This window comes from Adiantum capillus-veneris, chromosome 29 (genome assembly GCF_014529385.1).
Source record: "Adiantum capillus-veneris isolate H3 chromosome 29, ASM1452938v2, whole genome shotgun sequence".
Classification (NCBI taxonomy): domain Eukaryota; kingdom Viridiplantae; phylum Streptophyta; class Polypodiopsida; order Polypodiales; family Pteridaceae; genus Adiantum; species Adiantum capillus-veneris.
This window is the reverse complement of record NC_140959.1, coordinates 63,636,533-63,708,621: the sequence shown is the minus strand read 5'-3', so window position 1 is coordinate 63,708,621 and position 72,089 is coordinate 63,636,533. Positions and strand designations below refer to the sequence as shown.

The 72,089-nt window shown below is 44.2% G+C and overlaps 1 protein-coding gene and 1 long non-coding RNA gene across 2 annotated transcripts; one reads left to right on the top strand and one right to left on the bottom strand.

The window, feature by feature from the left end:
• Positions 1-19,095: 19,095 nt before the first annotated feature.
• On the top strand, positions 19,096-61,884 carry LOC147419312 (CDPK-related kinase 5-like). The gene is made up of 11 exons (XM_086506401.1): positions 19,096-20,072; positions 20,864-20,994; positions 21,135-21,176; positions 21,287-21,395; positions 21,593-21,671; positions 21,781-22,077; positions 22,256-22,362; positions 22,454-22,561; positions 22,669-22,731; positions 60,605-60,769; positions 61,369-61,884. Exons 1-11 carry the CDS (start codon positions 19,593-19,595, stop codon positions 61,504-61,506), a joined length of 1,719 nt encoding a protein of 572 aa, XP_086362527.1. The 5' UTR covers positions 19,096-19,592; the 3' UTR covers positions 61,507-61,884.
• Positions 21,703-61,484, bottom strand: LOC147419313 (uncharacterized). The gene is made up of 4 exons (XR_015187203.1): positions 61,348-61,484; positions 22,289-22,371; positions 22,111-22,172; positions 21,703-22,001 (listed from the first exon to the last, which is right to left on the bottom strand). It is a non-coding gene; the product is annotated as an uncharacterized LOC147419313 (long non-coding RNA).
• Positions 61,885-72,089: the final 10,205 nt, after the last annotated feature.

The following is a 72,089-nucleotide window of genomic DNA, read 5'->3' as shown; positions in this document are numbered from 1 at the left end:
ATCCATTATCGTTGGGGTGGCTCCCCTGGCAGCCGATGTATCATTGATCAATTGAAGATGTCATGTCTCGTTGTGAGCTTGGAAAGAATTTGTAATTCTATGATTTTGCTAATATAATCTACTCACCATTGTGCGTTTTGAAAAAAAAAAATGATATTATTATCTTCTTACTATACTTGTTGAATTGATCAGATAGTGAGTAGAAACCTTCTCTTCATCAATGCACTCACAAGCCTTTTTCTTTTTTTGGGCAGAACTCACAATTGTGAGTGGATTATATTAGCATAACCAAAAAAATTACAATTTTTTGCCATGCTCGTGATGAGCCATAACTAACACGGGACATGACTACACTAGCTGACAAGGGAGCCACCCCAAGGCAAGGGAGGAAGCAGCTTCTTCATCCTAGCATGTTAGTCAAAGCAGTGTTGAAGATCTTGTTCCATTCATCAGATCTTGTTTGCTTCCCAATGGTGATGATTGCCCCCCTGCTTTCTTGGATTATCTTTGAGAATTTAGTTGTTATAATGGTGTTCTCAATGATGTTGCAATTCCTTGCCTTCCACACATCCAAGAAGAGATCATTCTTATAGAAACCAATTTTCTAGGTTTTTTGAACCCATTTGCAATTTTTTCCTACCAGACCTGGGCATTTCTTGAAAAAATGAGCGAGGTTTTCACTAGTGGATCTACATTGCGAGCAACAATCTGGACCAATTCCCCTAGTGAGAACCTGCACGCCAATTGGCAAGGCTCCCCACAACACCTTCCACACAAAAACCTTCTTTCTATGTGGCCAATGCATGTGTCATATGTTATTCAAAAGTGTTTACCATCTTGACTCTGACCATTGCTTGCCCCATAATTTATTGAGTAGAGAGAACCAGTCCTTCAAATACATAAGTGAGAAGTACACTCCCTTGGTTTGTGGCTTCAAAAAGTGTCTGTCCTTTGGCCATTGATAGGCTTTTCACTCAAATCTGGAATCACCATCTGGCGAATACCACCTGTTTAGCTGTTCCAAAGCTCTGATGGTTAGTAAACTCTCAGCCCCATTGAGGTTAAACTGACTAGCTAGTTGGCCCATGCCTAGTCTTGCTTAGTTATTGTCACCACAACTTAGCACATTGGGCCTCCACATAGATGCTAGGGTTGAGAAGCCCTAGACCGCCTTGCTCCACTGGTCTCGCAACTATCTCCCAGCTAGCCCATTGCCAAGGCATAGAGTCTTTAGTGTTGTTTCTCCATAGGAATCTCTTCATAGGTTTCAAGAATTATTTCCAGTTGCATTTGGCCAGTTTAAGAAGTGGGCCATTGAAGGCTATATACGGGAGCATAAAGGAGTTGATGACTTTAATTCTACTCAGGAAGGGGAGAAGCACATACTCCCACCTTCGCATCTTGGTCCTTACCTTCTCCATAATCCATAGGAATCTTTGCTTGTGGGTGATATCCCACCCTAAAGGGGCTCCCAAGTGCCGGAAGTTCTCCCCTTTTGACACAATCTTCATGGTCCACAAAGATGGATCAAATGCATCATTCTCAGAAAGAGAGATCAATCTTGACTTTTCAACGTTACACTTGGACATTGAGGCAAGGGTATATGTTTGCACAATTTCTAAAGCCTTCATGATGTGTGCGCGTCCACCGCACATGTTGGAGCTAGGGACTTGACGAGCACCGTGTGGGGCCAACCTGGCTGAGCAGCAACTCGAGGAGGTCAAGAGGGCGAGACTGATATCCTGAGAGACCTTCCTCCAGCCAGAGGCCGCTAATCAAGCAAATTTTTTTAGGGCCTTGAAATATCAAGAAAAGTTGCGGCTCCATCCACTCGCTCACATATGAGAATGGGAATGCTACACAAGACAAATTCGAAATGGCTAGGTTGATGCTCGATCACCTTAGCCAAATCATTGGCCAACCAGAGACACGCGCTGAAGAGGTGGATGAAGCCAAAGAGACCTTGCTTGAGAGTGTCAACAGGAAAGTCTCCCAACCCAAAGCCAATCGGCTTGAGATGGACTTCTCTGAAGATGAATGCTTACGTGCTCTGGAAGCTCTTGGCAAGGAGAAATCCCCGGTTGGGATGGTCTAACCACTGAGTTTTTCAGGGAGTTCTGCCCTATTCCAAAACAGGTTTTCTGCTCGCAGCTTAAGCACTGGCGTGCCATAACTATGATGTCAGTTGCATACCAAATCATTGCCAAGGCAGCCGCTCTTAGAATGGCACCCCTCCTTGGCAATGCCATTTCCCCTCATCAACACAAGTTTATCAAATCAAGGTCAATTTATGACAACATATTGACATAGCCTTCACGAAGCAAGAGTGCCTTCTGCTGCAGCTTTTGATCTGGACAAGGCTTATGATAGGATTGTGTGGTCCTTCATAGAAGATTTCATGAAATAATTGGGCTTTCGACCGCGCCTCTGTCAACTTATACACACTCTGGGTGCGGTTAGCCTTTCGAAGCTCTTGTTCAATGGTAGAATTGTGGGCTCCTTTGAAGCCAAAAGATCGATCAAGCAAGGTTGCCCCCTGACCCCTCTTCTCTTTTCTATTGAATCGCATCCTCTATTAACGATGCTTGAAGCTATTGATGAGCGAGAGGAAATACAAGGGTTAACCTGCCCGATAACAACCAGCTCATGGCCAAGATGTTTGCAGATGACTCCCTTCTCTTCTTAAAAGAATGCCCTTAGGTGCTCAAGAAGGACCTTGAGATTGTGCAGACATTTGCTATGGCTTCTGAATTGAAGTGTAATATTGAGAAGTCGAGACTCATCTCCCTCACAAAAAATGACTCATTTGACCCATCGGTCTGGTCAGGGGAGATTGCGTCTAAAGGTAGGATCTTTAGGAATGTGGGGGCCCCCTTAGGGGTGGACGTTACTCACAAGCAAAGTTTCTAGTGGGTCCTTGAGAAGATTCAAAGGAAAATGAGAAGGTGGGAGTATGTGTTGCTCCCCTTCTAGAGTCGAGTTAGAGTGATTAATTCTTTTATGCTTCCTTATATTGCCTTCACTAGCCCGCTCCTCAAAATAGTCAAATGTAACTGGCAAGCGTTTTTAAAACCAGTTAAAAGATTCTTATGGAGGAACAACACTAAAACCTTGGTTGCGTGGCAATGGGCAAAGTGGGAAGGTATCGCTCAACCGGTGGTCCAAGGTGGCCTTGGAATTCTCAACCCCGTTGTTCATGTTGAGGCCCTTTGTGCCAAGTTTTTGGTCTCAATTGCAAATCAAGACCATGCTTAGGCTATCATGACCAAGGATATGATTGACAAGGTGAAACTTTTCTCTAAAGTGGTCAGTGGAAAGGGATCGAGGTGCATGACAAACTATTAGCCCCCTTGGGTGGGCTAGCTTAAGAATGAGTGGTGTATCACCGGAGAGCTGGTGCAAAAATGCAATAAAGCAACAGGGGCACTGGAATAGGGTGAAGTTATCAGATACTTCCAGAATTCCATCTCGCGCTGGTCCCCCTGGCTGTCTAAAGATACTAGGGTTTTCTTGAACCCTTATTGGAGTGAAATCGCAAGAAGGATGAACAATAAAGGACTTCAACGGCTAAGCCACTTCTGGGATAGTAATAGAAAGTGTTGGAAATCCTCTGACCAGGTGGTTGCCTAGTTTCAACTTAATGGCACGAAGCAGCTACTTGTCAACATGGTTGAAGAACACCTGGTCCGTGTTATCGTGCCGATTTGTGAATCTACTTTTGAGTGGAAAGCTTGAAAATGGCATATGAATAGCTGATTCTCTAAACCCCAGACCAAGGGCATTTACCAATTGTTAATCCATGAGGAAAATTGGTTCGCCCCTTTGAACAAGCAATGGAAGAAGCAATGTCAAAGGCTCGATGGGTAGAGGTCACGAAGAGCATTTGGAATCCGCAGTGGCCTTAGTGGAAGGTACTCTGGGGGGTCTTGCCAACAGGCACCAAGATTCAAGTGCAAGGTATTTGACCCGACAAATGTTCAGAGTATAGATTAGCTAACAAAGACCTTTGCCACCTTTTCATGGAATGCCGGGCTATTAGAAGCCTTGCAGGAAAGGTGTGCAAGTGGATACAAAGGACATGGAAGATTGGGTATTTCAAGAAGGATTTGTGCCTTGGTGGCAAATAGTTTCAAAGTTTTGCATTGCTTATTTGTACTCAAATTGTTAGAAACTTCTTCTTCAGTATTATCTGGAACGCCAAGAACTATCATGTCTTTGATAACGAGCTCGTGGTTGCTAGCTTCTCAGAGATTGTACAAGAAATCAAGGAGATAATATATGTGGTAAGTAAAAGGTCTAGCTCGGATAATTGGCTTAAAGAATCCCTCTCCATCGGGGTCGTGCCCTGTGCAATAGCTAGCTACTAGGTACTTGTGACTAATCTTGGTTGTAACCCTTTGTCCCTCAAGGCTTGGATTGAGCTTGAGGCTGATTTGTAATCTATTTGTGACTTTATAATACAAGCACTTACAATTGTGAGTTTTGCCAAAAGAAAAAAACCCCCACAATGTTGAGATTTTGAGCCGTCCTTATTTTTTATTTTTTTTCAAAACTCACAATTATGAGTGGATTATATTAACAACCCAAAAGAACTACAATTACTAGTCATGCTCGTGTTGAGCCATGAAATCTTCCAGCAATCATCATTACATCGGCCGAAAGGTGGGCCACCCCACGGAAAAGGTATAACCCTTGGCTGGACAAGTAATAGACACTTACCCATGTGATATAGATATTGTGGCAGACACAACCTTGTTCCACTCTTTAGAGTTCCTCCATTTCCCATTGGCTATAATCGCTTTCTTGCTTTCTTGAATGATCTTCGTGAACCTAGTTGTTTCTAGGACGTTCTCAAAATTTAGTCAACAATTCCTAGCCTTCCAGACGTATTTGAAGTAGCAAAACCTGACAATTTGAGTATTGATTAGTAGTGGTTGGCTCTCAAACACCTTCCCACCCATGAAGATATCGTTTTTGAAGAACCCAATCTTCCATGTCTTTTGAATTCACTTGCATATCTTTCCTGCCAAGCCACAGATTACCGGGCATCCCTTAAAAAGGTGGGGGAGGTTCTCACTGCCTGATTTGCATTGTGGGATCTATCTAGACCAATACCTGTAGCTAGGACCTTTATCCCACTTGGCAAGGCCCTCCATAGTACTTTCCATATGAAGACCTTCATTCCAAGTGGCCATTGGAGGCACCATATGTTCTTTACAATTGTCACCCATCTTGTCTCCGACCACTACTTGATCCACTGCTTGTTCAAGGGGGAGAGTCAATCCAACAAGACCATGAGGATGTTGCATACATCCTTGGTGTGTGGTTTTCAAAAGTGTCTGTCTATGGGCCACCGCCATGCTTTCCATTCAAGCCTAGACTCGCAGGTCGGAAGACAACAATGGTTAAGCCATTCTAAGACTCTGTTTACCGGAATCTTTCAGTCCCATTGAGATGGAACTAGGAGGCAAGTTGGTTTGACCCTTTCCAGTCACTGTTGCTACTGTAGTCCAAGAACTGGCCCAGGCATTGGAGCCCTTTGTTGTTCATCTTTCTGGCCACTTCCCTCCAAGTAGGGTTCAACAAGATGCTTCCCGTCCTAGAAAGCCAAGGGGACCAGTGAAACATCAAGTTGTGAAAGTACCTAGTTACCTCTCCCCATCCAAGGCCTCCATTACTTTGTTGCACTTTCAAGCTAGCTCGCCCGTTAAGCCCAAGACTAGTCTTGATTTGCGATGAGACCACAAACTTGGCACACACGGCCTCAACATGAACAACATGGTGAGAATTCCAAGGCCACCTTGGACCAACGGTCGAGCGATATCTTCCGACTTTGCCCATTTCCAAGGCACCGAGGCTTTAGTGATGTTCCTCCATAAGAATCGTTTAAATGGTTTCAAAAACTCCTAGTTACATTTGGCTATTTTGAGGAGCGGGCTAGTGAAGGCAATATAAGGAAGCATAAATGAATTGATCACTTTGACCCGACTCTAGAAGGGAAGCAACACATACTCCCACCTTCTCATTTTCCTCTGAATTTTCTCAAGGACCCATTAGATCCTTTGCTTGTGAGTAATGTCCAGTCCTAAGGGGACCCCCGATGCCTAAAAATCCTACCTTTAGACACAATCTCCCCTGAAGAGACCGATGGGTCAAATGAGTCGTGACATCAGTCTAGACTTCTCGATACTACACTTCGACCCAGAAGCCATAGCAAACATCTGCACAATCTCAAGGGCGTTCCTGAGGGCACGCTTTCAAGAAGAGAAGGGAGTTGTCCGCAAACATCTTGGCCAGGAGCTGGTTGTTACTGGGCAAAGTTAACACTTGTATTTCCCCCACTCAGTAGCAGCTTCGAGCATCGTTATCAGAGGATGCAACCCAATAGCAAAGAGAAGAGGGGCAAGGGGGCATCCTTGCTTGATCGATCTTTTGGCTTTAAAGGAGCCCACAATTCTACCATTGAACAAGAGCTTAGATTGGCTACCCGCGCCCAAAGTGTGGTTCTATCTTAAAAATACACAAAATTCCATCTAATACAAATGGTTACCTCTATATAAGTCATCATTATTTTTATAATACAGAACTCACAAATTGTGAGTGACTATATATAAAAAAAATAAAACAATAAATTACAATAAAATTTGTGCTCGTATCGAGCCACAGATGCATGAAACCTCAAGCAACATCACCAGCACACATCCACCCACCATGAGGTTCATCGGCTGATTGGGGAGCCACCCCAATGGCTGAACATGGAGCCACCCTCGGGAAGAAAAAAATGCTACAGTCCTGTTTGGTTGCCATTGGAGAACCACTCCTTTCCATCGAGCCGAATCCCAACAGCACAAACTTTGGACCGAAAAGATTACATGCCGCACAAGGGGAGGAGTTTGAGGCTCCATCATCGGCCGCTCAAGGGCCACCACCAAAAAATAAAGGACTACCAATTTCACCAAGCGCTCTGATGGAAGAGCAAACTGTGCGAACCACGCTGCAGCTCCTTCCTGACATCCAACCATAACCCCAACGAGTCTTCCTCAACATATGCCTGATTCTCCTTGAGAGCCAAGAAGAACGAACCCATCCGCTCCTAACTAGACATTTGCCATAACCCACAATCGGGAGCAAGCAACCTCAAAACAGCTCTGAATACTCTCTTCCTCGTTCCACAGAACTGACATTCATGACATTACGGAGAAAAACTCTGACCAACTCAGCTCGTCTCCAGCTGCTCTCAAAAATTTGACAAGGATACCACGACAAAGCAAAAAACCAAATGTGCGCCTAGACCAGACCCTTCCTCACCCTGCTCAAATACTCCTTCATCCTTGAACTTAATCTGTCCCATCTCCACCCTGCTCATAACCGTTGGCGGCATCCAATAGACAACCTCAAATCCCTGCCAATGCTCAGCACAAAGATCAGAACTCTTACAAACCTTCATCCTCGAGACAACTCTACGAAAGTACAACAATGTAGACCACCCATGAGGTAGCCCACCTCCACTGTCAAACCATATCATATGGGCGCCTTTCTCCTCCTCGTGAGGAGGCGAGAGGGCACCCCTCCCCCTGTCTTCCAAAAACAAGGGCTGCTAGCGCAAGAAGGCCGCCGCCCCGGCCATACCATAGTGCCCCCCAACCCGAGGGACTCAAAGGCAGCAGAGACACACTAGCCCGAGAGCAAGCACCTATATATATAAATCCATCTTAATCTTATGGGTCCTCTAAATTTATCCTATCCTGTCCTTCTTGTATAAAGCGCTTTGCCTCCACTCTATTTCTTCATCCTATACTACTTGAGCTTCTATGCATCATGTACTAGCCTAGTGGGGATGTCGTGGTATTTAGTCAATACTATGCATGATGGAGCTGATGGTTATATTGTCTTGTGGGGTGACTACCATGGGTCCATACCTTGCACTTTCCTTCAAGTGTGAATCTGGGCTTATTTTGGATTCATCTAGGTATATACATATCTCAATTGTGTTCATTATCATAGTTATTTTGGTTTCCATTAAGACCTAGTCTCTGTTGTTCTATCAAATCTAACATGGTATCAAAAAGAACGTGATCCTATCGTATTTTTAGCATTCCCTATCCTCTATATTATAATCCTCAATATCTATTTGTGATATATTAAAGGGTTTTATCGCCTTATCCACGATTACATTACCAGTAGAAATTTTCATATTAGGGAAGATTTCGTCTCTTCAAGACTCTTAACTCTTTTGGCTCTCTCTAGATAGAGATTTTAATAATGTGAAAGCTCTAGCCTCTCATATATATCTTATATCAAAAGGACGAGGGTTCCATCCACGTGGCTGCAAATGCTTGTAGCCACCACAGGATGAACCCCCTCCTGTATTCGTTTCCATTTTTCTCCAATGTCAGTCCCTCAAATAGTGCACACTCTGGGAGACAGCTGGGATGTCAACACAATATTAGCGACCAAGCCCTCGACTAGCGCACATTCCACCTCACCACCCTTGCGTACGAGTGCCCGACCTTTAGCTATGACCTCATGTGCTTTGAGCTACGGGCTTCGCGGACCAATTGCCATTCCCACCCTCGACATGCGGGCCACCCCCACTTTCTGCCCTTGAACATCGGGACTCACACCTTGCCTACATAAAGCAACCCCAGCCAATACTGGCCTATCACTACTCTCCTTTCTCACCGCCTTCTTGGACCTTAGCTCTGATTGCTTTTGCTCTAGCCCCAAGCTCCTGCTCTTGCTTTCTCTCAAGCCCAACACTCTATTCAAGTTGATTGCACCGACCTAGGAGCACTTGGAGTAAGAAAAGATGTTGACAGTTGGCTGTTGTCAATCAACACAATATATTATAAAAGAGTTTTCAATGCAAAGAGTCCCAAAACCACAACTGATTGATTCTTTCCTCTCTAGGCAGCAATATTTTCATCAAGCAATCAATTTCGCTACTCTCCTTGGCTCTGATCACTTCTACTCAAGCTGAGGCTGAGAGAGAGAGAGAGAGAGAGAGAGAGAGAGAGAGAGAGAGAGGGGGGGGGGGGGGGGGGGGATGCTCAGTTTAGTTGCTCTCCTCCCTCACCAAACCTTAGCTCTAATCACTGGCTCTGATCACTTTTGCTCTAGCCCCACGTTCGTGCTCTTGCTCCCGCTCAAGCATGTGGGGTGAGATATGTAGGATGCAAGAGAGAGAAGGAGAGAAGGGGGAAGGAGAAGGGAAGACACGGTATTGGGTGCAGTTATTGAGAGTATTCCCCCTCAACTCCTTATTGACATTACAACCAAATGAATAAGAGTAAGTGGATGAGTGCCTGACCATAACCGACCACGGGGCCTGAAACCTGACAATCTCCCACTTGAAGGCCAACATGGCCCAAGTGGCTAAAGAATGTAGGGGCTATTATGTACAACTATAGAAACATGAAGCATGATTGTGGCTTCACCCTACGCCCATCATTTTTATGCAATGTGCAAACCGCTCTGAGGCTAAGCTCTTCGTGAGAGCATCCGCTGGGTTTTCATCCATGTGAACTTTGACTAACTCAATGCGTTTGTTAGCCAAAATTTCCCGTACTGCATGATACTTGACTTCTATGTGTTTCGACTTGGAGTGAAATATGGGGTTTTTGCTAACACAATCGCACTCTGACTGTCGCAATGTAGCAATGGAGTCTAATGTATACCAAGGTCTCCCACTAGACGAGATAACCACACATCTTCCTTACTAGAACTAGAAAGCAACATAATCTGCCTCAGGGGTGGAAGACAAAGTACAACTCTGGATACATGATCTCCAAGAAACTATCCTTTCAGCGAACAAGAAAACATAGACAAATGTGGATCGCAAAGGGTCCACATAACCCGCATAATCCGAATCAATGTATCCAACTATGGATGCATCATTGTTCCCAAAGCGTAAGCACTTGCTGGCCGAGCCCTTGATACATCTCAAGATGTGCTTCCAAATGCTTCCTACCTGGATTTTCCATATACCTGCTAACCACTCCCAATGCATATGCAATGTCTGATCGTGTGATAACCATGGCGAACATGAGACTGCCAATTGCTGAAGAATATGGCACCTTTGTCATCTCTGCCATTTTAGCATCTAATTTGGGACAATCATGCTTGCTAAGTTTTTTGTATGCAGCCGTTGGGATACTCAATGTTTTCCCCACTTGCATATTAAAATGTTGCAAGACCTTGTGAATATACTCTTCCTAAGAAAGTTCAAGTATACCATGTTTGCGATCTCCCTTGATACACATACCAAGAAAGTGATGTGCATCGTCCAAATCTTTCATAGCAAGCTGCTTGCTTAAAGCATCATTGAAAAGTGCAATCTCATTTTTGGACTTCCCGGCTATGAGCATATCATCCACATCGTGACATGTTTTGGCGGAATAGTGTGGGCCACCCCAAATACTTTGAGACATGTTTTTTGATGCTTTTGGACCCCTTAGATGTAAATAAAGCATGTTTGTACAAAGTGTACAAAGGCGGTGTGGGCCAGTTATCTCTATGCATGCGAGGCAATTGTGTGGGGTACATAGTGTAGAGGAAACCTAGTCAAGTGTAGGCGGGTTTTTTGTGTGCAAGGGTGAGTAAGTTTGTGAGTAGAGATCATATCCCGTCCTCTTGTGAGAGCTATTTTTATTTTCCTCGTATATCTTGTGAAATGGAGGTGTTATAGAGACCACCCCCAAATCCTTCACATGTTTTGGTGCTCCCTTTTTGAGGATATGACCCAAGAAGGTTCTTGAGACAAGTGAAATTGCAATGTTTACTAACATGGAATGATTGTGAAGCCAAATGGTTGCGTATGTTTCCTCTCTTGCTTGAGGGTGATGATTATGTGTGGTATAAGAGCTTGCATGTTGAGGATAAGAGTTGTTGGTCACTCTTGGAAGCAGTATTTATTCAAAGATATGTACTGATTCCAACTCCAAATGAAGCTTGGTCAAGGGTGAAGAGCTTAGCTATGCCTGAAGATGAGTTTGTTTCTTGCTTTTGGAAGAGGTTCAATGATGTATGGATGCAATGGGAAAAGTGTGTGAAGCATGCCAACATGATGTTAGTGAAGGAGTTACATGGTACACACATGCAATTTTGAAAGGTTGAAAATGTTTAAGCAAGTTGAAACCTATCGTGCATTCACATGTGGAATTGAAGAATCCAAAAAGCATAAAAGAAGCATTATAGGTTGCCTACAACGAAGGCAGGTTTGGATGCGCCACCAAAAATAGAGGATATGCACTTGGTTGATTTATTGTATGGGGTTGTTAAAAATGGTCATTAACTTGAGAATCCACTTGCTATTGATGAGGAGGAAACAAAGCATGCAAATGTAAGAGCATGTGATCATGTGGAAGAAAATGACATGCATGTGGTGAATGCTTATGATATAGACATAAGCGATTCTATGGGTTCTTATCTTGATTTTGGAGATGCCAATTTTTGTGCTTTGGAAAATGTTTTAATTGCGTGGGTAAGAATGATGTTGATATGGATGGAGATTATGTATCTACATATGGATTATTTGATGAGAATGCTTTGGTATGCGAAGGTTTGGGAGCATCTACAATGGATGATGTATGTGATGTGGGTTGTATAGACTCTCCTCTTGACTATGAGGATGCTGATGTAGTTGATTTTCATGGTCTACAAGACTCTCGTGCTACTCTTGTGGTTGACGATGAAGACTCTGCCTCTACTTATGGATTGTTTGATGAGTTGCCTATGGCTGCCAATGATAGTGTAAATGCTTTTGGTGATTTGGATTATCACTTGGATGTTAATGATGATAATATGGATTCATCTAATTCACCAAAGAATCCATTGGTGAGGATGTGGTGGCTAATATCCAAGACTTTGTTTCCACTCATGGCTTGTTTGATGATATGCCTCTGGTTGCTGATCATGTGGAAGGTTGTATTGCACAAGGTTCTATGGAGTCCCATGTGGAGGTTGAAAATATTGGTTTGAATGATTTTAATGTTAATTTGCAGCCCACACTTATGCATGATGTTACACTCTTTGATGATGGTATATCTATCAGTGACTTGTTTGGTGAGCTACTTGTTGTTGCAAGCTCCAATGTCAAGCATGAGAGAATTTCACAGGAAGTTATGAAGATAATGAAAAGAGGGTTTTTTCTTTGGAAATTTTGATGAGATGGATGACCAAATGCTTTGTGTTAGTCACTCTGATATGCTTCCCAAGTTGGATGATGGCATGCCTTATAGTCACAAGTGTGATGGGAAGCAGGAAGTGCTTTTTAATGGTTTGGCAAGCAAAGATGCCTTGAATGTCTTGATTTGACAATTTGTGGTGGAGAATATAGAAGATTTGATGGAAAGGTTGAAAATTAATACTTTCTATGAATTGAAGGATGATGATTTTGGCTTGGATTCAATGCAAAATTATGTCTCATGTTAACAACATATGGGATTTTGCTTCAAAGGGAGAAGTTCGTGCTATGTTATGCATATGGTTATTAGATGCAACATGGAAGTGGATGGTGAGAGAATCTATGTTTTTTTAAAGCTCTCATCTTATCGTTTGGTGCTTTTGTCGCATGCAAAGTGGAGGGTGTCTAGAAGATGCTACAATATGCATATGGAACACTTGAAAGTGTTCCAAGCTTGTTGGGGGGCAATATGTGAAGTGTTTTGGCGGAATGTTGCGGGCCACCCCAAATACTTTGAGAGATGTTTTTTTATGCTTTTGGATCCATTAAATAAAGCATGCTTATACAAAGTGTACAAAGGCGGTGTGTGCCAGCAGCCGTCTCTATGCATGTGGGCGAGTCGTGCGAGGTACATAGTTTTGATGTTATTGTACATAGAAGTGTCGAGACTCCAAAGTGTGAGTAAGTGCTTTAAAAAATATGAAGAAAAATTGAACTTCTATCAGCTTGGGTTCGTGAGTGACTTGGGATTTACAGTTGTGAAGAAGAAAGCCTCTGTTGCTGCAGTCTGCGGTGGTGCAGAAAATGCACTTGTGTGATTTGGGGTCTAGCTTTTGTCTAAGCACTTTTGACACATGTGAGAATGCCTCACACCCAAACATGCGTAATCTATCATAATTGGATTGTTTGCCCATCTACATCTCCTGTGAAACCTTGTACACTAGGTGATAGATTGATCAAGTAAGCAGCTGTTATAACAGCTTCTCCCCAAAATTCTTAAGGTAAGTTGGCCATAGACAACATAGAAGTGACTCGTTCTTGAATGGTTCTATTCATCCTCTCAGCCACACCATTTTGGGTGGGTGTGTAAGACATGGTAAACTATATTCTAATGCCTTGTTTACTACAGAAGTCCTTAAACTCGGAGATGTACTCGCCTCCAATGTCACTTCGCAAAGCTTTAAGCTTTTTATCCGATTGGTTTTCGACCAATGCTAAGAACTTCTGAAAGAACACTAAAGTGTCGCTCTTGCGCTTCAAGAGATAAACCCACACCTTTCTAGTAGAGTCATCTATGAATGTCAGGATGTATAATTCTCCCCCTAGAGACTTGACTACCATAGGTCCTCACAAGTCGCTATTAACGAGATCTAGAGGTCTCCCTAACTCGTCCAAAGGCGTTGATGTCAACTTAATCTGTTTGCCATAGATGCAATGCTCACATAAAGAGAAGTTAGAGTAATCTAAACAGGGATATAACCAGAATGCTGCAAGACTTTCATTCCACTCTGACTCATATGATCTAGACGGCTATGCCATCACTCTGTAGATGGCAGCTCGACTACACAAACAGAATTCTCTTTCATGGATTCTAGCGTTTAAGCATGACTAGATTTCCCTTCTTGATAACCCAAGAACCATGAGCAAATATGGTAGTGTAACCCAAAATAATCCAGTTGTCCAAACAAACATCAAACTCTTTGTCAATTTGGGTACATGTATGACATTGTGCAGCATAAACTCACTGCCATTACACATAGAAAATTTGATGTTGCCCACACCGCTTATATCAAGATCATAAGAATTGCCTAGCTTCATTGTGCCATGTATGTAGAAAACCACTCCTTGTGAGGAGTCACGTGAAAGCTAGCACCAGAGTCCACAATCCAATTCTGCGCATAACACTCGTCAAGAGCTAACAATGCATCATGACTTAAATCCGATGAGAATATCAACACATCATTTGGCACGTCAAAAACTCTCTCAGTGGTTAGAGACTCAACCACATTAATCTCTTCAATTTTCACGCTGCTTTTAGGTTTGTCAGACTTCGCTTTCTCCTTGCCCTTGTGATGCTGCAATGTGTGGCAATATTTTTTCAAGTGTCCCTTTTTATGGTAGTAGTAACACTCAACATATTTTATGCCTTTGTTGTGGCTCTTGCTACTACCTTGCCTGCGATCTTGAGAATGACCACGGCTATGACCACGCTACCTGTTCTTGTCATGATTGTCACTAGCCACATACGCATCACCATGCCCAATCGCATCAAGAGATTGACATCAAGAGAGTGAGAAACACACTAGCAACATTGCTGAAAACTAACTTTCTATTAGGTGCAGAATTGCTCATGGTTGTGTTGAAGGTATTCCATGACGATGATAGCAAACATAGCAAGAAAATGGCCTTTATTTTATCATCGAAATTAAGACCTTTTGAAGTAATTTGTGAAAATATGTTGTTGAACTTGTTCAAGTGAGAACTAACATTAGAAGTGCCCTCTTTCATATTCATGCACATAAGCTTCTTCATCAAGAAAACCTTGTCCGAGGCATTGTTGCCATCCCATGCTGCACATAGAGCATCCCAAATATCTTTGGCATTGGTCTTATCCATTATTGGAAAGTAAATGGATTCACAAAGGTGCAGGCGAATGGTCGCCATTGCACGCTCATTCAAGCCTTCCCCCTATTCATCAGTGTACACATTCTCTCTTCCTTCACGCAAGGGTGCTATCAAGCCTTTGTTGATCAAAACATCTTGCATACGCTGCCTCCAAATAGCAAAGTTTGTGCCATCAAATTTTTTGTTGTAGTACTCTTCTCTATCGAAAGCACTACTTGCAGCCATGACTCAAGAGAATGTGGCAAAAAACTTTATGGTGAATTTTATGGGACACTTTTGACAGAGTTTCCCATATAACATGAGCAAAAACTCAAACCAAATGTAGTAAAATCACAATGTAGGGATAGCCAAATGTGCGAAGATCGCATAAAATGAACTCGCGGGAAAAATTTGGCAGAGTCTCCTTTGTATGGAGAGCAAACTCTCAAACCCGACAAGACAAAAGTAAGCACATAAACTGCTCAAAACAACCACTAGGCATAAACTGCACAAAAACCAACTGCCGTGTGACTGCCAACTCGGCGTCAAAAACAAAAGAAACCGTCCAGATACATATCCTATGGCGAGGATACCATAAGAGGGGAATTCCAACTACCTGTATCATTGAAGATATCTCAACATTCGAGAATACCTCAGCTCAAAGAAAACCTCACGCAACGACCCTACAAAGGCTAAAGAAGACACAAAATGACTAGCCACAGTCTCACAAAGGTCTCTTCCTATCTAAGTCTCAAAAACGGCCAAGGAAACTGCCAAAGTATCATGCCAAATTGGTGCCACAAACAACGTACATAGGCAGTGACTGCAACTCAATGTACAGGAGTGACTGTGCACGAACATGCGTCAAGAACTACCGTGTGCACAAAAAAGAAATTCTGTGGGGATATTTGCTCTCAAAAGAGCTCAATATCATTATGCGTACTCAAACAAACATGCATAGATCTGTCCGTAGAGAAATTGCTGTCAAAATGATTGTTAAATCTACCTGAAAGGCGTTGTGCCTATAAGTGTCTGAAAACCTATAGAAATTGTTGTTGTTCAGTGGGGCTGAACGGCGAATCATCGATGTCGAAGCCCTACTCTCTCTCTCTCTCTCTCTCTCTCTCTCTCTCTCTCAAGCTCTCTATCTTTTAAGCTCTCTAACTACTGGATTGTCGAAGGCTTTGGTGGGAACAGTGGCTTGTTCACAAACAATGTGTAAGTTAGGTTTTAACAATAAATAAATCAAATTCAATGCTCCTTGTCGAAAGGTCTGCCAGGCTGTGAGCGACAGGTCGAGGGGTGTTTGGGTCTCCTCTATATGCTTCGAGAGAGCAGAGGATCTGCGTGTGTGCTCCTAAGCTTGGTTCTAGAGCTTCTTTGAATTTGTTGCTCGCAAATGTCTCCTACTGTCAAGATCTGCCCGAGAGTTCTTCAAGGCCTTCTAGGCTTGCTCAAGCTTCAATTGCCTACATCTACTCGGTTCTGCTTTGCTTAGCACTACCCACACTCAAGCTCCCAAATCTGCTTGATTTACTATCCACACACACAAGCATTGAGTGCTTGACTTTTGACTGCTTCCAAAGCCTTCAAGGCTTGCGTGCAAGCACCGATGCTCTCCTCGCTTGCTCGGTTCTGCTGATCAGTGCCCTTTTGTATCTGGATTCAATTATGCAGCTCCTACCCAACCTGTTGTGTCGATTCCCTACAGAGCTACCAAGCTCTCAATATTCCTATCTCTTTGGGCTAGCGCACACACGGGGTAGCCACGACTCAAGGTCGAGTCGCTAGGGCGCTCATACTACTTGTGGGGTGAGATATGTAGGATGCAAGAGAGGGAAAGAGAGAAGGGGGAAGGAGAAGGGAAGACACAATATTGGGTAGAGCTATTGAGAGTAATCCCCCTCAACTCCTTATTGACATTATAACCAAATGAATAAGAGTAAGTGGGCGGGTGCCCGACCATAACCGGCCACGGGGCCTGAAACTTAACAAACCACAACACTCTTCAAATTGGTTGCGCAGATGCACTTTCACTGCCAAGAGTCCTTTCCCCTCCCAAACATGCTCGCTGACACGATCACTTCGTTTCCTGTTGGAACTCTCTCTCTCTCTCTCTCTCTCTCTCTCTCTCTCTCTCTCTCTCGTTTATCTCACCCTCTATCAACGATGGCAACAAATCAATGAGTTGGGAGTGTGCAGTGGGAAGGAAAATTACCAAAATACCCCTCTAATTGTAATTTGTGGAAATTTCCAAAATACCCCTAAAATTTCAAAAATTCCCTTTGTACCCCTCATATTTGGCCATTCCCAAAATGCCCTTTACCAAATTTCCAAAATACCCCTAATTAACCTCACAAAACATCTCTAAAAACAAATTATTTTGCAACTTTTTACAGGAAGATTGGTTCCCCAATAGAAGGTGATAAAACTAGGATTTTAGATGGTACCGAGGGCTCTTCAAACGAAATCGTTCATCATTTTTGAACATTTTTGGACACAGATGCTCGTATTTGTGAGCACATGGTTGAATAATTTTGTCTAAGGCGCTAAAAGATAGATCTTCATTGTCATAAACATTAGACTATGCATAAATTGGGGCAAATCCATCCCAAAATGATGCAACGATATATTTGAAAGTTTCGAAATTTGAGGGGTATTTTGGGAATTTCCACAAATTACATGGGTATTTTGGTAATTTCCCAAAAAAAAAGAGAGAGAGATATCCTAGGCCACCCTCATTGCCATGCTTAGGAGTGTGGTGTGGAAATTTGAAACTTGAACTTCGTTTGGACATAAGTTTCATCCAAAATCATCGCTCATACAACAACTGGCAGCTTCTCCAACTTCTTCAGTAGTCATGAATGTTCCATCTCATTTACCTCTTCATCTCATGTAGAGTCCTTTTGTAAAAGCAAAGTGTGACTGCAGGTCTCAAGCGTAGGCGGTCAACAATGAGAGTTCCCGCTCTAAGCCATGCATGCGAATGTCGTGCGTGATGCCCTCTGTGCTGAATAAATTTAAAAAAACTCATAAAGCGCCCCCCCCCCCCCCCCCCCCCCCCCCCCCCCTTCTCTCATCTGTGCACTCGTCGCGCATTTACCTCTCCAAAACAAGATTTTGCGAGATTCGGCTTATTAAGCCTTTTCCAAAATGGGTACGACCTAATTGAGGATTGGTGCTCTTTTCACAATCTCCAGTATATATACTTATATATACTCGTAGCTAGAGTAATTACGTTTTGAAATTTCCTGTCATTCATTGTACTTATTTTGGGGCCTCTATCATAAATTGATCGGGTTCGATACAATTACCAATGGCGATAGGGTGGAGGAGATATAAGGTTGGGCTCCAACAATTGGGTAGAGAGGGAGAGGGGAGAGAGAAAGAGAACATTTACTCGTATGAACAATCACAAAAGACCACTGAGATCTATTCCTCTGTTGTTCATTGTCCTTATTTTGGGGCCTCTATCCTAAATCGGGTTCGGTACAATTAGCAGTGGCGATAGGGTGGAGGAGACATAAGGTTGGGCTCCAACAATTGGATAGTGAGGGAGACGAGAGAGAAAAAGAGAAGGATTACTCGTAGGAACAAACCACTAAGATATATACCTTGTTGATCGGGTTCGGTACAATTAGCAATGACGATAGGGTGGAGGAGACATAAGGTTGGGCTCTAGCAATTGGATAGTGAGGGAGACGAGAGAGAAAAAGAGAAGATTTACTCGTAGGAACAATCCCAAAAGACCACTAAGATATATACCTCTGTTGTTCATTGTGCTTATTTTGGGGCCTCTATCCTAAATTGATCGGGTTCGGTACAATTAGGGTCGAGGAGACATAAGGTTGGGCTCCATCAATTGGTTAGGGAGGGAGAGGAGAGAGAAAAGAGAAGGTTTACTCGTAGGAACAATCCCAAAAGACCACTAAGATCTATTCCTCTGTTGTTCATTGTGCTTATTTTGGGGGCTCTATCCTAAATTGATCGGGTTCGGCACAATTAGCAATGGCAATAGGGTGGAGGAGACATAAGGTTGGGCTCCAACAATTGGGTAGAGAGGGAGAGGACAGAGAAGAGAGAAAAGAGAAGGTTTACTCGTATGAACAATCCCAAAAGACCACTAAGATCTATTCCTATGTTGTTCATTGTGCTCATTTTGGGGCCTCTATCCTAAATATCCTAAATTGATCGGGTTCGGTACAGTTGCAGTGACGATTAGGGTGGAGGAGACATAAGGTTGGGCTCCAACAATTTGGTAGAGAAGGAGAGGAGAGAGAACAAGAGAAGGTTTACTCGTAGGAACAATCCCAAAAGACCACTAAGATCTATCTATTCCATTGGGAGAGAGACAGAGGAATCTAACAAAAAAGCGGCGGGGCGACCAATGTTTGAGCTAGCGATGATCACTACAACAAAGCACAAATTGCGCCGGCTGCAGCTTGGGCAGAGAGAGAGAGAGAAATTCTCCGGCAGCGCCCAAATGCCCCTTGCCACTTTGCAGCAGACAAACAAAACCTTTACGACGTGTAGCCAAAACCCTCACTCTCACAACTACTATGTTACAGCCAACGGCCATCACACACACCCCTTCCGCCCCTCACCCCTGTCTGCAAAATTCTGAACCATTACAAGAGACCCAATTCATACTACGCAGAATGGACACGAGCAGAACTTCCAAGTCTTACAGTCAATCCAGCCCAGCAGCAGGTTCACCATCCCTTCCGCAACAACAAGCACACGTTCTCTGAGCGCAACCAACCGAATAAGATAACCACATTCATTTCCGCGTGCCTATGTTGAAATGGGGCAGTGTTGTTCACAACAGAATTCCACAGCCACTGGCCTGCCACAACCAATCCCGAAAGAGAAGATTGTTGCGAATGTAGAAGACAACCTCTGCACAAACGGATTCTATTCAGAGTCGCACTCCGTATCCTCATCCAATAAGCCTAGCTTCCCAACAAGCACCGACTCCTCAGTCTCGAAGTCCCCGCATCCGAGAAGACCAAGAAAACTCTCTGCTTCAAGGCTCATACAGACAAGAATCAGATATATCGACTCTACCTCTGCCAGCCAAGTTGAGGAGAGCGGTAGCGAAGCAGAACTCTCGAAGTCACTGGTCAGAAAGAGCTTTGGATATGCCAGAAGCTTCTCCTCAAAATATGAACTTGGGCCGGAAGTGGGTCGTGGCCACTTTGGCTACACTTGCTACGCCTCTGTCAAGTTGAATGGCGAATTTCAGGAGCCTACAGTAGCGGTCAAGATCATCCCAAAAGCTGAGGTGACCCCTTTAGTAGCCACTCTGTGCAGTCGTACTGCAGAAACTCCATAACTATATCATTCATAAATAAGAATAAGAAATTCATAAAAATGAAAACTGCATTCACGGACTTGAAAGTCCTCGATATGGCTGATGAGTGCACAGAAAGGTAGTGAATGTATGCATACACGCTTGGAGATGGAATGGTTGGGCATGCACAATAATGCTCAAGCACACATATCCACTTCCCCTGTCACAGACGGGCAGTGGACAGAGCCGTAAAAGGCCCATTTGAGCCCAGGTGGAACAACCCGCCTGTGAAGGCTGACGTTGCCTGTCCAAATCCACTGGTATCTTTTCACGCCGCTGCTTTTGCGGATGTCCGCCATTGAGCATAGATGGGCGAGGGGTCTGCGTCGGTTGATTCCGTAGAGCAGCCGACAAACCATCCACCTCACCTCCAAACACATCTAGGTGGACGAAGCTCAAGGACTCCATGGCCACACTTTTGCTTGAGAGCTTGCATGCATACCAATGGAAAATACACCATGCATGAAGACATGATGGACTTAACATGCCTCTGCATAAAGTCATGAGCTTCAAACACCTTTTGACTCCTCATACAGCTGAAATATGCCAAATGCATTCTCACATTAATGATTCCACCAATTTGCCAATGCTGAATGCATATGGAAACCTATAACCACATAAAGTTATCTATATTTTCACGTTGACACGGCACCCACCACAAACACAAACACAATAACATCTCGTTTACTTTTTTCCTAACAAGAAATCATTTGTGGAGGCAGATGATGACATCACGCGATATGCAGGATGTCAAACGAGAAGTCAACATTTTGAAAGCATTATCCGGACATTCAAATCTGGTCCAATTCCACGAGGTTTTCGAAGACATTGACAGAGTGTACATTGTGATGGAGTATGTTATTGTCATCTTGCATGCATGTATGCGGTAGAGAATACATCAAGAAGCCCATACAATTGACATGAGCCTTATAATCTTGCCCCCCTTCAATCTCTACTGGCATGTTTGCTCACAACCTTAGTCTTATGTGGCAGGTTGTGCACAGGAGGGGAGTTACTACAACAGATTCTAGATAGGTATATAGCACCAAAAAACACGTTGTGTTGTTAGAAAATGATACTGAAAGTTTATCTGAAAACTTAGCCCCACAAATATTGTAATTTTCATGAGAAACATCTATTTGCAGAGGTGGGAGATACACAGAAGAAGAAGCCAAAGCAATAGTATCACAAATGCTCAGTGCCGTGGCATTCATTCACTTACAAGGAGTCGTACACCGTGATTTAAAACCAGAGGTACTAATAAGTGTGAAAAATTGCTCAAAGTGGATGTTTTTCAATCTGACTAGAAATGTTGCTAGGTGTATCTAATGTTCTCCTATAAGCTAATATGTTCATCTTTCTAAATGTGCAAGTTTCCTTCGCCTGCTGCCTCTCTTTCTGTTAACACTCTTTCTTCCCTTACTGTTGCTTATTTGATACTCCATCCACAGAACTTCCTTTTCAAGGACAAGGATGGGTGGCCTCATATGAAAGCTATTGACTTTGGATTATCAGATTATGTTAGACCAGGTATACTATTATAATCCTCATAAAAAGCTACTTTCTGTGTTTATGGAAACAATGGTAATTTAACAAGCAGTAATTTCAAGAGAAGATGATCATGTTGAAAGCCTTACAGATGAACGGCTCAAGGACGTTGTTGGAAGTGCTTATTATGTAGCTCCGGAAGTTCTTGAACAAGCATATGGTACAGAGGCCGACATTTGGAGTGTCGGAGTGATTGTGTACATCCTTCTTAGTGGAAACCGTCCCTTTTGGGCGCGTACGGAATCTGGAATATTTGCTGCAGTAACGCACACTGAGCCAGACTTCCATGAGGACCCCTGGCCGTCAATTTCCCTAGAAGCCAAAGACTTTGTTCAAAAGTTACTCAAAAAGGACCCTCAAAAGAGGCTAACAGCAGCTCAATCTCTGGGTAAGGTATTTGAATAAAAGAGAACCAACCCACTTGTCTCCATGAAGATTACTCTTTTATGTTCAGATAAATTGATGTCAACCACTTCTTTTTGTCTGTCCAATGAAATTTAGAATAATTGTGTTTATTATGCTACCTGAACCCTCAACTGATAAAATGTGCATTTCGATATTGCCAGCTCATCCTTGGCTTCGAGGTAGCCAAAAAGTACCTTTAGATATGCAAGCCCTAAAGCTCGTCAAATCGTACCTCGAATCTTCATCATTGCGACGATCAGCATTGAAGGTGATTGACCTAGGTGAAGAAACATGCATATTATGAAAAGTTCGTCGTAATCCCTACAAATGTATTGAGGTGACAAGAATGCATTTCCCAGGCTTTGGCCAAAACCTTGACAGACGATGACTTTTACTACCTTGGAGCACAATTCATGCTTTTAAAACCAGAAAAAGATGGAAGCGTCACATTTGAAAACTTTAAAATGGTGAGTTGCCAGAATCTTAATTAAGCAGATAATAAACATGCACTTCTATTCAATTAAATCATTAAACTGCCAAATGCCTACTTGTCTCAAACTTCATGTTGAAACAGGCACTTTTGAGGTATGCAACGGAAGCAATGAAGGAATCTAATGTCAGAAGAATCCTCAAACCGGTGTGTAAACTTCTTCATGTTCTCGAATTCCTGATGCAGCATGATCTAGATAGACAAACTGCTTTAGACATACAAGAGTAGAAACTTTGTCTGCCTTCAATCCAGACTTTGCTCATAGTATTTGCTTACCAGCCAATACTGGTCCTACAAGATAGCCTAAGGTTACATATGCCAAGAGCGAACCTATCCATTAAAAAAATACCTGGAGGACATAAACCTTGAGGTAAGATCAACATCAAAGGACTGAATATAGGCAAAACCACAAAGAAAACAACGTTGGACCGTTAGTATGTAGCATTGTAACCAATGAAACATCCATACCATGCACGGATTTCCAACTGTCTTAGTGGTACTATTGACAGTAATTTGTCATTTTCTTTTTGAATAGAAGCCCCAAGCAGCCAAGCCTTGTCTAATCTGGTCTTCAAAGGGCCTTTAGGTGGCCATAAAAACACACTCTCTTGTCATGCACACCGGAAGAGAATAGACAAGATCTAGAAATAACATGCTCGCAAAATTCATTGATTTTTTTAGTCCTGCCTGTCCAAGACGGTGACGGCGTGACCACAAACACATGTACTACTGGTCTAGACTACTAGGCTCTAGCGCAATCAGTTGCCCGGCCGCGCTTTGTAGTGGCCTACATCAATTTGGTTATGCAACAGTTCTAGTTAGTTTTATGGAACTCTCAAGACGTGTCTTTGAGCAGGCTCACAAAGGTGCCGATACACAACCCCTTAAGATCTTCCTAGTCTATGGGTTGGCATTGGGTCATAGTGGCTTGTCTACCTAGCACATTGAGCCCATGTAACCGGCTTGGCACTGACAAGGCGGTAAATCTCACAGAAACACACGAACAGAAAAAACATTTGAACTTCAAAAACTCAAAAGTAGTTGCAACACAAAGTGGCGGAGCTCCACTCCTAGATGCACTAACCCCAAAGTTTGGCGCCCCTTTCAATACTTCTTTTTATGTTAAATCCACACTATACAACTGTTGACAGTCACTCTACAGATGTGCAACCATGAACTAATCTACCAGAGCTGACCCCCAAGGCTCATATTTAAAGGCACCAGACCCAAAAGCAACACATACAAAGAGCTATCGCTAACCCCGAAAGCTACTGCTTAAAATAGGACGCCCAACAGATGGGTTCACACTGCTAACAACTGGCGGCCAGATCTGGCACATCATCACGCATAAGATCTGTCGTGATTTTTAGATTGCCATGTCTCACAAGTAGAGACTGCCACGTCATCATCTTCTACAACCTCTCTCTTTTACGTTCTTTGTCGACAGGTTCTAATACCATGTCGTCACTTTTGTGAATTCGCCCCCCCCCCCCCTTTAAAAGAAGAGTAATCAACGCCTACAAAATAGACAATGGACAGAAAATAGCTCAATAGACACTATGCTTACATGCATTTGACCACTTTAAACCATGCACTGGCACAAAGACACAAGTCACTAATCAATCATAAATCACATTCACATCACTCGTGTTCATTATGACTTATTTAGCCATCAAATCCACACCACACTAATCTCTCAAGATGTCTTGATGCCCTAAATCTCGTCACTCCAGACCACACTGATCTCTCACGGATGTCTTGATGCCCTAAATCTCATCACTCCAGATTCACATAATTTCTCGCATTTCATGTAGACTTGATTATGACCATCCCCAGTGTCACATGAAAACGTGTTTCATCCCTTCGAAACAAAACACAAAACGCTTGAAACGTTTCTAAACAAACTCGAAACGAGGAAACGAAACACGTTTTTTGGGTTCAAAAAAAATTTGGTCTAGAATTCGAAACTAACCATATAGTGTTTGAAATGTGCAATATATTTTGTGATTTCAAGAGGGGGGTTATGTCACAAGACTGTGAAACCAAATATTTGCTAGTTTCTTTCCCTTGATTTTTATTTAATTTTTGGGACCCTCTTGTTGAAATCACAAATGACCGAACATAGCCTGCCAGTGTGAAACAGCCGTTGGCCAAGAGTTTCACCCACAGAAGTCAAGGTCAAGCAGACAAGAGATGGTTGGACGGATCCGCACTGGAATCTAACTAGTAAAGAAGTGGCTAGGCTCAGTAAAGTCGTTTAGGCCCCTCGACAGGACTTCATAAGTTGGTGGGTACTAGGAATTAAACCAAAAGGAGCAAACTGGACACATGGCAGTAGGAGAGCAACCTGCAGGCCAACTCAACTTCCAGAAAGCTCATCCCAGCTAAGGGCGCCCAAAAATTGAGAGGGAGGCTGATATTTGCATAAGTGCTCCACAGTGTGTGTGTGTGTGTGTGAGGGTAGTGGGTGCAGGTGATCACAGCTTTAATGGAAAGCTTGCCTTTTGTCTTGTCTCATGTAGCGCGATGATTTGCTCTCATGCATCTCTCTGTCCCCTTTGCACATATGGTAATGCCTCTCTAGTTGGGCTTCCCAGATGACCATGCACAATTTTGGGGGTTTTAGGCATATGGTATCAGAGCCTTGGTGGAGTAAGGCGGCTCATTGAGAAGAGAACCCGTGGAGAATCCGGCAGTGTTCATCTCCCTTTATTCCTCCCTTTGCTTGTGGATACTATCATGTGGGGGCTTTCCAAAACGTTGTGGCGTTTACCTCCCCAATGTGTTGCCAAATCTTTCTACCGTGGTCGTTGGCACTAAGCCCACAATCGCTAGCATTTCAGAACGCTAGCGTAAGCGCTACTTATACCCAAACGCCAGCAGTTGATGAAAAACGTTACACGAGTCACGACCTCCCTACCTGCTGCGTTTTAAAACGCTAGCGGTCTCGGCACCCACCCTTGGTCCACTTGCGTTTTGAAACACTAATGACAGCTTGGTATCGACGACAACGTCACCGCTATTAACAGTCAGTGTCTGCTAAGACGGCTTATGGTCTCTGTCTGTTCTACATGCGTAATCGAGGGCGGTTACAATGCTTTCAAGAGGGGGGTATGTCACAAACTGGTGACATGGATGGCTGTACACACACACCCGCCCGCTGAAGTGATGACGTCCCGCAAATTGTGGCGCAAATCCCAAAAGGCTGATGTGGCAGATTGGTACGGCAAGTTGTACGGACAATCTCTACGCAAAAAACGTAGCTGCTTTATTTTTCGCAAGAGAGAGAGCTTTTATAAAAAAAAAAGCTTTGCTTTATTTTTACCAAGCCTTATGAGAGGAGATTTGAATGCTTTTTATGGGCAGCTTTTGGGGCTCTGCTTTTGGCATCCCTTGTAACTCTTTATAAGTGTAGTTGGCCTCTCACTTCTCAAAGCATCTGGACGCAGAGTCTAAGAGTGAGACCCAGCCACTCCGTGTACTTTGTGCAACAGATTAATACAAAAAGAATACCGAAAGGGGCGCTAGTCTTTGGGGCCAATATCTCTAGGTACGAAACTCTGTCGGGCCGTGTCGACTCAATTGTGAACCGTGAACTGTTTTGAAGTGAATTCTTGCCGTGTCACGATAGAATCTTGACTTAGGAGTGTCCAAGTTTGTTACAGCTTAGTCTGGCTTTCCTTGTTTCGAAGGACGTTTACGGTGCAGATTGCTACATCTGGCCTTCCTAGAGTTTTATACAGCTTAGCCACCTGGCCACCTTGGGTTGCAGGTTCATGCATTGACAGGCTTTCGATCTTTCTCATGACGGTTCTTGGGCTTCTCCATTTTTTCCAGACGGTTTGACTACAAACACAACAGATCCTACAAGTCTATTGGCACTTCTTTTACAACAAGGAGTGGTATTTTTCACACTCAGTTCGGACCTTCACACAGTATCTTCACCCTGTATCGGCGGAGTACAGCAATTTGTTACACTGCTCATGACGGCACTTTACCATGGAGATCCCTCGGAGGTTGAGACACCCCAGACTGCTGCTACACTCGCGGAGTTCGTCAGCGTATTGTCCTTCAGTGGACATTGCAGCAGACATCTTCATCATTTGCCTCACATCTTCGGCTTCACGCGGTTTGTTCAGCATCAGGTGTTGAGAGGGGGTGTTAAATTTACACCACTCTGCTGCTTCACTCAGGTCTAGGGCATACATGTACGGCTAGTATGCCTCCGAGCTGGCCACCTTTTGCATATGCATATAGGTTGCATTGTCCGGGCGCCCTCATATTTCATTTATTTCTTGTTGGGTCGTGGGGGATTTTTCCAGGCTTTGCCCTACCTCCCCTTGGGTTCCTATTCATGGCGCCAGGGGGTACCCACTTCCATATCTCACAGAGATCATCTGATGTACTGACAGGTCTTGTGGTTGATGGTAGTCATGGGGGGCTGATCGCCCCCTCTTCCACACCTGGAGTTTTGTGTCTACAGTCTCTCTTCTCTTCTTCTCCTCCTCCTCCTCCTCCTCCTCTTCTCTCTCTCTCTCTCTCTCTCTCTCTCTCTCTCTCTCTCTCTCTCTCTCTCTCTCTCTCTCTCTCTCTCTCTCTCTCTCTCTCTCTCTCTCTCTCTTCCGCACACCCGCACTCTCACAGGGGTGTCCATGGTAGCTTCTTCATGGACTTGGTGTCACTATTTATGTATGAGCTGCAAAGAGGGTGTTAGTTTTGGCATCAATGTGATCCCATTATTTATTTTGTCACTTAGGTATTTATTTTGCTTATTTGGTTGTCAAAGTCTGGGTAGGGCAATTTACTCAGGTGAGTATATATGTGACCCCTTGCCCCCATTGTATATTGCATCAGTTATTCATTGCCGAGGTCGATTGGTTCAAGAGACTCTCTCTCTCTCTCTCTCTCTCTCTCTCTCTCTCTCTCTCTCTCTCTCTCTCTCTCTCTCTCTCTCTCTCTCTCTCTCTCTCTGTGTGTGTGTGTGTGTGTGTGTGTTACAAAATGATGTGGCAATACTGTCCGCACACACACACACACAAGGTATCATGGAGTGGCACTATGTACGGACTGCCCGGAAACGCGCTGACATTCTAGCAGTACGGACGCTAACGTGGCAACAGTACGGAATCCTGCAAAACGCACTGGCATGCTGACGTGGCAGATTGTACGGATTTTCACTTTTCACGCCGGCTGCTAACGTGGCAGGGCTGCAAGATTTTGTAATTTGCGTTGATGCTTTTTAGAGGCAGCTTTTTGACCATTTGGTTTTGGGATTACATTGTTTTTTAGTTAGAAGCTTTTGGAACTCATTGCTTTTGAGTTGAACTGCTTTTGGGGCTCTGCTTTTGGCCTCCCTTGTAAGAATAAAAGGAGCCAAGGCCTCAAGGCTCACTCTTCAGGGCAGGCATTTGGATGCAGAGTCTAAGAGCGGAGGACCCGCGGGGTAGTTGTAACTTTGATCAAGCATTAATATAAAAATAAATACCAAAAGAGACACTAGTCTTTGGGGCCACTACCTCTAGGCACGGAACGACGCTGGGCCGTGTGACCAAAGTGAATGGTGATTTTAAAGTTGTGAAATATTTTAAGTAATTCTCTCGTGTGTCGTGTCGGATTCTCGTCTTGGAGGTGATCAAGATTGTAACAGTGGTATCAGAGCACGGCCGATTTCTCTTCTACCTAGAAATCAGATCCTTCCCCTCGCGGCACATATGGATTCTGAAAAGAAACAGACGACTCCATCTTCCACCTTCGAAGCGGGTGGCAGTACAGAAAATTCAAGTGGAATAGCAGAGAACGAGTACGGACCATCTTGGCCTTCGCAGTAAACTCATGGAGATGCAACGTCAATAGCAGGTTGACGAGTGCGCAAAGCAGATGCTTCAGTTCGCCAAGGATCCACAATGTGCCAAATTTGGACCTAGCACCTGATGAATGAAGTGCATACTCATGGGCGGAAAGCCATTAAGTCACCAATAAAACCGGCAATCAAGAAACCTCCTATCCCAAGGATGTTTAATGGAGATGAACTCAAGGACATTGTCGAAAAATGAGTCAACCATATTTGGATCAAAGGAGAAGCAATTGAAGAAACGTAACAAGGGAATTGACTTCCCTGGTTACTTGGGCAAAAAATCCTCGTTAAGAAAGCAAGAAGACAGAAGAAGCGCATACGCTTCAAAGCATTGTCTAGTCCGTCCTCATCTTCTTCTAACAGCTAGGATAGCTCATCCTTTGCTGACTCGAGTGATGAGGACAGAAAGGGCAAAAAACGACGAGCGGACTATATGTTTTATTAAAAAAGGAAGCACTTTTACAGAGCTACTCACTATGATTTTCTCGACGACAAGGGCAAGAAGGCCAAGGAATTCAAAGAGCATCGGTGGACAAGCAGTAAAGTTTGAAACCTTTTCAAGGTTTCGAGATGTTGCTAAGGCTTTAGCCTTTATCCAACAGTTTGATATAGCATTTTCTGGAGGCCGCTATACAGAGCACTCCAAGATTAGACGGGCAACATCCTTTTTAAAGGGCAATGCACAGACATGGTGGTCCACTCTTTTGTTAAGAAAAGAAGCACTGACAGAATGGCTGAAATTCAAGAAACTCTTTATTTCTTAAAGGCTCACTCAAGAGGATGAACGAGATGTGAGAACCGATTGGAACCACCTACAGATGATCAAAGGTGGCACTTTGGATGATTGCTATGAAAGATTTTGGGATACTTTCCTCCCAACCTCTTCTTTCAAGAAGATCAATTTTGAGGAGAAGATTGAGAGGTTTTGTTGTGGACTTCCCAAAGAAATTCAAGACTATTGTCTTGTGAAAGAGTCAGAGTCCATTCAACAATTGATGGGACGTGCTAAGCGGGGATTCAATATGCATTCAGGTAACTTGACTTACCCACCAGATGAACCTTCGACCAGTCGGAACAGAAACAGACGACAAACAGATACACAAACTCGACAGACAGAAGAACAAAAAGATACACGATCTCGTCTGACAGAAGACCAAAAAGATGAATATTTCAAAGCAGGAAAGTGTTTTGAATGTGGACAACAAGGACATATTGTTGTCCACATTCAAAACACTTTCCTGCTTTGAAATATTCATCTTTTTGGTCTTCTGTCAGACGAGATCGTGTATCTTTTTGTTCTTCTGTTTTGAATCCCCGCTTAGCATGTCCCATTCAACAATTGATGGGACATGCTAAGCGGGGATTCAATATGCATTCAGATAACTTGACTTACCCACCAGATGAACCTTCGACCAGTCGGAACAGAAACAGACGACAAACAGATACACAAACTCGACAAACAGAAGAACAAAAAGATACACGATCTCGTCTGACAGAAGACCAAAAAGATGAATATTTCAAAGCAGGAAAGTGTTTTGAATGTGGACAACAAGGACATATTGTTGCTGAAAGAGAGTAATCGTCTGCGATCACAGCACATCTGCAAAACAACTCAAGTTAGCTTAAAAATTTCGAAGGGTCATTTCGAGGGACAATCGGTTTGCTCTTTTGTTAAGAAATTAGCTTCTCCTTTCGCTATTTTGATCAAGGAGTTAGCTTCTCCTTTCGTCCAGATCGGAACTCGTACTTAGTGTCAGTGTCTATTGAATTGGTTTATGACTTGTCTGATTTTGCAGGCGTAATCGAGGGCGATTACAATTCTTTCAAGAGGGGGGTGTCACAAAATGATAACGTGGCAATACTGCTCGGACACACACACAACGGTATGATGAGGTGGCATTGTCTCTACGGACTGCCCGAGAAACGCGCTTACAGGGCAGCAGTACGGAATCCCACAAAATGTGTTGGTAGGCTGACGTGGCAAATTGTACGGATTTCCGCTTGTCACGCTAGCTACTGACGTGGCAGGGCTATACGGATTTCCGTAATTTGCACTGATGCTTTTTAAAGGCAGCTTCTTGGGATTACATTGTTTTTGAGTTAGAAGTTTTTGGAACTCGTTGCTTTTGAGTTGAACATCTTTTGAGGCTCTGCTTTTGGCATCCCTTGTAAGAATAAAAGGAGCCCAAGGGCCTCACTCTTCAGGGCATCTGGACGCAGAGTCTAAGAGCAGAGGACCCGCAGGCAGTTGTAACTTTGATCAAGCATTAATATAAAAATAAATACCGAAAGGGGCGCTAGTCTTTGGGACCAATACCTCTAAGCACGGAACTACATCGGGCCATGTCGACCAAAGTGAATTGTGATTTTAAAGTTGTGATATATTTTAAGGGACTCTTGTCCTGGAGGTGACCAAGACTGTAACTCTCTCTCTCTCTCTCTCTCTCTCTCTCTCTCTCTCTCTCTCGTGCTTTCTCCCCTTTGTCTCTATGTTTCCGCATCGTCAACTTTGACAAGTTTAGGGTTTCACACCTAAACTGCAAGGTAATGCTAGGGGAGCCTCGAGAAAGCATTGGGTGCTTGTACAAGACAATTTAGAGAGATTTCCCACGAGGAATCTTGTCTAATTCAAAGGGTAAGTGGCTTGGCCAGTTTCGATGCCTACACGTCCTCGGAGCTTTGGGGAACATAGGAATCACGAATAGGTGTTTTGGTGCAAATTGGAGGCCAAAAACAGAGATTTCAGCGTACTGTAATTTCTTGCCAGGTTTTGTAAAGTGGTCTACAGTGCGTGGAAAGTCACTGTTTACTTGGGATTTTGTCCGTGGAGACTTCTACTGTCATTATGCTACCAAAATTGGGTTGGAGTAGGGGAATTTCAGCCCGATAAAAGTGGGACAGCTTGTAGAAATTTACAAGTTTTCTCAACTGCATTAAGAATCAAGAAATACCGAAAGGGGCGTCAACCTTTGGGGCAAACAAGGTGTCGTCGTACTACTTGGGAATGCTCTAACTACCAATTCATGTTTTGTTTGAAGTGTTAAATTCCAGTCACAGGTTTTCATGAAGTTCCTTTGTGTTGTATAGTACAAGTAAAGTTAATCAACGTAAAGATCAAGTGAGAGCTAAAGTTTACTGCCCTTTAGCAAGTCTATGAGCTGGTTTCATGTTTGACCATGTATGTAGGATGTATCCACCTACTAGACTCCTAAATATTAACTTTTATATAACCGTTAACAAATGTGTGTTTCGTAGTGTGTTTCGTCTTGGCATTTTTGAAACGAAACAAAATGAAATGCCTCGAAATGAAGAAACGACGAAACACACGAAACCTTTCTTGTTACACTTAGACCACAAGACAGCACATTCACAAAGCATGCATCCGCACAAATCCTAATTCACACTATACTTTGGATCGACATGCACAAAGTTCACACTGAACACTCAGATGCACACAACAAAACTAGTCATCTCATCTAACAACTAGTGGTGCACATAGATCATTATCGAGCCATCTCATCCTTTCAGAACTTTTGATGCACTAAGATCAGTATCCAATCATCTCATCCAGGTAAAACTCTTGATGCACTAGGATCACATTCACAAAATCATATTTACATCTTTGTCGACGACTAGACCTCAGACATAAAGTGTGAATTCATTGATTCGCTTAGTCATCACATCTAGATCTCAATGATCTCTAGCATATGTCTAGATGTACTAAATTCATCATATCAATCATCCTATTACCCCTTTCTGTGAGTAGAGACAAAATGCTACAAATATTTCACCTCTTGTACTCAAACAAACACACGTTTGCAAGAATATTTCAATCAATCAATTTTTAAGGAATTCCCAACCACAAGCCTAGAACTATGGTCAACTTTTTATGTACATATCATCAAGTCACTCATTAGAGTAAGCCAATCGGCACCCCCAAAATCTTAGAGAAAAGTTGGTTGACTCTATTCTCCTCTCGGAAATCTATGACAAAGGAGTGTAGTGGCTCCCTTCCCGTGCAACACGCACTGCACCAGATTTAACCCATTGATTCGATATGCACTTTTGGAATAGGCACACATAAACCAAAAGCCTCAAGGTAAAGCTCTCTCTTTAAGGAGTATTTCACAGGTCCATCCACTTTGCATCCAGATTGGATAATGCCTAAACTTCACCAAATTCTCGTGGACCAGCTTACCCTTCACTTTCCTTTCCTTGTGCACTAGGACCATATCATGTATAAGAATCTCCTCAATTTCTTCTACCTCTGGTTACTCCTCTAACTCCCTGTCCTCTAGGACCTCGCCCTTGAAAGGTCTCAAGAGACTCACATGAATAACATTGTGAATCTTCCAAGTATCTTGTAGCGGGATGGATCAACTTTACAAGCTTCGAAACAACTAAACTGAAAGAGAAACATTGCACACAAGACACAGAGTGGCGGAGTTTCATCCTAAGAAAGCACTTGCCCCAAACCCCGGTGCCCCTTTCAATATCTCTTTATATTGCTTCAACTCAGTACAATTGTGGCTCTGCTCTGCATCTGCATGTGGTAGAATGCCAGAGAGAGACTACTAAAAGCAGCTTACATGAAAAGCTTCAAGTCCCATAAGCATATAGTCCAAAAGCTAGTGCTTAGAAAGTTGCCAATGCAAAATACGGAAATCTGTACAACTGCCACATCAACAAAGTAAAACACTGGTATCTGTACAGTCTGCTACGCCTGCATGTCAATGCATATGCGGATGGTCAGTACAGCAGCCATGTCATCAGCAATTACGCAAGTTAATTTGTGTGTGGATGGGTCTTTATTTTTTAGCCCCATCAAACCGGGTTCCATAAGTTAGCAGCTGGGGGTTAGGGTTTAAATCCTGACCCTTCTTTAATAACTGGGCCACTTGGCGAGGATTAGTAAGTTGGTGAAAACTTCGTCCTCTTCTGCTTCTGCTAGGGTTTTGGCCCCTTGACCAGAATCTACATGTTGGCTAGGGTTAGGCTCGGAGAGCCCTAACCCGTTGAGTCTTCAGTGGCTTGACACGTCAGCAGTTTGTGACATATAATGCAACCTCAATTCAAAAGACTTCTCATTGATCATTTCCAAAACCTGGAAGGGCCCATAATATTGCGTACTTAGCTTTCAAAAAAGCCTCTCCTTACCCTTCCTCTAAGGCGTGCTATAGCCGGAGAGAACATAGATGCGTCCAACAACTAGAATCTAACTGCACACACGAAGATCGACACCTTGTAGGCCCCAAAGATTGGAGTGCTTCTTTATTCAATTGCAGACAAACAACCCAAACACTTACAACAAACTCTCACCACGGTGTTCAAACTTGTCAATGGCTGAAATTGCAGGTTTTCGACCTAATTTCGACAACATAACGGTGCCAAAATCTTTGAAGGTCAAAAATACAAGTCTAGGACGGAATCCCTTGCATTTTAGAAGCTTTTCGATGAGCTGCAAGTGAATATTAGTGTGCTGTAATTTTCTCTTTGGTCACTGACAGGTGCCTTAACTCCTGTATAACCACCCTAAGGCTTTCCTGAGGCTTCCGTTGTGTTAACTTGCAGTTTAGGTATGAAACCCTAAACCTACAAATAAACACAGCAAGTTGTAATTCTCTGTTTTGGATCTTTTTGAGTGGAACAAACACGTCTACGTGTGTCTCAAGAGCTCCCGCACACTTACCCTTTGATTTGAACAAGTTTTCACGCAAGAAAACTCTCCTATTTCGCAATCTTTCGTGATGGAACTATGCACACTTGTTGGGGATTAGCAATTAGCTAATCCGGTTCCTGTTTAGAAGACTCTTGCCTTGTTGGCAAACGCGCATAAAACCCCCAGAATTGTACATGGTCGATTGAGAAGCCCAACTAGTGGGACATTATCATATGTGTAAGGGGGAGAGAGATGCACGAGAGCGGAATCGTCGCGCAAGGGAAGAAGGCAAGATTTTCATTAAAGCTTCAAAGCTGAAAATGCAGCCCTCTCTTTCTTTTTTTTTTCCAAAAAAAGATCCTTCTATTAGTTAATGAAGCTACCCATAGGGCTATAACGACCTCTACAAGAGAGAGCTACAACAAACATGACGGGGAGACTCTCCCAATGAAAAAAGAACATATGTACAATGAGGCTAAATCAAGAGATGGGAGGAGGGAAAAGCCACACAGGTGGACGGTAATGCCATCTGAGCACACCCTGGACCATGGTGAAGAAAGGCTGTAAGGTGCAGTGGAATAAATGTTGAAATTTGCTCAAGATGAGTGCTCCGAACTGTGCTCAAGGTTACTTTTACTTATGGAAGGGAGAGCCTTCCATTCTTAATGAGAGAGTGCAATGGACACAACAAAAGTGAATGGACACTGCGTGAAGGTGTATGAGACTGAGAGATAGAGAGAGAAGAGAATACGACACCAAAGACGTTGTAAAACCCTCCTCCGAAGGCCCCACTCTCATTGGCGAGAGTGGTCTACTATTGATTGCACAATCTGATACAAAAGTGGATGAATGATAACTGATGCAAGTCTAGGGCTATGTCGATGTCGACGACGTGGATGACAAGATCGACTCGATGGCTGAAAACTGATGTGCTTGCTCTGCTGTCCAAAAACGCCAATGGGCTGAAATCTAATGATGCAAAAACGCTGGTTTTAGGCTGAGATCTGCTTGTTGAAATCGCTGGTTATAAGCACTGTACTGAGGCTGAAAAACGCTGCAGGCTGAGGCTTAAAACGCTGATTTGCTATGGTGTATGGCGATGATACTGAGTGCCAAAAACGCTAGGGTGCTGGCGATGATGCTATTGGCTGAAAACGCTAAGGTGTTGGACTTATGGCCATGATGGCTTTGCTGAAAAACACCAGATACTAACCTTGCTTGGAGGAAAAACGCCACCAAGGGGGAAACGGTCTTGCTTGAGAGAGAGAGAGGGGGGGAACCTGTTGCCTTAGGCCTGTGTTCTCCTTGCTCTGCTGCCAAATAGTGCTAAGCCTAGATTTGCTTATTTTATCTTACCCAATTTGCCCTACTCAGTTCCCAACAAAAGTCACTTAAAATAATAAGTGAAAAATGTCAAAAATAGAGAAAATAGGTTTAATGCACTGGAAAATGCTCCTGATGGATTTTGTTGGATTCTGATGGTAATGCTGATGATCATGTTGTGTGCATCGAGAGAATATGCATCTACTCTAAGTGCCTGGGCATGCACGGTCTGTGAACAGACTCACAAAAGTGCCAGAACACTTCCTAAGCTAGACTGATTGGACTGACTGAACCCTTGTCATGCTGTAGCTTGTCCACGGACACATAGGGTTGTATGTGTCACGTGACATCCCCTCCTTTTTAAAGTGAGGTACTAGTACCAAGCTGCATGGCTTCCTTGTAGTCTGCCAACAACTTTGGATAATCCTTGAAAAACTCTTCGTCGACCCACACTTGAACTTCAAAAAGTATTGTCTCACTTGCTTCTTCGAACCATGTTGAAACCGATGCAACAACACTTGCTCCGGCTCCATGACTTCAGCTCCATCGATGATCTCCGGTTCTTCTTCTTCCGAAATGTCCTTTGGAGGTGTTCCTTGAAACACTTTCAACCAAGAAACATGGAAAACGTTGTGCATTGACCATGAGTTAGGCAACTGCAATTTCATTGAAACCTCATTTATCTTTTTGATGATTGGAAATGGACCATACATTCGAAAAGACAACTTTGGACACTTCTTTCCAACTTGCTTAAGACGTTGCTTCATGATTCTTAAATACACCCAATCCCCTTCCTTGATCGAAACATCCTAAGGATGCTTATTAGCCTGCCGTGAATAAGATTCCTGAGCTTTGCTTAGCCGAAGCTTCACACTCTCAGAAATCTCATCCAATGACTGATTTTCAGCATTGGCATCAGGCATTTGACTGACCGAGCGAGTCAAAAGTGACTGGAACGAACGGCCAAAAGCTGCCTCATACAAAGTTCGACCAATTTTTGAAGAAAAAGAGTCATTCAAAATAGCTTGAACCAATGGAAGATAGAGCTCCCACTGAGAGTGCGCGCCAAAAATTGGACGTGAACTTAACATCCCTATATGAAACAATTGATTTTGGCAAACCACAGAGGGGGTACCAATGCTTAATGAACAACCGTGCTACATCTTGTGCAGTGAATGTGGCTTTACAAGGAATCAACACTGCTGAAACGATCGACAATTGTCAAACATTGAGTGTTCCTTGAATGCAAACTTGGTGGAAGGTTAGTCACAAAATCCATGGAAATATCTTGAAAAGGTCCATCGGAAATAGGCAACGGAAGCAAGAGGCCTTGCTGCTTACCCCGAGGAGCTTTTACCTTTTGACATATAGTGCACTGAGTGACATAACGAAACACATCCTTTCGCATTTTAGGCCAATAAAAGAATCTTTTGATTTTTTTCCAAAGTGGTGTTCATTCCCCTATGCCCACCCGTGAGAGAATCATGTGCATCATGCAATATGGTTGGCCTGAGAGAGGCCAACAAACATAAACGTTGACGAAAATACAACAAACCATCACGAATGAGATAGTTGCTTGGCCGTTGGGAAGCAAGAGCCTGTAACCAATGCTTACCAAACTCGGAATCTGCATACTAATTCTTCATGCTGTCGAAAGACACACCCTGAATAGAAAATGTGGAATTTGGAATGACTCTTTTTCTTCAAAAATTGGAGGTTTCCAGGCACATACTCAATAGAAAATTTGGAGTCACTCAATCAAACCTCCAAATTGCGCAAAAAATTGTGACCACCGTGCTTGGCAATCACTCCAATGTGCACTAGGCATAGACTGGAGCCACTTGAGGGCTTGATGATCTGTGCGAACTGTAAACTCTCTACCATATAGAAAATGCTTCCAATGCTTAAGAGAGTGAATGACAAACAAAAGTTCTTTATCATAAACTGAATAATTATTTTCCATACTATTGAGCTTTCGACTAAGGAAAGCTACAAGACGACCATGTTCGTGAAGCACAGCGCCTATGGCGACATTGCTCGCATCCGTCCATATCTCAAAGGGATCATCCCAAGAGGCAAGGATAAGACACGGTGCTTCTGTCACCGCAACCTTGAGAGCTGCGAAAGCCTCAATGGCTGCTTCGGGCAAGTCTACGCGCTGACGGCGAGTCTTTACCCCTTTCAAAACATCAGTCATAGGTGCGGCAATGCGTGCAAAATTCTCTATGTGCGAACTATATGCTTGACATCCCAATTACGAACCTGTTCCACCTTCGCAGGATCTAGCTTGACTCCTTCTACATAAATGATATAACCCAGATAAGTGACTTCACTAAGAAAAATCTCAGACTTCTTAGCGGTGATGTACAACTGACACTCATAAACGGGTTAGTATCCTTTCGACATCTCTTTCATGTTGTTCCCACGATGCTGAAAAAATGAGAATATCATAATATCATCCAAAAAGATGAACACACATACACCGACCATATCGCAGAAACGACCTACCATGAGACGATTAAATATACCGACGGCACTTGTCAATTCAAAAGGCATAACAATATACTCCCATTGCCCTCGCTCGGTGTGAAAAGCGGTCTTGAAGATGTCGCCTTTGAATACCCAATACCTGATGGTATCCACTCTTGAGATCGACCTTGCTGAAAACCTTTGCCCCATTGAGCCTATCAAGGATACACTTAATGCAAGGCATCTGAAACTTGTTCTTGACGGTCATCTTGTTCAATGCCCTGTAATCAACACACAAACGAGATGAACCATCCTTCTTGCGAACAAACAAAATAGGAGCAGCAAAAGGACTTACACTATGACGTATGAATCCTCTAGCCACCAACTCCGTGAGTTGTCGCTCTAACTCTTCTTCCTGTGTCTTGTTCAAACGGTAGGAAGCCTTACTGACAGCTGTGCCCCCTCTATAAGCTCGATGCGATGGTCCTCCGGCCGCTCGGATGGGAGACGGGCTGGGAGATCGTCTTGCAAAAAGAGATGTTTAAACTTGATAAACAAATCGGAATACTTAGCTGGAGCCTGAAAGCTCTGGGAAACTGGAGCAACATAGATGAATGTCGCTTGTGCTCCTCGTCGTAATTCACGCTTTACCTGTACATGAGAAATGAGAGACAAAGAATGCAAACCCTCCTCAGCACGAATGATGAGGAGGGAGTCAGTTTTGGCATTTAATGTGAGAGTGTTAGCCTCCCAATCAATGATAGGGTTGTGCTCATGAAACCATCTTATGCCCAAAAGCATATCACATCCTGAAAGAGGAGACACAAGATATTTCCTACGGAAAGCAGCTTGTTGAACTGTAAACATCACATCAAGGCACTCTTTCGTGATGAGAGAGTCCATAACAGGAGCGAAGCCAGAAACCTCGAGAGGAGATTTCTGACTAACCTCTAGGCAGGCTCTCTCAACAAGAGAGGCACTAATCACATCATATATACTGCCATGATCAAACAATATGATAAAAAGCTGACCCTTTACATGACCATAACACTTCACGAGAGACTCATCAATGTGTGTTTCAAAGACATGAGAAGATTTAGCTTGGTTCATTAAAAGTGCTTGTGGTTGCTGTGGGTGCCTTTGGTTCTTTAGGTGGAGCTGTCTTAGGACAAGCCTTCTTAATGTGACCCTTGACGTGACATTGATAACATCTACCTTCTTTAGCATAAAATAAATCACTTGTTCTTCAGCCGTGATGTATCCTCCTATAATGCCTTGTGCAGCTTTTTCATCCGGTGTTAGCTTAGGTTTTGTAGGTGCTTTAGCTTTACCCTTAGATTCATTGTTAGAGTTCTTTTCCGAAGAATTAGAGGAAGATGGGCTAGAAGAGTTACCATTCTGCGTGTTCTAAGAATTCTGAGGGGTTCCTTGAGAAGTCTTGTTTTCGTTAGGCTTTCCCTTGTTGTGCTTCATCTCTTGTGCGAGAGCAATCGCTACCGCCTTGTTGAGATCGATTGGATCAAGCACCTCCACATCAAACTTAATACACTCGTCCAATCCATAAAGGAATGCCTCCTTGCGCTCCGCATCCGATTTGCGTAATTGAGTGCCGAGCTGCAAAACACGATTAGAGAAAGACATAACGGGCATACCATTTTGCTTGAGAGCTCGTCAATTGTCCTTCAATCGTGCGAGGTACTGAGGTGGCATCAACCGCGCCTTGAGCTTGTCTTGGAAATCAGTCCAATTGAAGGAAAGAGGCATGAATTCGTCGGCTTTCTCTAGGTGCGCGGTTAGCTGTGCCTCTTACCATGCGCGGTACCAATTGATGGCATTACCGGCAAGGTACATAACTGCCATCAAAACCTTGCTATTTCTTGTTTTCTTAGTTGTCGCAAAATAAGCATTAAATTGATGCAACCAAGAATGAATAACCGTAGCATCCATCTTACTATCATACTTACTGAACGTCAACTTCTCTGTGACTGTGTTGTTGAAGTCCACATCTCGGCTTGCGCTTACACTTGAGGAACTACCAACATCTTTGGTTGGTTCAGACTTCGAGGCAAAAACCTTTCGAACCAATTCTTGAGTGCGGAGGTCCCTCTGAATCGACCTCCAAGGCCGCTCGTCTTGCTTCGGCTTCCTCCTTCGTTGTGCTTTTCTTTCTTTTCATTCATCACGCTCGCGTTCCAAGGCAATGCGAGTCGCTTCTTGTCGTGCCATCATGTCCATCATTGATTTGACCAAGGTCTCCATAGGATTTGGTGCAATCCCGAGCGTAGATGGCGTAGGGGGAGGGTCAGGACTCCATGGTGAGGAAATTCTTCTTCAATACTTTCATGCACATCACCTCCATGCGAAGTATCCATTCCGCTTCGGGTGACGATCATGCACTGTGATCTTTGGTTCTTACATTCACGAGGAACTTGGGTTCTTGTGGGTCTTGGGTTCTTGGGTCTTGAGGTTCTAGGGTTCTTGAGGGTCTTCTTTCGCTTGCAATCTGTGTTAGAGAAGAATCTTCTCTTTACCCGAGTTCTGCTCTTTTCAGCGGGCACACCCCTTGGCAGCCTTGCGCTCACACCAAGGTTGCTTTTTCCCACCTCACATCGATTGGCTGGTCGCTAAGTGCATGGTCCGCTCTCAATGAGTGAAAAGAGGCACAAGGGGAGGCTGGACAAGCCCTTCTTTCCTGGGATTCCTGTCACTCTTCAAAAACACGAATAGGAATCGACATGCCTAAGTGAACTTGGCTTACGTGCGACCGCAACAAGCAAAAAAATATGTGGTTCTTTTCTTGAGTGATACAGAACACTGCCAAAGCTCTGATACCAATGTAAGGTGCAGTGGAATGAATGTTGAACTTTGCTCAAGATGAGTGCTCCAAACTGTGCTCGAGGTTCCTTTTACTTATGGAAGGTAGAGCCTTCCGTTCTTAATGAGAGAGTGCAATGGACACAACAAAAGTGAATGGACACTGTGCGTGAAGGTGTATGAGACTGAGAGATAGAGAGAGAAGAGAATACGACACCAGAGATGTTGTAAAACCCTCCTCCGAAGGCCCCACTCTCGTTGGCGAGAGTGGTCTACTATTGATTGCACAATCTGGTACAAAAGTGGATGAATGATGATTGATGCAATTCTAGGGCTATGTCGGTTTCGACGACGTGGATGACGAGACCGACTCGATGGCTGAAAACTGATGTGCTTGCTCTGCTGTCCAAAAACACCAATGGGCTGAAATCTGATGATGCAAAAACGCTGGTTTTAGGCCGAGATCTGCTTGCTGAAATCGCTGGTTATAAGCATTGCACTGAGGCTGAAAAACGCTGCAGGCTGAGGCTTAAAATGCTGATTTGCTGTGGTGTATGGCGATGATACTAAGTGCCGAAAATGTTAGGGTGCTGGTGATGATGCTATTGGCTGAAAACGCTAGGGTGCTGGACTTATGGCGATGATAGCTTTGTTGAAAAACGCCAGATGCTGGCCTTGCTTGGACAAAAAAAGCCACCAAGGGGGAAACGGTCTTGATTGAGAGAGAGAGGGGGAACCTGCTGCCTTTGGCCTGTGTTCTCCTTGCTCTTCTGCCAAATAGTGCTAGCCTAGGTTTGCTTATATATTATCTTACCCAATTTTCCCTACTCAGTTCCCAACAAAAGTCACTTAAAATAATAAGTGCAAAATGTCAAAATTAGGGAAAATAGGTTTAATGCCTAGAAAATGCTCATGATGGATTCTGTTGGATTCTGATGGTAATGCTAATGATCATGTTGTGTACAACCAGAGGATATGCATCTACTCTAAGTGCCTGGGCAGGCACGATCTGCGAACAGACTCACAAAAGTGCCAGAACACTTCCTAAGCTAGACTGACTGGACTGACTAAACCCTTGTCATGATGTAGCTTGTCCACGGACACATAGGGTTGGATGTGTCACGTGACAAAGGCCCAGGGCGCCAGAGTCGAAGAAAAGCCTCTCTGCGCTCCCTCATGCGGTCGGAGCTGCCCTTGAGTCTCTCGAATTGTCCTCTGAGAGTATGGATCAGCTCTAGCCAAAAATCCCGAACAGTCTCTGCTGGTGGTACAGGGCGAGCCTCGAAGATGCAGAAGCAGCGGGCCCACCAGATGAACCAAAGTGTCAGGCCGCAGATGAGCTCCCAACACTCCTCTCTCTCACTGCACCACTCCTGTGGCGTAAGCTCTGTAGCAGGCTGGAGTGTAGGTCGACCCCCTGCATCACTATCATCCTGCTGGTGGAGGATAGCTCAAACTGAAGTGCCGGGCCCGTGAGAGTGGACCAAGCAGCTGCCCCCCACGTGTATTGTTGAGCAGTGGAAAGAGCAGGCATCAACCGAAGAACACGAAGCCAAACCTGCTGTGCCCAAAGACAATGCCGCTGACTCTCCACAAGATGGTCACAAGCTGCACATGCTGCCGAGAGATCACTATGTACCAGCCAACTCCCAATTGTTGTAGCTCGATGTGCAACCAGCCACTGGAACAGTGTGACTCGTCTCGGCTGTCTGGAGTCCCACAACCTCTCCCAAAAAGCTGCCAAGAGCTCAGCTGTGAGACCCTCCTGCCAATGAGGTGCTGCAGCAGGACGAGCCTCTCTCTACGCTGCCAGTATGTGACGTCCCAGTCGAACAGTGTACTGAAAGAATGGGACACCTGGATGATCTGCTGAGGAGAAGGGATCCCTCCAAAACCACTCTCCAGGGTCCCACTGCACCCATGCCAACAGCTGGTCCCACTGCACCTGTGCCAGTGGACAGCTCTCCCAAGCCCACAGTCTCCAATGGCCAGTCGCAAGAGCTGCTGGGTCAAGATCAACGACACAAGTGCTACCAAAGATGCCCACCGCTCGGATCCTCTGAAAACAGTACTTTGCCACCTGTGGGGCCTCTACTGTAACTCGGTGTAAGCGTGCCCCACCCTGTAGCTCGAAGAACAGGGAGGGTACAGTCTCTGAGCAAGCCCGAACTGAGATGAGAACCTCCAAGCATGAAGGGCCCCATCCATCTGGTGCTGACTCGAGAGGTGTGAGCCACTCAGCAGGTAGTGCCTCTGAGATGTCCTGACACATGCTCTGCACCCCTCTCGTGCCCTAGCTAGATGCCCTCAAGCTCCTCTGACAAGCCTGAAAACTGAAGCCAATCACCTAAAGTGCGTGCTTGAGGCCTACTACCAACCAAGTGGCCTCTCTGAGTGCTAACCATGGGGTTCCAAACAAGGGGCTGTCTCAGCACTCCTCCGTGCAAGTAGGCTGCCGTTGCTCTAGGCCTCTTCGTAGCTACTCCCAGGATCGGAGCAGACTCACAGCGAAGCGATCCTCCAGTCTCCTGCTCAAGCCAACTCTGCGCATCTCTGCGGAAATCCATTGAGTCGAAGGTCGCCAAGGGCCTCCAGCCTAAGGCACTCTAGCACTAAGCCACTGAAGCAAGAACTTCTTCAAGGGCTCCTCTCCTAGAAGGAGTCCTCTGACGGTGAACTTCCCTAAAAGAGCGCTGCTCTACTGTGTTGGGTCTATGATCCCCAACCCTCCCTGAGAACAAGGAAGGATGATGACCTGCCATGCCACTTTGGCCCGGGCTATTTGAGTGTAACGCCCTGACCAAAGGAAGTTCCTGATCAGCCTCTCCACCTGGCTGATGCAAGAACTCCAAAAGATCCAACAAGAAGTGATATACCACATAGTAGCCAACAACACCTAGTTGGCCACTACAACTTTGCCTGCCAGAGAAAGTCGTGCGGAGCTCCAATGTAACAACTTCCTCGTGACGGACAGGAGGAGGGGAGCAATCTGTTGATCGGGAGACAAGTTCAAGCCAACCTGACAACCCAAGTAACGAACTGCAGTCCCTGGGGATATCCACTTGAAACCCTCACCTGGCATCCAATCAAGCGTAGGAGCACTACCAACCGAGAAAGCCACAGTCTTTCTTCAGTTGATTAGTGCGCCTGATGCACAACAAAAGGTCTCAAGAGCCTACTCACACCTGTGAAGGTTGGCCTCCTAGCCATCTAAGTACAAGGCTGAGTCGTCTGCAAACTCAGCGTCCAGTAGCTCATCTCTCCGCATAGGGAGCGCTAAGCCTCGTAAACCAGCCTGATGTGAAACCAAAAACCTACTCATCGCCTCAACATAGAACAGAAAGAGGGAGGGAGTAAGCAAGCATCCCTGTCTGACCGAACGTGTGAGCATGAAACGATCACCTCTACCTCCTGACAAAAGTATCCGACTGTGTGCCTGTCTGTATAGAGCTGACACACCTTTGATCCAAGCATCTGAGAAGCCCATCCTGCGTAGAGTGCCCTCCAAAAAGTCCCAATCAACTCTATCGTAGGCCTTCTCAAAATCGAGAAGAAGTATCACCAGCTCCTCACCACAGAGCCCCGCAAGGGCAGATGTAAGGTGCAGCAGAAGTGAAAGTTGAACTTTGCTCAAGTTGAGTGCTCCGAACTGTGCTCAAGGGTTCTTTTTACTTCCGGAAGGGAGAGCCTTCCGTTCCTTTAGTGAGAGAGTGCAATGGACACAAACAAAGTGGTGAACACTGTGAATGAAGGTGCATGAGACTGAGAGATAGAGAGAGAAGATTACGACACCAGAATGTTGTCAAACCCTCCCCCAAAGGCCCCTCTCTCCATGGCGAGAGCGGTCTACTTATGATTGCACAGATCTCTAAAATGCTTGGACTTGCCGACGATGTCGACGACGATGAGGACGATGACGAGACGGGCTGAAATCTGAAAATGCTAAGGGCTGAAATCTGCAAATCTTTATCTGCTGAATTCTGACTCTATGTCAGTGACGATGTCGATGGCGACTATGCAACGACGACGTGCTGAAAACGCTGAAATTTGTGTTTCCCGGGCTGAAACTGCGAACTTTGTGGGATCTGACTGTACGGCGAGAATCTACTGCGAGAAGGTGAGATCTGCGAGGTTCGGGACTTCTTTTGCGATGTTTGACTGTTGAAAACTGAAAACGTTTGTTCTTGTTGATCTTGTCGCGATGGATCTGCAAAATGCTAAGGGCTGAACTGCAATTCAAAAACGCTAGGGCTGAATTGTTTTCCTGCTGTGGAATCTGCTAACGCTAGGGGATCTGTTGTCTAGTGTGGGGTCGCTGGGGCTGATCTGCTGTGTAAAACGCCAGGGCTGGTAGAATCCAAAAACGCTAGGTTCTGCTGTCTCTTGCAAAAACGCTAGGCCTCTGTGGGGGTCTTGCTGAGAAGTTGCCCTGTTGAGCAAGGTGCTCCTGCTGCCTCTTCTGCCAGAAAGTGCTAGCGCTAGGTTTTTATATATACAAACTTAGCAAAATTGCCCCACCTAGCTCCCAACAAAAGTCACTTAAAAATAATAAGCGAAAAATGTCAAAAATAGAAAAAATAGGTCTATGCACTGTAAAAATGCTCTTGATGGGTTCTGATGGAAATCTGATGATCATGCTATGTGCAACCAGAGGATATGCATCTACTCTAAGTGTCTGGACATGCACGGTCTGCGAACACTCACAAAAGTGCCAGATCACTTCCTATTCTAGACTAACTTGATTGAACTGAACCTTGGTCATGCTGTAGCTTGTCCATGGACACATAGGGTTGGATGTGTCACGTGACAGCAGAAGCCTCCCAAAAAGTAAAGATGTTTGCTAAGGATACTACGCTCCTTGACAAAACCTATCTATGTCCCATGTATAATGCTCTCTAGAAGTTGCTGAATCCTCAAACTCAAAGCCTTGGCAAGAATTTTGTAGAATGAGTTGAGGATGGTGATGGGTCTCCACTGTCGAATCTCATCCAAGGAGCCACCCTCCTTGGGAATGAGGTAGATTAGGTCCTCACTCAAGCTCTCAGGCATCTCTCCTGTGTGCAAGATGTATTGAAAAGCACTGCAAAGATCTGAGCCAAGCAAGTCCCAGTACTCCAAGAAAAAGTTGGGAGTCAAACCATCCTCACCTGAACAGCTACCACGGGGGAGTGCTCTGAGAGCCTCGTGTAGCTCCTCTAGCTGAAGAGGTAGCTCAAGCCTCTGGCGCATCTCCTCGGTCACAAGACAAGGCATCTGTGCCCACACCTGCTCTCTGCATGCCTCCTGGCGCTCTGACTGGGGCTCTGCAGACAGTAGATCTCGATAAGTGTCAGTAGGAACTGCACGCATATCCTCTAGCTCTAAAGCGATTGACCCGTCGGGCCTCCTCAATTGACTGACCTTGGCATGCGTATGCCGGGGTCCCATTGCCTCAAAGAAAGCGCCTGTCACTCTGTCACCCACCTGGGTCCACTGAGATGTCTGTCTATGGAAAGCAAACTCATGGCGCCTCTCCTCTACGCTGACGAGCTCCTGGCGAGGCTGCTGCAATTGCTCCTCCAACCAAGGACTGTCTGATGCTGCTCCTGCATCCTTTGCAGGGAAGCAACACCCTGTCGGAGACGCTACTCCACCTCTCTCGCTGCGGCCAGGCGAGCCGAAGACTCCTGAAGGAAGAGACGACTAAGCTGAGCAAGTCTAGAGGCCACTCTGTCAGCAAGAGAATCCTGTAAGTCTAAGCTCTCTGTCCCAAGAGCCTCCACTCGCTCTCTGAGCGCAGAGTCCAGCAAGACCCTCTCGGGGATGCGTAGCATCGTGCTCCCCCTCCTCTGCCTATCAATCACTGTGAGGATCACTGGTGCATGGTCCGAAAAGGAAGTCCCAGCCAAAATGCCAACAGTCCCACCCAAGTCACAAAAGTGATCACTAGTGTAGAAGCGATCTATCCGAGATAGATTCATTCCTCCCACTCGACGGTCCGAACGAGAGAAGGCCAAGCTATCAGGTGGTCTCACAAAGCTAGAATGCTGCCACACATCCAAAACCCGCAGTCATACATAACCTCTCCCAAGCTGCCAACTCATCTCCATGCACAGTAGTATGGCTACCTCCAACCCTGTCAGTTGGGTCCTCCAACATGTTGAAGTCTCCCCCAATGCACCATTGCTCTGCCTGCGGCAGAGACTCTGCAATGTGAGCCCAAAACTCTGCACGTGCGCTCGCCACAATGGGCACGTAGATATTCAAGAAGCCCATCAGGCAACCCTGAACCTGCATAGTAATCCACTGAGCCCTGCCTGGCACAATAATCCCCCTGCCCGCAATGGCCTGTTGCAAAGAGTCCGCAATGGTCCCACCCAAGTCACAAAAGTGATCACTAGTGTAGAAGCGATCTATCCGAGATAGATTCATTCCTCCCACTCGACGGTCCGAACGAGAGAAGGCCAAGCTATCAGGTGGTCTCACAAAGCTAGAATGCTGCCACACATCTAAAACCCGCAGTCATACATAACCTCTCCCAAGCTGCCAACTCATCTCCATGCACAGTAGTATGGCTACCTCCAACCCTGTCAGTTGGGTCCTCCAACATGTTGAAGTCTCCCCCAATGCACCATTGCTCTGCCTGCGGCAGAGACTCTGCAATGTGAGCCCAAAACTCTGCACGTGCGCTCGCCACAATGGGCACGTAGATATTCAAGAAGCCCATCAGGCAACCCTGAACCTGCATAGTAATCCACTGAGCCCTGCCTGGCACAATAATCCCCCTGCCCGCAATGGCCTGTTGCAAAGAGTCCGCAATGGTCATACATACCCCACTCTGGATGCCACCAGGTCCAAAAGCAGCTGACCAAAAAGTCTCATAGCGACCATGCAAAATCTGACCACATCGCCAAATGCGGCTCTCACAAAGATGATGCTCCTGCAGCATAAGAATGTCAATCTCACCTCCCACAAGGCATCTCTGCAGCTCCTGACGCAGCGGATGAAACCGGCCTATTTAATCCAAAAAGGGCGGTAGACCTTAGACTTAAACCTTATTTGCTTTCACCCATTTAATTTGTCGCCCACTTTACCTGTACTTTCAAGACACAACAAAAGGGGAAAGGGATACAGGCTGCTAGATTGCACCTGTATGAGAAGACCGACACCAGATTGGCCCCTAAACAGGCGCCCCTTTCGGTATTTCTTTATTCTTTAAAAGAGGGAATAAACGTTGTGGTTCTCTACAAGCTGCCCCGCACAATCTTGGCTGAATTTCAAGTGTTTTGGCCTGATTTCGGCAACATAATTGTACCCTTCACAGTCAGTATTCCCACACATTGGATGACTTTCCCGACGCATACGGACACTTTGCAAAACCTGGCGAGAATCTGCAGCACACTGAATTCTCTGTTTTCTGCCCCGAAAATGCGCCAAATCACTTGTACAGCGGTCCCCTCGCATCCCCGAACTTCCTGGGGGTATTAGGGTCCGTTTAGGGCCAAAACCCTAAACCTGCAAAAATACACAGCAGGCTGTAATTCACTGTTTCGGGCTCCGTTTTGCGTGCCGGTCGCATCCGTAGCAAATCCTTGAGCTCCCACACCTGTAGGGCTACTTGCCCTTTGAATCGGACGAGATTTCGCACGTGAAACCTCTCCGAATCACCTGTACTTGCGGGGGATTAGCCACTAGCTAATCCAGTACCTGTGCAAGAGGCTCTTGCCTCGCGCATGAACCCACACAACTGTACATTGGTCAATTGAAAAGCCCACTAGAGGGGCATAACATACTGCCATAGGGGAGAGAGAGAGAGAGCAGTGTGTAGCGTGCAGGGCATCACTCCTGGCACCGCACTGTACATAAGAGAGAAAGGAAGCACTCTATAGCTCTCAACCTGTGACAGAAGCTTGAAAATGAGCCTCTCTTCTCTAAAATCAGCGCCACTTCTTCATGCATGAGGAAAGTGCACAGAAATGTGCCACTTGGCACATTTACAAGCCATTTCCCGTTTCGGGGTTGCCGCCTAAAAATCTCCCGACCGGTTGCCTAGTTGACTTCACGGCAGAGTAATAAAATGTTCCCCTTGTCATTCTGGAGATAATGACGTGAACACATCTTCACGTCCCAAAATAGCAGTTCCCTAAATTTTAGGAGATGTTGCCATTGTATCTTTCTAGGTCATCTGACCCCCTTTGTACACTGCAACCACACCCAGAACTGAAATGTAGCCTCTGTAGCAAAGGATTCCACTTTGGCTAGTCAATGACCCCACTTTGGCTAACCATAGTCCTTGTCTAACCTTCGTGCTCTCTTGCCCTCAGGCCTGGACTCCCTCTAAACAGTTCCACACTAGCTATGCAATGCAGGGCAGTTAGATTTCCAGAGGGGTGTTTGAAAATGAATAAATAATAAGAAAGAAATCAACAAAAAGGATAGATAGTAGTCACACGCTGGTGACATACCCCCCTCTTGAAATCTCAAACGTCCTCGTTTGCATCTATGTCGTACATGCTCACAGTCAACACTGGTGTATTCAACACCTATCGACACATGTACGACACGTACATGCTCATTGTCAACCGTGGTGTATTCAACACCTCGTCGACACATGTATTGCCTGCGTGTGAACACTGTCCCAATGACATAGTGGTAGCTTCGCACTCTGTCATTGCTTTGAGTCATTAACTTTTCGATGACAAAATGGTAGCTACGCATTTTGCCACTGTCTTTTAGTACACGTTGGATCCAGTAACACTTTCGAGCATACCCAAACCGACAGTTTAAGAATGCAGTTACACATGTACCCTTTAATAGAAGCAATTACTGTATCCTTGACAAACTGACAAGAAATACTCACTTCTATAGCACTAACCACACTTTTGGACATTCCGTAAGAGCAATTGCCAAACTGACAATCTGTACAGCTCTAACATTCATGTAACATGTACTTGATTTGAGCTCACTTTAAATACCATGTACATCATTTCTTTCAGAAGCCATTGTCACACTGACAATCCATGTAGCTTTGAAAGTCAAGGGGTCAAGGTAGGTTGCAAATCGAAGGCTTCAAGGTAAAGTGATAACACAGTTGGTGACTGCAAGTTCACCTTCTTCCATCCACTTAGCATCCATTGGTGGATAGTTTTTGAACTTCACCAAGTAACGCCTAGCAACCTTGCCTTTCACTTTTCTTTCTTTATGTGCCAAAATCTGTTCCGGGACCAAGATCTCGTCAAGTTCCTCGACTTCCGGCTGTTCTTCAGCTAGCATATCCTCTGGCACATCACCCACATAGGGTCTGAGAAGGCTCACATGAAACGCATTGTGAATCTTCCCAACTCTCAGGCAATTTCAGCCTATATGCAACATCATTGATTATATCGCATACTTGAAAAGGTCCATAGTAACGCATGCTGAGCTTTGGAAACAGTCTTTCCTTGCCCTTCATCTTCTTTAACCTTGCCTTTTCAAAGCATAGAAGCACCCAATCACCAAGTGAAAATACCACTTCACGACGGTGACGATCAGCTGCTTTCTTTTGCTTTGCCTGACTTTTTTCTAAAGCCACTTTGACCTTCTTGTACATTTCATCCATGTCCTGAACATACTTGTCTACTTCAAATATCTTGTCCTTTGTATGCAGTATGGGAGGAACTTTCTTGCCACCTTCAACTATCTCAAAAGGTGCCTTGCCAGTTGATGAATGCATTGTATTATTGTATACATACTCCACCAATGGCAAATACTGCTCCCACTTTCCTTTATGCTCTGACACGTAGCACTTCAACAGATCTAGGACAGTAGAATTTGCCTCTTCTGACTGCCCATCTGTTTGAGGATGAAATGACGAAGAGAATTTGAGCGTTGTGCCCATATTCTCAAACAAGCCTCTCCAGAACAAACTTGTCATGCGTGGATCACGGTCGCTAACAATCGACTGTAGCATACCATGATACTTGAAAATATTGCTCATAAACAAGCGTGCCATCTGATCTGGCTTTATCTTCTTCCTGACGGGAATAAAATGAGCTGCTTGCTGAATCTGTAAATGATGGTCCAAATACCATCGTTTCCTGTCTGCATTCTCGAAAGATCAAAGATAAAATCCATAGCAATACTTTCCCATGGTTTATCTGAAATAGGTAGTGGTTGCAATAACCCTGGTGCCTTTTGCCTGTCAAACTTGACCTTCTGGCATATCAGGCATTCTCGCACAAAGGCATCCACATCTCTTCTCAATGTAGGCCAGTAGAAGAATGTCTCAACCGCTTTAACTGTAGCATCGATACCACGATGCCCTGCATACAGTGGGACATGACTCTCTTCCATAACTTTGTGTCGCAATGGCTTTGTGACACACAATCTGCCATGCATCATCATGAACCCATCTTTGAGAAGATAGTGTTCATGACGTTGTCCATCCATTAGCTGCTCGAAGACCCTTGCAAAATCTTCATCATTTGCATATTGTTCTCTCATATCATCAAGGTCATGATGATAAGGAATTGACACAGCTGAAATTTGTGGCTTCCTTGACAAGGCATTAGCCACAACGTTCTTCTTGCCTTCCACATGCACAATCTGAAAATGGAACATGGACAAGATATTCGCCCATCGCATATGCTTCTCAGATAACTTTGCCTGTGTCAAGAAGTATCGCAAGGTCTGATGATCCGTTTGGACAACGAAGTCTGCACCTAGCAGGTAGTGTTTCCAACTTAAGAGCACATGAATCACGGCCTGCAGTTCTTTTTCATAGACTTGCATAGTCTTTTCTAGCCCTTGCAAGATTCTACTCTCATAGGCTACTACCCTGCCATCTTGCATTAGCATTGCACCAATGCTACTACCACAGGCGTCACACTGGACCACAAATGACTTCCTAAGATCTGGCAACACAATGACTGGATCTGAAGTCATCTTTTGCTTTACGAGATTAAAAGCTGAAATCTCTTTTTGTGTCCATCTAAAGGTGACTGCCTTCTTTTGAAGAGCATGTAAAGGTGAAGCAATCGCAGCAAAATTTCAAATAAACCTTCTGTAATAGGAGCATAGTCCCAAGAAGCTTCGGACATCGTGCACCATCTTCAAATCTGGCCATGACTTGATCGCTTCAACCTTTTGCAGGATCCATTCTGACACCATCCTTTGAGACAATGTGTCCGAGAAAATAAATCTCTTCCAAAAAAAAATCACTTTTCTTTGCATTGATGAGCAACCTATGGCTGCATAGCTCTTTGAACACAATGGCCAAGTGATGCCTATGCTCCTCTTCATTCTTTGAGTAGACTATCATCTCGTCAAAGAATGTACCAACAAACTGCTGGTGTGGACGGAAAATTCTGTCCATCATCCTATTGAACGTAGCAGGAGCATTTGTGAGACCAAAGGGCATCACTAAAAATTCATAAAGGCCAAACGTTGTTCTAAAAGCAATCTTGTGCACATCCCCTGATCTGATGCGGATCTGATGGTACCCACTCTTTAGATCTATCCTACTAAACATAGCTGTTGCTTCTAATTTGTCCAGAATATCATCAATTCTTGGTATAGGGAACCTATTCTTGACGGTATTCTTGTTCAATGCACGGTAGTCGATGCACATACGCCATGAGCCATCCTTTTTCTGCACCAACAACACTGGAGAACAGAATGGAGATGAACTGGGCTGAATCAGCCCCTTTTCTAACAGCTCCTGTACTTGGCTCATTATCTCTTTCTGTTGAGCCGCACTAACCCTGTACGGAGGCTTATTTGGTGGGCTACAGTCTGGCACAAAATCTATCGCATGGTCCTCGGGTCTCTCTGGCGGTAATTGAGACGGTAATGAATCGGAAAAACAGTCACTATACTGTTGTAAAAACATTGACCTTTCTTTATCTAACACAGATAAATTTGATTCATCACAATCTGACACTTCACGTGCAAAAACCAAGTACGCAGAAAGATGCTTTTTCATTACAGAAGTAATAGCAAAAGCTGATACAGTGGGAATAGACTCCCCTTTAAGCTTTACATCCAGAATGTGAGTCTTTCCCCTGCTCTGTACAATGATCTTTTTGTTGTAGGCATCCATGATTCCTTGTACACGAAACAACCAAGGAATACCTGGCAACACATCACATCCGTCCAGTGGCATGATGTAAAATTCTTTAGCATCTACATAGGACTGGATATGTAGGCGCAACTTTCCGATGATGGGTGTCATAGCCTCTATATGGCCAGGACATGCCAAACCTGCCTCTGCTGTATACCCCATCCCATCTCTTCAGGTCTGATTCCCAACTTTGAAGCCAATTCTGGGGAAATGAAGTTGGCTTTGGCACCTGGATCAAACAAGATAAGCATTGTTTGATCCCTGACCTTTCCCCATGCTATGCAAAGCTCACTTGCATCTGAATTTGGCTTGTCGCCCACCATATCTGGCACTAGACCAGCCATGGGCCTCTTTCCTTTCCTGTCCTCCTTGTCTTCAGAATCAGCTGTCCTTTTCTTTTGAGGACAATTGTAAGCAATGTGGCCAGGCTACTCACAGATAAAGCTTTTGTTCTTTGACCTCAGGACCTTCTTTTGCTCTTCCAACTTGCGAGGAAAACGTCTTTTCCATTTCTTTGCTGGTCCCTTTTCTGATTCAACCGTAGCTTTGCCTTTCCCTGCGTTGGCTGGCTCCTGAGTCCCTTTAGGAACCTCATTGGGAACGTACTTCGCTGAATTTTTCTTGGTTGATCCTTCCTTGACGCCAGTATTAAATTCACAATCTTCTCCCTTGAGCAAACCATTGCCAGTGTTTGCTACCTCGATGAGCTGCGTCAAAGTAGTGACTTTGGTCTTCGTGCAATACTTTCTCGATCCTTTGGGTAGGCCACAACAGTATTTTTCAATCTAATCTGTCAATGACACAAACCTATAGGAAGTTATTGGAAGTAGAGCTTTCCAAAACTTCCGATTGTAGTCATCTAGATTCTTGCAAGTGGCAGCATTAAGCTGGTGCCATTCTGTCATGACATCTGCTTCAAAGTCATCAGATAACCATGCTGCTGCAAAAATCTGCTTGAAGTAAATCCACGTGGACGGAGCTTGCCCTTGAAGCAATAAAGTTGTCCACCATTGTCCCGCATTCCCTGTCAAGCAAGTGGCTGCCTTGCGGACCTTTGAAGCCTCTGTAAAGTTCCCCCCTGCATAGGCCTTGTCAAACTGCTGGAGGAATGAGAGAGCCTTCTTCCTGTCATCAAACCCTGTAAAGGTCGTGAATGCCACACCTTTGCCACCTTCTTTGTACGGAGTTGGCTTCTCCAACGGCGTTAAGTTGTCATATGGAAGTGACTAAAACATGGGAACACTGTTAGGGTTCATCTGTGTTCCTTGACCGCTATTAAGTTGACCTAGAAATGCCATATTTGGCTGTTGATTTGTAATTCCAGCCATACCAAAATTTGCCTGTGGCATCCCAAATTGGCCCTGAGTGCTTTGAAACCATGGTAGCATGCTCGTGACACCATACATGGGGTTAGGCATCATTGTTTGAGCACCCCTGAACATTGTTCTTGGCGTGTAAAACTGATTTCCAGGTGCATGACCAGCCATGCTCTGGAATACCGATCCACCTCCAAAATAGCCAGGGTGTACTGAAGGTGGTGGGAAGACTTGTTGCATAGCCTGTAGGTTGCTTCCCTGCCCATTAGAACCGGCTATAGGCTACTGAAAGGTGGCTGGCTGAACTGGTACAGCTTGAAAGACTGGCATTTCAACCACCTGTTCTTGCACCTTAGGCACAGGTTGTGGAGACTGCATGTTCTGCGTCAAGTGTACAGGTGTTTCCATTGACTGTGTAGTATGAATCACTTGTGCTTGAGCCTTAACAGGCTTTTGAATATGATACAGTGACCCAACTTGCTATGATACAGTGACCCAACTTGTTGAGACGGAAGAGGAGGTTGCAGAAAGACTAAGAACCTCGGGTTCTGCATTACTTGTGTGAACTTAGCCACAACAGTAGCCAACTGGTCCTGAATATATCATCATCCGTTTGTGGTGGTCTTGAAGACTCACCCATTTCATGTGTCTGTTGACCCTGCGAAGAGGAAACCTCTTCAGTCACATCATCTGGTCTGTCAACCATAATTGCAATTTCCTGTGTCTGGTCTATGATCCCCTGTGTCTTCAAGCCCAAACTGACCAAGGCTCACTTCTATGGGAAAAAGTGATTTAATCCCAGCGATGGAACCATGAAACCGGCCTGTAAAATCCAAAAAGGGCGGTAGACCTTAGACTTAAACCTTATTTGCTTTCACCCATTTAATTTGTCGCCCACTTTACCTGTACTTTCAAGACACAACAAAAGGGGAAAGGGATACAGGCTGCTAGTTGCACCTGTATGAGAAGACCGACACCAGATTGGCCCCTAAACAGGCGCACCTTTAGGTATTTCTTTATTCTTTAAAAGAGAGAGTAAACGCTGTGGTTCCCTACAAGCTGCCCCGCACAATCTTGGCTGAATTTCAACTGTTTTGGCCTGATTTCGGCAACATAACTGTACTAGGACCCTTCACAGTCAGTATTCCCACGCATTGGATGACTTTCTGCAAAAACTGGCGAGAATCTGCAGCACGCTGAATTCTCTGTTTTCTGCCCCGAAAATGCGCCAGATCACTTGTACAACGGTCCCCTCGCGTCCCCAAACCTCTTGGGGGTATTAGGGTCCGTTTAGGGCCAAAACCCTAAACCTGCAAAAAATACACAGCAGGCTGTAATTCACAGTTTTGGGCTCCGTTTTGCGTGCCGGTCGCATCCGTAGCAAGTCCTCGAGCTCCCGCACCTGTAGGGCTACTTGCCCTTTGAATCGGACGAGATTTCGCACGTGAAACCTCTCCGAATCACCTGTACCTACAGGGGATTAGCCGCTAGCTAATCCAGTACCTGTGCAAGAGGCTCTTGCCTCGGCAATCGCGCATGAACCCACACAACTGTACATTGATCAATTGAAAAGCCCACTAGAGGGGCATAACATATTGCCATAGGGGAGAGAGAGCAGTGCGTAGTGTGCAGGGCATCACTCCTGGCCCCACACTGTACATCAGAGAGAAAGGAAGCACTCCATAGCTCTCAACCTTGACAGAAGCTTGAAAATGAGCCTCTCTTCTCTAAAATCAGCGCCACTTCTTCATGCATGAGGAAAGTGCACAGAAATGTGCCACTTGGCACATTTACAGGCCATTTCCTGTTTCGGGGTTGCCTCCTAAAAATCTCCCGACCGGTTGCCCAGTTGACTTCACGGCAGAGTAATAAAATGTTCCCCTTGTCATTCCGGAGATAATGACGCGAACACATTTTCAAGTCCCAAAATAGCAGTTCACTAAATTTTAGGAGATGCTGCCATTGTATCTTTCTAGGTCATCTGACCCCCTTTGTACACTGCAGCCACACCCAGAACTGAAATGTAGCCTCTGTAGCAAAGGATTCCACTTTGGCTAGTCAATGACCCCACTTTGGCTAACCATACTCCTTGTCAACCTTAGTGCTCTCTTGCCCTCGGGCCTGGACTCCCTCTGAACAGTTCCACACTAGCTATGCAATGCAGGGCAGTTAGATTTCCAGAGGGGTGTTTTCAAAAAGTGAAAATGAATAAATAATAAGAAAGAAATCAACAAAAAGGATAGATAGTAGTCACACGCTGGTGACAGCAGACCCCTCTGACGCTGAAACTGGGGCCCTCGTAATCCCTGCACATTCCATGAGATGATCCTCATGGAGTCAATGAGAGAAAACAGATGTTGCCACAGCAGCCAACCTCGCTATCTTTGAGGCCGTTTAGATGGGGAGTAATCCGCATCCGAACGACCTCTAGACAAGCGCGCAAGAAGTGACTGTCCCGCCCAGGCCCAAGCCGAGCGTGTAGCCCGAAGGGCTACATCCTCTATCCAAGAATCCTCATGCACAAAAACATAACACGGAGGGCACTGAGTGTCACCAAACAAACGCACCACAATATGCCTGCAACAATGGGCTGCATCTGGAGGTGTCACATTGAACTTGGCAAGAGGCAAAGTGTCAGCACCAGATCTGTCATTGCTAAGTCCCCTGTGGTGTGAGAACTCAGTAGCCTGGGTCTGGAGCTAGTCAAGGACTGTGTGCGGGTCCACTCTGTGAGTTCCCTACCACACAACGGAAAGGAGAAACCCACCGATGTGTCCAAGGCTTCACTGCCTCTAGCTGCAAGAAAGAGGACGTAGACTCGAAAGCTGGCCTCCTCCAAGTCGGGAGAGGAGTCACCCAGAAACCGAGTGAAGATGCAGTCGAAGAAGTCCCAACGTCTGCGAATGTCGAAGTTGGTCAAACCTCTAGGGATCGCTGCATAGGGAGAAGTGAGCACCAAAAAAGGCGGCCTCAGGTGGGGTTGTCCCTCTCGAGCCACACAGCTCTAGCGAAAGCACTACCAAGAGAACGCCTCGCGGCAGAGGCGTGTCCAGTACCCTGCGTCTTAGGAGGAGTGGCGGAAGGATCAAGAGACGAGGCTGTGGGTCCCATCGGGGAGAGAGGAGGAGCGGGAGGCGAAGGTGGGGGGGGGGGGGGGGGGGGGGGGGGGGAGAGAGGAGGTGGGGGAGGCAGGGCGGCAGCGGCTGAGGGAGGAGGAGGCGATGGTGGAGGAACTGAAGTGGACGGTTAACAGTCGGAACCCAGTGCTGCTGAGCAGCAGAAGGTCAGCCACTAGGAGCAGTGAGGCGAGCTCTCCCCTGACGGGGGCGGCCAGGCACCTGCTGCCGACGATCAACTGGCTGCTCACTGGTCTCTGTCAATGTACCAGCCTATGCATCCTGTGTATCTGGCTGCTTGGCATGCTCAGTCTTGGGAGGCTACGCATGCGCTGTGGTCGAGGTCTCCTGCGAGGACAGGCCTTTGCCATATGGCCCATCTGCCTGCAAATGAAACAATGGTTCGGGAGACCTGAATACTCGACACTTTGTCTGATCCATCCCCCACTCACCCTAGGCAACGGTACCACCTTGGGGAGGGAGTGCGTGTCACGAACGAGAACCCGCACAGTAGGTAGACCTGCGGCCTTGGCCACAACTGAAGCTACCGTGCGTGGAGACTCCAGAACTGTCCCAAACATGGAACCAATCCTAGGTAGGAGGGGATGGTATTCTCGCCTCAAGCCTGGGAAATAGACCGAAATCGGCAAGTCTGCCTCCTCCTCGAGCACGTCTATAGTAGGATCAAAACCGTGATGCCAATGTCGGAAGTAAGCTCGAGCTGCTCTGATGCCGAGTGGACTCATCGAAATCACCTTGGTCGTCATATCTGCAGACTCGAACTCGACCTGGTGGTACCCTCTCCCGAGGATCTGGACATCGGTGATCTGGCCCACACCGGAGAGAAGACGGGCCTGTAGTAAATCCCGTACCTCGCCCCGACTGGCCCGAGTGCCAATGATCTTACAGATAACCGAAGTGGCTTGCAAGCGCTCCACTTAGGCCATCAAGCTCACTTGCTCTTCTGGCGAAAAGCAAGTCGAAGGGTCGACTCCGCGGTGTCGGGCGAGGGGGCTTCAGTGGAGTCCCTCTAAGGTGGAGCAGAAGCCGCCATTCTGTGTCTACTGTTGAGTCGAAGAAGGCGAAAATGACGCGAAGCTCCCAGAAGGCTGCAGGGACAAACTCCTGCGAGCTTAACAGAGAGGATTTGGGGGGGGGGGGGGGGGGGGGGGTATGCGGGAACACAAGGGGCGGACGGGCGGGAGAGCTAGGGGCGGGCGGAGGGCTGAGGCGGGCTGCGCGCTCGCTGGCTGCGCAGAGTGTAGGGCAGGGCAGCACGAGAGCGGGTTTTTTTTTTTTTTTTTTGGGGGGGGGGGGGGGGGGGGTAGGGCAATAGCGAGGGAGAGGGGCTACAGGAAACGTGTGCAGAGGGAGGGGGTGGAGGCAGCGGCAGCGAGCTCTTGAGTTCACTTATAGCTTTGTCAGGTTGGTCTTATCTTTCTACATACGTCATAGTCACTAAGACTTTTCTCCCCTCTCTCTTTTGGGTGGCTCCAACTGGGAATCAGCCTTTTGGAGTGTGTGTTGACCAACAGGTTGCTCTCCTGCTGTCATGTGTCCACTATGCCGCTTATGGTTCAGTTTCCTATTCACTTTCAACTTATGAAGTCGTCAATGACTTGTCGAGTGGCCCGAATTCTATTTTGGCGCACACATGCTTCTCTTCACCATGCGAACATTTCTTCCCTTGTGCAAAAATGGCATGAAACTGTGCTTCCTTATCTACATAAGCGATGAGAAGACCATGATAGAAGTACCAAAGAGCATAAAGGATAGAAGCTATTCTTTCCAGACAAACATACTTGAAGCGGCTTGCTAGTTTCAAAGAAGCCATTTTGAGGACTGCATACTTCCATTGCGTGAGAACCTCCTTGGTAACCCTAGAAGAATAAATACAAGAGGCAATTTTTTCTCTTTTGGCAAGTTCATCAATACATAAAACGGGTGTGCATTGTCCCTTGTAAAGTAAGAAGTCATCATTTATACATACATAGCAACTACTGTACGCGATGGGACATATAATACGGGGTATATAATACATGTACTAGACGTATTTTTCGTGGACAAAATAATATACATTAGTTTTTTTTTTTAAGTATATTTTCTTGCGGATAATAAGTATAGGTAACCCACTTAAAGATCTAGTTTTGCACGTAACTTGATTGAAAATTGAAATGTGTAAAGACTTAAAACTCAATGTGACTCCCACCTTACTTACAGAGCTTTTTTTTCAAAGCCCCTTTTAATTAAAGGCTTGGTACTGACCTTCAAAAAGGTCCACGGTTTTTTATCTATAGTGCGTCCAGTACGTTTGAAAACGTGGAGTATTGTACTTTAAATAAACTACGCCTATTTTAGCTACTATGTATACATGTCACAATTCACAAGATCAATAATTTTAAAACCTCGAATCTAAAATTTATTCTTGCAATTTCCAGAAACCACATTGCTAAGTGTGCACAACATGCATGACAAACTACCAAGTCTTCAATGATATGGTCAACTACGACAAACAAACTACAATGCAAGAGTAAATTATGAAGACAAATGTGACCTCTATGACTTATTTGCTCATGAAGAGATGGCAAGTATTGAAATCTGTTCTCAGGCCCACAAAAGGATGCGCACCAAAAGAAAAGTTGGCCTCTTGCAGAGAGATCTATTCACTTCCAATGTGGAACATCAAAAACCCACCCATATCACAAGCCTGAAAACTGACTGGTTCAAGAATTAGGTTCAAGTTTCGGAAACCTGGTGGGTTTTTAAGAAGGTTTCAAAATCCCAGAAACAACAGAACTATGTCAGTTAGGTATCTCAAAGCTAATCCAACTTTCACAAGTTTTTCTTAACGTCAATCCATGTTGCTCAAAATGGCAAGCTGATCACTAAATAAGAAGAATTAAAAAACCAAATGGAATACTGTATACACTGCATAGATAATATCTTTCCTATTGAAGGAAAGACATGTAAATTGGCACTGATCTCTGCCTCATCAAAGTTCCACGCTAGAGAAGACCGACTTCTTAACATTTCAACTCGCTTTGAGATAAGCTAAGCTTAGTTTTAAGCTCCGAAATCCTGCATGCCGCAAGATTTTTAGTTGGCATTCCAAAAGTAGCCTTGCTATTCAGCTGAAACTGCATGCGGTCCTAGCTCAGAATAGATGAACCTTTCTTTTCTCACAATCTGCTGCTTGCGAAATGAATTTCCACAATGAGTACTCAGCCTTCAGTTTCTGTTTGCTGTGATTACTTTTATAAACAAAGTTCAAAATTTTGAACCATTTTGCTGTGTGAATTTCCATCTATCTGATTATGGCTGATGTTTGCTAAAACTCTTCAATTTCAAGCACTTCCTCTAGTCAGAACTAAACTGGGATGTTCTTATTAGATGCAAGCCCTTACTTCGAAGATGTACTTCCATGAGTTCTGTGCTGCTGCTGTGAACATTCACCAACTAGAGCTTATGGATAACTGGGAAGACATTGTGAAAAAAGCATACGAGCATTTCGACAAGAAGGGAAACCGTGTCGTATCAGTCGAAGAATTGGCTAAGGTACTTCCGTTACGTGTTTCATTATGTGTTTTAAAACTGGATTGTTGAGACAATCAACTAAAGAATGGAGAGCTCCTAGGGGTCAAGGCTTTGTTGAAACATCATACTCCTCCAGCCTGTTTTGAAAAAATGTATATGTCAATTGGCTGTATGCCTGGGTAAGTCTCAATTGGTTAGGCGATGAATGTGTATGTCATTTTAGTAGGTACCACAAGCAGCTCTGCATGTAATGGCAAATGTGTAGCTGAACTTGTTGTAAGCTTGGTGAACCCTTCTCTATTACACCCAAAAACTGATTCATGGTGTAACTGAACAAAACGGAAATAAAGCCGCCCAAAACCTACTATCTACGACAATCAGATGCACATTGCTCTGCCTTTGCGGCAGAATGTGATAATGTGTGTATGCATGCAAAAAGTATTGTAGTTAGTTGTGTGTGTAGGTATCAAAAGCACGAGTGAATGGAAGATCCAGAACTAATCCATGGTGTTTAAAACTCGCAATTTGTTTCTGTCTTTATGGTAAAATGAATGCTTCTGCATTTAAAGCCAAAGACCAGAAAAAAGGAGTTTTCTTACTTGTAAGTGGGTGTATGGCAGGAAATGTGCGTCCTGGAGACAGTTCCCGCGAGCACCTTTCTTCACGAATGGGTGAGGCTCGACGATGGCAAGCTTAGCTTACGAGGCTTCTCTAAGGTCTTGCTTAGTGAGGCTTCACTAAGCTCTTGCTTTAAGTAAGCTCTTGCTTACTTAAAAAAGCTTCTCTCTCTCTCTCTCTCTCTCTCTCTCTCTCGCGAACACGTCTCGAGTTTAATCCCCGTCAATTGATCTTTGGGATTGTTCCTCCCTCCCTCCCTCCCTCCCTCCCTCTCTCTCTCTCTCGGGGGACGGACAAGTATCTTAGTATTGTTCCCACGAACATGAAAGCTCCCCCCCCCAACTCTAAAATCTATAATTATATGTGTCATGTTGTATGTCAGGTCTCCAACTCCTCCATCAAAAAGCTCATTGGCTTTGTCGGCTACTAGGAGTGTCAATTTTTGAGACTCGTGTAATGCAATAAGCAGTTGGCTAGGTCACTTTATCCAACTCGTAACAAATTCTACTTGCTTATTTGTCTAAACCTACCATGTACTGTGAAATGTATTCTAATTTTATTTCAATATAATTCCATTGGACCTTGCTTTGCAACATCAAAATTTGAGCATCATAGGTATAAATCTTCGTTAATAATTTAGATTTTAGCATAAATCTTGGTTTTTAACCTATTACGTCTCCCCACTCTCGAAAACTTACAAAACCTTTCAAAACATCGAAAGGACATAAATGAAGGGTGAATTTTGGAAATGAAAAGTCAAAAGACTTTTTTTGTTTATAGATGGTCCATTGCACATTACTACATTTGTGTTTTTATTTGCTTAATTTTCCTTTAGCGGTTTCTTCTGTTTAGAGGTCCTTTCACTCAATGTAAGTAGTGAACATATTTATTTTAAAGCCATTAGGTATACCTAGTTTGGCTAGAGAAATAAGGATTGCAAAATGGATTTTACTTTTAGGTAGTTTTTGCATAAGTCTATAAAGAAAAAACAATGTTCTTGCTTGTCTTTGCAATTTTGTCAATCTTTAAATGCTATGATTGTAAGAGGGAGAGTGCAGCAAGGCTTCATTCAACATAAGAAAGTGGGCATACTCAATATGGTGAGCTTTAAAAATGCATTTGTAAGTTTCTATTTAAAAGGATGTGACCACTAGCTAAGAAAAAACTATAAGAGATTTCAATTCTTTCAAGAGGTGGGAGCCCTAAAAACTCAGGGGGTTCACTTAATAATTGTGTTACTATCACGTGAGTGCAACAAAAGGGGTTTTTAAATTATTTTTTTTCCCTAAAAACTAAGGGGGTTCACTTAATAGTTATGTTACTATCACGTGAGTGCAACAAAAGGGATTATTAAATTTTATTTTTTTTTACATTTTCACATACACAAGGTACCATAAAATGGAATTGGAAAAAACATTTCTAGAATGAATAGGAAAAGGATGTATTTTATTTGTGAAAAATTCACAGATAAGGGGTTTTAAAAATAACCCTTGAACGTACGCGATATAGAAAATTTATACATAGTGACCTCGCGAGCCTAAAAAGTACAATTATAGGGAAGGAATCAGTCTCGCATGTAATGTCTCACAAAGAAGGGGTGAAGCAATCAAGCAGCCTACATGTTATCCATATAAGAAATAAGACATTTCGATTGAACATGTATCAACAGATGCTCGAGTGAACTACACCTCTAAGATAGAGAAGGAGAGAAAGGGAACCATAGGTAGCCTTCATGTGTGAAAAACGGGGAGAGGGAGAGAGAGAGAGAGAGAGAAATGAAATGAAATGAAATGTTATATTAACGTCTTCAAAAGGCCAAAATGACCTATGAGACCAGAGCGTTACCATGTGGTGAATCGATACAAAGTCAGAGTAACAAAATGAAATGAAAAAATGATAAACTGATAAAATAAAGTACTATGGGATCTTAAGCTGGTAGGCGTGAACTAAGCAGCTAGCTAGGGGTAGCTAAACCACAAGTCACAGGAGATTCAACACATGAGAGAGAGAGAGAGAGAGAGAGAGAGAGAGAGAAAGAATGCAATGACAATGATTTCAGTAAACGCAGTGACACTTGGCAAGATTTCCTACATTGGCTCTTGAAGGATGTAGTGTCCATGCATGGATGGGGGGGGAGAGAGAGAGAGAGAGAGAGAGAGAGAGAGAGAGAGAGAGAGAGAGAGAGAGAGACAGGCAAGGGTTACTACGTGTGGTGGAGCTCTTGCAGCAATCTAGAGGTCTGCAATGGGGCTTATTGCTTTCCATTATGTGATAAGAAAAGATTGGTTGGTTAAGGTTATGATTTGGGTGATCGGACACAATCAGTTGGGCAAAAATGAAATGAAATGAAATGTTTATTAATGTCTACAAAGTGGCCCTTTAACCCCAAAAAGCTTCCACTCAAAGACCAATGTGCCTTTAAGTAAGCTATGGACATATATACTACAAGGTATGTAGAGTCTATATCTCTCCCCAATGGTTATAAGCACTCACATTGCGCAAACTTCTCAGAAGGTAGACCTTTGGTTAGTAGATTAGTAGGGTTATCATTGTGTGAATCTTGACAGGCTTTGTGCACTTGTCCTCAAGCACCCCACGAATGAAGTGATACATCACATCATTACGCTTTCTCTTTGCATGAAACACTAGATTCCATGCTAATCGGATAGTACTCTGATTATCACAATGCAAAATTGGAAGCTCTACATTGATTCCATTAGACCAATAATCCATATGCTATCATTTGATGTTGCAACATAACTTGCTTCTATGGTAACAGAAACATATAAACTTGCAGACAAGATCGCCATGAAATTGCACCACCAGTGAATGTAAAAACATAACTTGTTTTAGACCTCTATTGTTCACATTTGATACAAAATCTTCATATGTCTAGCTAGCTACGCATATTCCTTTGCCTCCAAAGCAAATGCACAACCCTTTTGTACCATTTAAGTATCTCATCACACCCTTCACTACCTCCTAATGCTTCTTGGTAGGATCTTTCATAAATATGCTCGCAAGTCACACTGAATGTCATAAAATCTAATATCTAACTATCCAAATGATTTTCTCATATTAAACTGACCATTTAATGTGGGAGAATAAACGGGAACAAGAGTTAGAATATAGACATGTGCTTATGGATCTACCAAAGTCAATGGGTCCAAATGAGAGATGGTTTGCTAAAGAGCAATGCTAGCTAATGGAGCTTGAAAGACCTTAGGGTTAGCTTCATTAAAGACCTCCAAAAGTTAGTGTTAAAAGTCCTTACACCTAGGACCTTAGGGTATTTTAAACCTTAGACAAGCTAGACTTGTGATTGAGGTGCTTGAGCTGACTAAGGTGCTTGAGGTGCTTGTCGTGCTTGAGCTGACTAAGGTTCTTGAGGTGCTCGTCATGCTTGATGGCCAAGGTGCTTGAGTGCTTGGCATGCTTGATGACGAAGGTGGTTGAGGTGCTTGTCATGCTTGAGGTGTGCAAGTCAACCATGATCCCTACAAGAAGGGCGGGCGAGCCCTAAAGCTAGGGGCATGAGAGAGAACACACTCACTCACTCTAGGCAAGCCTAATACCTAAGAGGCAACAAGGACACATGTCAAGCACCTACACATGCTGCCCTCATGTAGTGCCTAAAGTCTATTGGTTGGCCTCTAAAGGGGTCCAATAAGATTTTAGTTTTTTAAATAAATTTTCAAGCATTATTCAAGAACTCTCTCTCAAAGGGTTATGAAGGACACTTGTCTTAATGCTACCCTTGTTGCTTGATATGCACAAATCATGTGATTGGCCAGGCTTGAGGAGGTCCAATCACCATCAAGGAAGAGTTAAAAGAGGGGGTCGACTGAAGCAAGGAGAGGGTGTGCTTGCCCATATACCCTCTCTCATGCACTCACATACACACTCATTCTCATTGTGTGTTGAGAAAGACTCCATCTCCTTCTCCAAGCTTGAGAGGTTGAGAGCTTACACCAACAACTCTTGGCTATGGAATGCAAATCCAACCAAGAGCCATGCTCCAAAGTGCAAGCTTTCCATCTTCTTCATCTCCATTACTATACTATTATGCTATGCTAAGCAACAAGAGTATTATCAAGTGAGGAGTCTATGTCTTTCTTGTAAGAATACTTCTTCTTCCTCTTCCCTACCCTCATTCCTTGCTAGATCTCTCCACTTTGAAGGTGTTTGAGGTCTTGGGACTGAGGCCAAGGACAAGTTAATGCTTTCATTTAGCTAGGTTATGGGTATAATGTGGTGCATGAATCTCTCTATCTTCATTGCACCATCAAGGTCTCAAGGAACACAAAGATTGTATTGTACCAAGTCTCTCTTTATGGGAGAAGCTATAATACAAAAGCCTTTGGGAGGGGGGACTGGCTCCACATAAATCCGGTCCTCAATTGTTGTCAAGTTCTCTAATTCTCTCTCAGAGTATTGTTCATGCCAAGTTAATTACGTATAATGGTTATGTTGCTACTTCTAATCAAGTTCACCCTCTATTTTCTCAAAGTATTCTCATAAAAATGCTCACTACAGTTTTCTTAATTCTGTTATTCTCAATGTTCATAGTCCATTTCCATTACATTGGTATCAGAGCTATTGGTTTCTCTTTTCTTGCTTAAGAAGAGAGGTCCTTAACTTGTCCATGAAAGGTTGGACATGTTCATTGCAAGAGGGTAAGTGAGACAACGATCTATTATCTTGTGTTGACCTAGTTTGAGGTACACCGTTGGGAACTATAGAGTTAATAATGGAATCTCTCGGGGCTTGCCTTTGGCTTAACCATTATTGATCTACTAGAAGGCCCAACAAAAACCATAATCAATCGAGCAATGTTAGACCCTCTCCATTATTTTTTGCAATCAACAGTCTCTAAACCACGGGTGTGACTGCGTAAAGAAGAGTAGCAACTAAGGATTTTGAGGGTACAAAAGCACAAAGTAGCATGCACATAAGTTTAATTAGCATGGGTGACAATAATAAAGAGGGTAGAATGAATATTGGCAACTTTGATTTTGCACATGAAGGTGCTACTGATGATGCGCCAATGTTTGTGAACTATCTTGTTACTAGGTTGAAACAAGCTATGGGCAACCCTGCCTTGCAAGCCGATGTTACCCAACAAATTTGTGCTTATGGGATTTCCCTACCTCTCCAAGAAGAGAGAGATCTTAGGAAGCCTCTTGTTGAGGCTTCCAAAAGAAGACTCTCTCCGATAAGAGAAGAGGAGGAATCCAGTGAATGAGAAAGAAGTAAATCTCCGAATTCCTTTGAAGATGTGGCTCCATGAAGACGGCGGTCTCGACAATCTGCTACTCCTCCCAAGAGGAAAAGATCATCCTATAGTCCTTCTCCTTGTCACTCCGAAAGGAAAGAGAGGAAACAAAGGAAGAAAAAGACAAGAAAGAGGTCACCCTCTTCTCCTTCTTCTTCACCTTCCTCCTCTTCTGACGAGAGCAGCGATTATTCTCCTAGAGAATACAAGAGAAGAGGACATCGCAAATCCCACTCTGCTTGGAAAAGGTCCCAAAAGCTTAGCAAGCTCAAAGAGGGAGGAAAGAGTATCTCTTTTCTCACATATGATGGCACCTTTGGTGCTACTGACAAAGTATTGGCCTTCATCTCCAACAATTTGATGCGGCCTTTGGAGACGAGGCCTTCACAGATTCCTCCAAGCTACACAATGTAGCTATGCACTTTCAAAAATCTTCTCATCAGTGGTGGGCTAGTCTCCACGGAAATGGCGAAGCCCCAAGGACATGGAAAACTCTACGAGTTTCCATAATGAAGCAATTTCTTGCAAGCGACGCCAAAGATAAAGTGCTCACCGAATAGCGGAGTTTGAAGTTACTTTCCCCCAAGTATATCCACAAATATGTAGACAAGTTTTGGGGTTTACATCTCAAAGCTACAACCTTTTAGAAGATAGACTTCGCCGAGCAAAAGCAACAATTTTGTGCGGGATTACCTAAAGAAATGGCCAAGTATGTCAACTCCCAATGGCGTGGTTCTATCACCAAATACATCCACCACACTATGGTTACATCTCGTATCAATTTCCAGCAAGGGGCTTAAAGGAATGCCAAGCCCATGGAAAACAAAGAATGAAATGATGCAAAGGGGAAGAACAATGCTCAAAGTTCTTCCCAAGGCAATTCCAACAACAACAACAAGACCAAGGAGAAAGCTTCTTTAAATGTGGGAGCAAGGACATGGCTATCGTTCTTGCCCCAAAAGAAATGCCCGCAATGAGACTCCTACATCTTCCACGGCCAAAGCTCCAAAAGACGATTCTTATTGCAAAGGATCGTCCCTTTCATATGCTTGGGGGAAGGTGAGGGAGCATGATGCCTTCATCCTATTTGATCATGGCTGTACTCACAACTTCATATCAACAGAGTTGGCCACAAAGCTAGGCATACGAGCTTTCGAGATGGGAGATACTGTAACTATTGATGGGGCTTTCAAGGGACAACAAGCCTCTGTTATTCCCTTGATTGGGAAGTTGAGGCTTCATGTCTAAAACTACGTCGACAAAGAAGACTTTTTCATCTCTCCTCTCCAACATGAGGATGTTATCCTAGTTCAACCGCATGGCTGCCAACATGAAGTTCCATGAAAGGAGAATCTACTTCACCTACACGGAAAGAGCATGTATATAGATGCTAATGAGTTCGTTCGTACTATACCACTTGTGAATTCACCTACTTTTGATAAGTCAATGAAAAGCTCAGTTTCCTCGTACATAATTTTTGTCAAAGAGTCTCTAAATGATGATAATTTTTTAACAAAACAAAGTGGTAGGAATCAATAAGAATTAAACTTGTCTAAATTTCTAAATATCGATGACATCCTATGGAGTTACCTCCAAAATAAGGGGATGATGACCAAAGATAGGCTTCTACCTAGAAGCTCACTGCCTAATAAACCTCCTTATAGAGTTTCTCAATCTCAACAAGAGGAGATTATGAAGCAAGTGCATGAGCTGGTATGGGGAGGCGTAGCTCTCTCCCTTTTGTTCTCTAGTCCTTTTAGTGCAAAAGAAAGATGGCACATACCACATGTGAGTGGACTATCGAGCACTAAATTGTATCACTATCAAAAACGGATTTCCTGTACTGCGGGTAGAAGACCTGTTTGATAAGCTACAAGGTTCAACCTATTTGAGTAGGATTGACCTTAAAAGTGGCTATTATCAAATAAGGATAGTGAATGAAGGTATTGTAAAGATCGCGTTCCGTACAATGTTTGGTCTTTATGAATATCTTGTCATGCCTTTTGGTTTGACAAATGCTCCAGCCACGTTCAACCGCCTAATGGAGAAAATCTTTAGACCCTACCGCAAGTTCATTGGAGTGTTCTTCGATGACTTTATCATCTACTCCAATCTTTGGAGGAGCATAAGCAACATCTCCAGGTAGTTTTTTGAGCTATGAGGGAGAATAAACTTTTCATTAACCAAAAAAAGAGTGAATTTCTCCTCTAAGAGATTCAATACTTAGGTCATATTATCTCTCAAGATTGTATCCATATGGATCCATCCAAGCTTGAGGTAATAAAAGAATGGCCCAATCCAACAAATCTACATGAGCTACAAAGCTTTATTGGTATGTGTGCATACTATAGACGCTACATAGCTAAATTCTCCCAAATAGCACGACCACTACATGACTTGACCAAGAAAAATGTTAAGTAAATATGGACTGCTAAAGAGCAAAGTGCTTTTGAAAAGCTTAGTTCTCAACCCGTGCTTACACTACCGAATCTCTTAAAACCATTTGAGGTCCAATGTGATGCTTGTGGAGATTGCCTTGGAGCAGTTTTGCTTCAAGGGCATGCCATAGCATATGAGAGTCAAAGACTCAATTTCGACGAGTGAGTATTGGGCATCTAGGAGAAGGAGCTACTACTTGTCCTACATACCCTCGACACATGGAAGCACTATCATTTTGGGACTCTATTCATCCTACGTACGGATCACCAAAGTCTTAAGTACTTCATGATGCAAACCAAGCTCTCCGAGAAACAAATGAGGTGGGAAAATTTTCTCTTGCAATTCAATTTTCATATTGCTCAAATTGTTGGCAAGCACAATCAAGTAATTGATGCACTATCACGAAGGCCAAGAGCCAATGCGGTGTCCATAGCAACTCACAATGATCTATCTTCTATGATAGATGAGTATGCTACTGACCCCGATTTCTAAGATGTAATTTCAGCCCTTGCCTTAGGGAAGAAAGAAGAATCATTGACCTTGCAGGATGGTTATCTTCTCTATGGCAATAGGCTATGTGTTACTCACTCTCTTTGTAAGAAAGTGACCTTGCAGGATGGTTATCTTCTCTATGGCAATAGGCTATGTGTTACTCACTCTCTTTGTAAGAAAGTGATGAATGAATCTCATGCTCCTCCCTATGCGGGGCATTGAGGGATTCAACCTACCCTTCGCGGAGTAGAGACATGTTTCTATTGGCCTACCATGAAGACATACATACAAGACTATGTGTCAAAATGTGTGGTATGCCAAAAGACAAAGTATGATAGGGGGAAGCAACTTGGATTGCTCCAGCCTTTGCCAATTCCTAATTCACCATGGGAGAGCACATCCATGGATTTTATCTTTGGATTGCCTAAGTCCATCCATGGGAATACAAGACTATGGACAATAGTAGACAGGTTTAGTAAACAAGCACATTTTATACATGCCAAAAAGACTATTAAGGCACACCCAATGGAAACCCTCTCCATATCCCAAATTTTTAAACACTTGCCATCATCAATAGTGTCGAATAGAGATCCTTGAATGGCCAATAATTTTGGGAAGGGTCTCTTTGAGAATCTAGGTACTAGGCCTAATTTCTCTTCGGCGTATCACCCACAAACGGATGGCCAAAGTGAAATAGCCAACCTTAGGATTCTAGATCTATTTAAAACCTATGTTACCAAAGTAGATCAACATTCCCAATGGGTATCTATCACTTGGAGAGTATGCATACAATAACACTGTCAATACTACTATAGGAAAGGCACCTTTTGAAATCTTAGAGGGAAGACCTAAAATTCCCTTGCTACTTAAGGTACATAGGAAGATCTTCGCTGCTGTTGATGAGTATAGCCGAGACCTACAAGAATCTTTCCAAAAGATTAAGGAGGCTATATCCATCTCCCAACAAAGGCAAAAACTATTGCTATAGAGCATAGAAGGGCCTTAACATTCAAAGAAAGTGGTTGGGTCTTACCTAAGTTTCCCAAGGTTCGATTAAGGCAAACTACGAGCAAAAATCCTACGGGCCACCAAAAGTATTATGCTAAATTAGCAAAAAGATACTATGGTCCTTTTCAAATTTTAAGACCAATCAATGAGATGGCCTATCAAATTAAGTTGCCCAACCATTGGCTCATACACTATGCTTTTCATGTGAACCTACTCAAGCCTTACAAAGGAGAGCCACCAACAAACCCAATCATTGAAGACCCCCCAGAGATCAAAGATCAAGAAGAGGTGCTACAACCTAAAGCGATACTTTGACATGAGGATAAGGTACTACGGCATGGTAAGATTATCCGATGATATCTTATTAAATTCAAACTTTATCCTTTTGAAAATGCTAGATGATTGAAAATGCTAGATGATTCAAGGAACAAAGACTAAGGATAGAATGAACCTTGTCAATGCTTACGATGCTACACTAGAGTAAGCAAATGTAAATGTTTCTTTTAAATGATCAATCTTTTTGTATTATAAGACTAGGTCTCTCTTTTTATTGTGCACAAATTTAAGTAGTATGCATGCTTAGAATCGTGTTTGTGATGTCAAATTCTCTCAAACACCAAGTAGAATTTGTTACTCTACTTAGGGAGTATGATATGAACTCAAGAGGAGACATGCTTGCGGTGGAAACTAAGTCTCCCAAGCACCAAATGGATTAGTTATCCCGCTAAGAAACATAGACTAATGACTAAGGCTTTATCTCCTCTACCTCATAGTCGAGGATGACTATGATTTCAAGAGAAAGGTAATGTCATAAAATCTAATATCTAACTAACCCAAATGATTTTCTCATATTAAACTGATCATTTAATGGTGGAGAATTATTGGGAATAAGAGTTAGAATATAGATATGTGCTTATGGATCTATCTCAACAAGGGACCAAAGTCAATGGGTCCAAATGAGAGATGGCATGTCAAAGAGCAATGCTAGCTAATGGAGCTTGAAAGACCTTAGGGTTAGCTTCATTAAAGACCTCCAAAGGTTAGTGTTAAAAGTCCTTAGAACTAGGAACTTAGTGTATCTTAAACCTTAGATAGGCTAGGCCTGTGCTTGAGGTACTTGAACTGACTAAGGTGCTTGAGGTGCTTGTCGTGCTTGATGACCAAGGTTCTTGAGATGCTTGTCCTACTTGATGACTAAGGTGCTTGAGGTGCTTGACATGCTTGAAGGCCAAGGTGCTTGAGGTATGCAAGTCAACCATGATCCCTACAAGAAGGGGAGTGAGCCCTAAAGCTAGGGACATGAGAGAGAACACACACACACTCGCTCAAGGAAAGCATAAGACCTAAGAGGCAACAAGGACACAGGTCAAGGGGGGCAAACAAATTGTTTTAGAGAGAGTCAAAGGCAACCCATAAAGCTGTTAAGGTGCGCCACGAACCTTGGATCATAGACATGACAGGCCATAGTCACCCATTCGTTAACACGTCTGGTGTGATCAAACTAGATCC

Coding starts and splice junctions, on each gene's coding strand:
- LOC147419312 (XM_086506401.1), top strand. CDS start 19,593: ATGGGGCAGTGTTGTTCACAACAGAATTCCACAGCCACTGGCCTGCCA. Junction 22,078..22,255: donor AACAGCAGCTCAATCTCTGG/GTAAGGTATTTG, acceptor CGATATTGCCAG/CTCATCCTTGGCTTCGAGGT. Junction 22,562..22,668: donor CATTTGAAAACTTTAAAATG/GTGAGTTGCCAG, acceptor ATGTTGAAACAG/GCACTTTTGAGGTATGCAAC.